General features: G+C 39.7%; 2 protein-coding genes across 6 annotated transcripts; both read right to left on the bottom strand.

Annotated features, from left to right (window-relative positions):
• Positions 1 to 31,492: 31,492 nt before the first annotated feature.
• On the bottom strand, positions 31,493 to 36,045 carry LOC121516468 (homeobox protein MSX-2-like). The gene is made up of 2 exons (XM_041797770.1): positions 35,642 to 36,045; positions 31,493 to 33,349 (listed from the first exon to the last, which is right to left on the bottom strand). Exons 1-2 carry the CDS (start codon positions 35,928 to 35,930, stop codon positions 32,919 to 32,921), a joined length of 720 nt encoding a protein of 239 aa, XP_041653704.1. The 5' UTR covers positions 35,931 to 36,045; the 3' UTR covers positions 31,493 to 32,918.
• A 20,260-nt stretch (positions 36,046 to 56,305) lies between these two features.
• On the bottom strand, positions 56,306 to 71,549 carry LOC121516241 (cytoplasmic polyadenylation element-binding protein 4-like). Of its 5 annotated transcripts, none has more exons than XM_041797406.1 (12): positions 71,440 to 71,549; positions 69,394 to 70,512; positions 69,175 to 69,273; positions 68,285 to 68,378; positions 63,488 to 63,538; positions 61,502 to 61,525; positions 60,937 to 61,113; positions 60,579 to 60,668; positions 60,350 to 60,468; positions 59,682 to 59,796; positions 59,422 to 59,603; positions 56,306 to 59,287 (listed from the first exon to the last, which is right to left on the bottom strand). In XM_041797406.1, exons 2-12 carry the CDS (start codon positions 70,456 to 70,458, stop codon positions 59,060 to 59,062), a joined length of 2,244 nt encoding a protein of 747 aa, XP_041653340.1. In that variant the 5' UTR covers positions 70,459 to 70,512; positions 71,440 to 71,549; the 3' UTR covers positions 56,306 to 59,059. The 5 variants fall into 5 exon arrangements, with proteins under 5 accessions (XP_041653340.1, XP_041653341.1, XP_041653339.1 ...); XM_041797407.1 differs by lacking the exon at positions 71,440 to 71,549 and adding an exon at positions 70,975 to 71,099 and having other exon boundaries at positions 68,285 to 68,375; XM_041797405.1 differs by lacking the exon at positions 71,440 to 71,549 and adding an exon at positions 70,975 to 71,098.
• Between the last annotated feature and the right edge of the window lie 540 nt (positions 71,550 to 72,089).

Raw genomic sequence — 72,089 nt, 5'->3', positions numbered from 1 at the left:
CTGTTGATTTGAGTTGGATTTAAATAGGATTTTTAAATGTAGGAATGTTTTCACAGTGTACTAAAATTAACATAATTTTGTAAGAATAATTTAGCTGAAATGGCTTAAAATGTCTAAGTACCTGCTACTAAAAAAATACAATTTTTTTCAGTGTACTTACTTTTTACATGATCAGTTGCTTGGAATATTTTGAGTTCTATTAACTCAGAAGTGTACATTATACATTTTAACTTGAGTCCGCTCAAAGAAATTATTTATTATTACGTTGACATTATCAGTGTTAACAAATATTTTGAGTATTTTTAACTTGTTCAGTTTTTCAGTGTACACAGTTCTGACAGGGGGAAGAAACAGCCTTTTTTGGAGTGTCATCTTCTTTGCGGACTGTCTCCGACATCTGAACTGTTTTTCTTTACAAAACTGCTCAAGCACTGTCAGGTTGCACAGGGACTGGTGTGAACGGCACTTTTCAAGTTCAGCCACAAATTGACTGAGGTCTGGGCTTTGACTCAGCCGCTTCAGAACATTGACCTTGTTGTCTTAAAACCATTTCTGTGTAGCTTTCACTGTATGCTTCGGGTCATTGACTTGCTGGAAAATAAATCTTCTCCCAAGCCATACTTGTTTTGCAGACTGAATAGGATTTTCCTATATTTTTTGTGCATTTATTTTACCCTCTTCCTTTACAAGCCTTCCAGGGATGCCTGCCAAGAAGCATCCCCACAGCATGATCTTGCCACCACCAAGCTTCACAGTGGGGATGGTGTGTTTGTGGTGATGTGCAGTGTTTGGTGTCCACCAAACATAGCGTCTTGTCTGATGGCCAAAAAGCACTCATCGGACCAAAGAACTTTCTTCCACTTGACTATGGAGTCTTCCACATGCCTTTTAGTTAACTCTTGTCAAGATCTAATATGAGTTTTCCTTAACAGTTGCTGTGTCTTTGCCACTCTCAGATGAAGCTATGACTGTGAAGAACCAGGGGAGCAGTTGTTGTATGCAGAGTCTCTCCTTTCTTAGCTGCTGAATTTTGTAATTTCTCCAGAGTAGTAATGGATATCTTAGTGGCCTCTCTCACTAGTCTCCTATTTGCACAGTCACTCAGTTTGTGAGAACAGTCTGATCTAGGCAGATTTACACATTTCTTTCATTTCTTGATGATGGATTTAACTGAACTCTGGGGGATGTTCAGTGCTTTTTGTATCCATTCTCTGACTTGTACCTTTCTACATGTTTTCGGTGTGCTGGTTGGAGTGTTCTTGTGTCTTCAAGTTGTAATGATAGCCAGGAATACTGATTAGCCGGTGACTGGACCTTTCAGTTGCAGGTGTCTTTGTACTACAATCACTTGAGACACATTCACTGCACTCAGGTGAACCGCATTTCATAATTGTAAGACTACTAGCACCAGGTGGCTGGACCTCTGGGGAATTAATGGAGCTGAGCAGCAGCTGTACTCGTCATCTTCTTTTCACATTTTGATTGAAAGCCCTGTGGAGGTGGGATTTAAATTCTATGCTTTTAACCTCATCCGAGACTTTTCAATATCCAAAATGCTTCCCATCCTCACAGTACAGCATCATTTCCCCTTTTATTTGTGTTGGGAGCAGTGTTTACTGAGGGTAACAGGCCCAGTGATGGATTGGACAGAGAGTTCTAATATTAGAAGTCCATTAGAGCCTGCTGACTGTATATACTAATGGTTCTTTGTGTTTTCTTTCACTGATTCTTTGTTATTCTGAACATCAGCCATGCTACAAAGAAATTTAAGATAAGTAGGCCAAAGTTGGACCAGGAAGTGATATGATATGTTTATAATGAAAATTTTGCAGTCATTCTCTCTTGAGTATGAGCTCGGCTGAGCTGAAGCTTTGTTTCCAGGTTGTGTTCTGATGGTGTGACAGTCTGATTCCAACAGTCTGAGACGTAGTTTGGTAGCTTGAAGCTTTGCTGTCTGAATTGGAATGTCTGGTGACCACAGTGATGACCAGATGCAATCACCACAAGATAGTCAAAAATAGAAACATAACCCTGGGAAAACCACAAGCTTTTCTGTAAACTTTAGACAAACCAAATGGGAAACAATATTTGAATAAGAGCTTAGAGATGCTGGTGCTGTTTTTATTTTGTTCTCAATTACACAGAGCCAAGCCTTCGGCCTTTTTCCTAAGCTACACTAACTATCCCTGGGTCTAAAGGCTTCGTGATAAATGGATGAATAGGAATCTGGATATCTATTTCAAGCTTTGTAGAGAAGGTCAACAAGGATTTATTAAAAGTAAATAACAATCTTTAAATGTAGGATGACATTATTATCAGGACTTAGAAATTTGGATAACAGTTTGTTGGAAGGTGATGATTCGCCTTGACACAAGACTAGTTAAGAACCACTGCTTAAGAGTATGCATAATGCAAGCAGGGGTGTCCAAACTTTTTCCACTGGGGGCCACATACAGAAATATATAAGGATGGTGGGGCCACTTTCATACACTTCATATTGAAATTAAGGTAAGTAAAAACAATTTAATGTAGGTTAAAATATGCTCAGGGATTGGGTGTGCTTAAATGGCTCAGTGATGGCTGACAAGGCAATAGCCAATCAATTTTAAGGATTTTGGAGAGGCCAATCACATTTCAGGGGGCCCTGGTGGGCTCTGGCTATCACTGGCTCCTCCTCTGGATCATCATTGGTGCTTCTATTTGCTGCTGCAATCCATTAGGGTGTTATAAACCAAGATATCTTCATTATTTTGGTTGCCAGTGTTTAACATTTATAGTTTTGTCTCAATTTAATCTTCAAAAAACAGCAAAAAAAAACTTGTCAAAATGTTTGTTTACAGTGTTAGTTTGGTAGCACTGCCTTGTGCTGAAACTAAAATGAATAATACAGTCCAGCACAAGCTTCATGCTTTGTTGAGGGTCATATTTCATTTAAGTAAGGGTTAATGCCCAACAGGGTGTCCAGTTATCAGGGATTAACGGACAACGTGGAGGCCTGAACTGTCCAACACGCATGGTCACTTGCCAACAAAAATAACTAATAAAACTATTAGTTTATGATTTCATACGTTTTGTGATCAAAATAGAAATTTTTACTAAAACAACAATTTCTTTCCCCCAGCAACGCCTGAGGGCTTGACTAATAACTGGATTAGCCATTCCAATCCCATAATGTTCTCAGGGAATGTAAACGTTATTCAGTACTGCAGTAAATAGGATGGGCCGTAGATACGAAGTCACTAGGAACAAAAAAATAGTCCATTCAGCGCATTTTCTGAACGGATTTATCAGTGAAAAGACATGAAGACGAGTGAGACCGAGAGTCATCTGTGGACAGACTATAAACCTTTACGTTAACATGAACAGTCAGCTGATACAAAACTTAGTTTTAGCAGACCAGCTGTTTAAATAAACTGAATAATTCCCCATTCTGCACAACGAGGTCGCAGACATGAAACAGAGCTGTCCACGCCCTGCAGGTGCTGATTCTCCGTCAGACAGGTCAATATTTATCAGATACTATCACGCCAGTTTATCAGAAGCGTTTCCTTTGTCTTTACAAAGACGTATTGGCTTCTTTTCACTTCTCAGTGTTAAAGTGAGCCTGGAAACAAGACATACATTAGATATAGAAGATAAGACCACTCACGTTACTGGTCTTAAACCTGGAGTCTGTGATTTTATTTGTCAGTTAAGTGACAGTCGATACCAGTCTGCATGCTTCTTAGGCTGGCAGTGCTGTACTCCCTGCTCAGAAAATATAACTGTCTCAGGTTGCTATAGTTTCTCCTAATGGAGTAACGGCTAACAGCTGCTGCACATTAATTTGGAACAGTGTGATGTTTTTTTAATTGGAACTACTTGTGCAGTTCAGACGGTGTCCATGTATCAGAAGTTAATGGACACCAATAGAATTTCCAGAGCCAATCAGAATCAAGTATTCACCAAGACCATGGTATAATTTAAATTATTTTTGGGGGTGCAATTAAAAATGGGCTGTGGGCCACATTTGGCCCCTGGGCCATAGTTTGGACACTGCTGCATTAAAGATTATAAATCTAATAGAAATACATTCATCCTTTTTGTTAAAAATTCACTGTGTGTTGTCTGTGCATGTCATTGACTTTGACCTCCATGGATCAAACTTCCTGAAGCACATTTCACACCAGAGTCTAACAGGTCAAAATTAACTCTGCCAGCTGTGTCCTGCATCCTAAATCTCATTTTGGCATAATGAGTGTGGAGTTCGTGAGTCTGCTCCGTCTGGCGATGTATTGATGTCATTAACGGAGTGAAAAGGACAATCTGGGGTTGTAAAATGCCTGGAATAATAGAGTAATTCAGGCATTGTTGCAACTTTTTCTATTCTTCAATCTTTTCTCTCTCAAAAGACTGAACTCTAATCAAAAACTCCACATAAATCTTCAGGCACAGCTTAAACTATAAAGGAGATTCTTAATTTTTATTCAGTTTATGCAACAGGACATGGAAGACACAACATGTGTATCAGTGCTGTGGAAATTTTGGCTGTTATGTTTGTTTCATAAGACACTGGCTGGTGCAACTAAAACACATTCACAGAGATTAACCCAGGGTCATAGAGTGTTTCAGGCCTTGGATCATCAGACACCCTCATCCGGTGACCCAGCTGGGGGTGATCAGATCCTGGCTTGCCATGGTTTGCCCCTCCTGATCCACAGCCATCTTAAAGCTTTTCCTTTAGTTTCTATGCTGATGAACCAGGAGACTAGATGTCCAATGGAGACATTGGCCTGCAAAGTCTCTTAAGTCCCACACAAAGGGCTTACAGTAGGCTTTCCACTCAGTAGCAGCCCAGATGAGGTCCTGTTTACCAGCAGTGGTATTTCTCCCAGCCTGAAGAAGGTGGTGTTGAGCCCATGTGGAGCTGCTGTTCTACTGCTGCTGTATGCCAATGCAATGGTGCCATTGACAGTGAAGAAAGCAAGGAACTGCTACTGAAAGCTACCAATATGTTGTTGTATTCAGTTCATGTTTTGAGCTTCCAACTTGGGATGGACCACAATTATTCACTGCCATTGGCTTTGTCTTTTGTTGCCCAGTCTTCCCTGTAACACACTACATCTTATCACCTGAGTTGTTACGCCATGTTTTGTCCATCTCCCAGCCGGCTTCGACATATTTTTGCGACAGCTACAGGTAGGGTTTAGTGGTACTCTAAGCCATTATCCTATGGCAGCTGGTGTAGTGATTAGCTCCATCCATACATTTTCTGGAGCCTATCTCAACTGTCATTGGGCGAGAGGCAAGATACACCTATGACTGATCACCAGCCAGTTGCAGGACTGACATACAGAGACAAACAACCAGGCACACTCTCACTCACAGCCAGTTTAGAAACTAAATTAATTGGCCATAGTTCTCTTGTGGACTGAATAAGATTGTCCTCCAGGATGTTCCTATATTACTGCTGTATTCATATTACCCTCAACCTTTACAAGCCTTCCAGGGCCAGCTGCTAAGAAGCATACCCACAGCATGTTGCTGCCACCACCGTGCTTCACAGTGGTGATGGTTTGTTTGTGGTGGTTTGCAATAGTTGGTGTCTGCCAAACAAAGCATCTTGTCTGATGGCCACAAAGCACCATTTTGATCCATGATTGAGTGTTCGGGAGTTTCTTTTGTCTTCATAGTGTAATGGTTGCCAAGAATACTGATTATCCATGGATTGGATCTCCAGACACAGGTGTCTTTATACTACAATTACTTGAAACACAGTCACTGCATTCGGGGATCCCCATTTCACTAATTGTGAGACTACAAGCAGAATCTGGCTGGACCTCTGTTGAATCAATCGTTTTTCTCTCAAAAATGTCAAATCATGTTGACCATGATTGATTTATAAAATCAATAGAGGGGTAAAACATCTAAGAGGTGAATACTTTTTATAGGCACTGGAAGGAAGTAACCAGAGAGAGTGAGCAGCGCATCTCTGCTCAACTTGGAAATATCTAGTGGGGCCACAACATTACAGGGAAGTTCATGTTTGAGCAGAAGTTCATGCTTCTTTATACAGCTGTCTAAATATGTAATGTCTGTTATGGCCGCTCAGTATAGATGGCTGTTTAGTTCATGAATAAAGAATTTCTCTGCCTTTGAAAACTGTAGGAAAATTTGAGGTAATGTACAGACTAGATATAGCCACTTTTTAATTGCTGTAGACATGTTCATGCTAAAATTTGACATATTGAACAACTGAAATGGGTAATTTCTTTTGAGTTATATGAGTGTAAATACAGTCATAGAGACAAACAAGCCCACACACACTCACGGAGCTGTCCTTTAGATCCACTCTCTCCCGGCTCTGGACTGTCCTTGCCTCTGTGAAACCTCCTCAAGCGTGCCACAGGAAGAGAACAGCAATTAATTTGACTGACATCATTCAGAGTGATGGCTGAGGTGATGACAAGACAAGGGGTGTGTGCGCATGTGTGTGTTTGTGTGTTGAGGCAGTACTATCACCTGCTCCATTACTCAACCCAGAAATCCCGCGCTGTCGTCCCCGCTGAGCAAACACGCAGAACTCGTTCCCTTTTGTTATCTTTTTGTTTCAGTGGAGGATCTCAAAGCGATACTGTCTTCTTCGATTGGTACACAGGAGAAGTGATGTTGGATGTGGGGACTTCAGATGATGCTAATGACTAGCCCCGGGGAAATGATTTACTGAGACAGGGAGAGAGGAAGAAATGGGCTAGGAGAGGGATAGTCTTATGTAAGAATCAAGCAGTGGCAACTTAAAAAATGAGGCTAAAGGCTTCTCTGTAAATAACAAACAACCCAGAAGTGTCACAAAAGTCAGGCTGCTGCCACATCTATAATGGAGTATCCTGTGAGGTCACATGTCTAGGTGCAGGAAAACACACCTGGCCACGTGAAGGTGTATTGCAGTCTTTGCTCTGCAGGAAGTGTCTTGTGGAAAAAAAAATGCAATTAAACAGTTAGTGATAATCTGTATTACTGCATTAAATATGCATTATTCACAACTGGCAGTGCTGTCATAATTGCGCTACAGTCTAATGCATTTTTAATATCTCACATGACACTGATATAAACATAATTGGGAGTGAGCATGACGTGACTTCAGCAGAAGTGCGTCAAGGGGGCAACGTGCATGCAGAGTGCATGTTGAAAAATGCCCCTGCTCTGTCAGTGAAGTAAACAGATGCTCTACATTCATTTTAAAGTGGAGGCATCAAAGAGGCAGCCACACATCAGCCACTCCTGCAACACTTACTCTTCCAGGGGATATTTGTTCATTTCATGGTTGATGGATGCTATCTTGTGAACCTCAAAATTAAATGTAAAAATATGTTACCACATATCTAATCTCCGCAGCACACATTTTCATCTGTTGCTTTAAAAAACACACATTGCCCACATCTCCTGACCTTTACTGGTCTTTGGAGCTAACATCCCCCTCATTCCTCTTCTTAGATTTACCCTTGCTCTTCATTTCTCTTTCTTATCACACCCCTCTGCTCTCTTCCTCCACCCGCGCTCTGTTTACTGTTTGCGCCGCAGGCCGCTGACAACGCCGTGTTGCCATTCGTCACTCCAACAGGCTCCAGTGGAGAGGACAGGCCCTCTGACCCCACCACTGGGGAAGGAGCAAGGGAATGAGGCGAAGGGGGGAATCACAGCGGATGTTTGAGGGAAACAGAATTATTATACAAGGAGAGAAACGCCCAACCTTCAGCATGGCAGATAAAGAAGTGATGAAGACAAAGTGACTTGTAAGGCTGTGTGCCCCATACATACATCATACCAGGTGTATTTACAGTAAGTGTTCTTACCTCAGCGTTTTCTTCAGCACATCTGAATGAGGTCGCCAACCACGCAAGAGGACAGGCTTTAGTCCTTCTCAACCCCTTTGCGTAGACCAGGGATGTCAAACTCAAGGTCGGTCCTTGGAACAGGTAAATCCAACCCATCACTCTGAGGTCTGCAGATTTCCTGAAGTATAAAAATGTAAACTTATACTTGGTGATTTAAGATAACCTTGTTAAGTCATAAAATCTGAAAAAGTAAGGAGTAAAAATAGTTGGATAAGAAGTCAGGAATGTGGGAAAAGAAATTCATTTGTGTTTTAATTTCCATCCATCCATTTTCTATACTGCTTATCCCATTGGGGGTCGCGGTGGTTTAATTTCATATTTTCAATTTTGCATCTCACAATTAGGACTCAAACTTAGGATTTTGACTTTTTATTTCATACTTTGAGCATTTCAGCTAATATTTTTGACTTCTCATATAATATTTTTGGCTTAAAGATTCATAAATCTAAATTTTAAGTCATATTTTGAGCTCTTTGACAAGTTAATTTGTATTTTATCTCTTACTTTCAACTCCTAGCTTTGACTTCATAATCCCATAGTTTGACCATTTAGACTCACAACTGAAAATTTTAATCATATTTTGACTTTTAATGTCATGATTACAAAGTTTATTTCATACTTTGACCTTTCAAACTCATGATATTGACTTTCTTTCTATTACATTTGTATTTAAAAACATTATTTTTAAAATTCGATTCAGCTTTTTGAACTAATAAATTTAGTTTTCCTAGATTGTGAGCCTTTAAACTTATCTTTATGACTTTTGAATGTAAAAAACATTTATTACCAGTGCTTAGCTTTTTTCATATTTAATTACTGGTGAAATGAGGTTGATGGTTTATGGTTAAAAAGGTGACCCTGTCAGGCCCTCTGGTTAGACCTGAATCCAGAATCTGGCCCCTGCTGTGATTGAGTTTGACACCCCTTTGCATGTTCTATCTGTACAGCGGGGTTAACTCAAGCCTGGAACAAGATTTTAAAGACTTAACTGATTTTGAAAATATGAGAACACACATTGATTAAAATGGAAAATTTAACAGTTTTGTTTCAACAGCGAGAGGTGTCCAAGCTAAATGTGGCTCAGAACCTCATAATGACAAAGGGAAAACAAAATTTGAGAAATCTTTTTAAATTTATGAAAAATAAAAAACTAAAATATCACATTGAAATAAGTAATCATACACTTGAAACACACCTGAAAATTTTCCCAGGTTTCTCCTATTTCTCTTGATCTTTTTTGACATGTTGCTACACCTCGACTGGAGTCTGCCTGTGGTTAATTAAACTGATTTGAAAAGGCACCCTTCTTTCTACAGATGGCCTCACAGATGACAATGCATATCAGAGCTCATATCAGAGCCTGCAGAGCTCAGTAGCTGGGGAAGGCTACAAAAAAATGTCTCCCGCACTGAAGGTTCCCAAGAGCACAGTGGCCTCCGTAATTCTCAAATAGAAGTTTGACACAACCAGGACTCTTCCAAAGGCGTGTCCCCATGCCAGGCTGAACGACTAGGGGAGAAGGGTCTTAGCAAGAGAGGTGACCAAGAATCTGATGTCAACTCCGTCTGAGCTCCAGCGGCCAAGTCTTATGGCCGGACTCTGCTCCTCGCATCTCTGCGAAGTTTTTTCAGGGTGATGATTTACCAAGTGGCCCTTCACGTTACTTGTATTCCCAGTCAAGGGTGTCACCAAAGTTTGGCAGTGTTTTCATATTGTTTTTGTTTGTCAATCATCATTTCTCTTTTCATGACACTGGAAAACCAAAATGCTTTCACAGGTCAGATTTAAAGGTCACATATTTTAACCCTTTAAGAAAAGTTTATATGGGTCCCAGAGGTCCCCAAAACATCCCTGTGAAGTTCGTTGCTAACAAAACACTCCAGTTTTGGGTTTTTGCATGTCTTAAGACCCTCTGTTTCAGCCCTGCTCAGAACAAGCTGTTTCTGTGTCTGTGGCTTTAAGCTTTAATGGGCTGTCTGACTCCGCCCCTCTCAGGAAATGGATGTGGCTCTCCCTATCCACCTTTCAGCCAGCTGAGAGGAGGATAGGGAGAGGAGCGTGGAACTTTCTTCCAAGCGGGGAGGGCCAACCGAACCTGGGGCGGTGCTAACTCCCACATGACATCATGAGGGGAAAATCTGAGAGCGGCAGCACACATTTTCTGAATGGGGAGAAAGAGAAGGAGGGATGGATTTGTCTGATTCTTGGGGGGGATTGTGGACAGGCCAGGGGCACATATTTTTGCTAGAAAAGCCTGAAAAAGTGTATTTTGCAAAATATGTGACCTTTGAAAGTCGCTGGGGCATCCACAGTCTCAAAACCTTGTCCCTCAATTCTCCCTCGCCACTTGTAGCATCCACCAAATTTGCGCAATGTCATTGTGAATGAGAGTCGCCTCTCGAGTATAAATAAAAGTTAAATTAATCAATGAATGATTACATTTCCAATTACATTTCAGTCATCATTAGACTTCAGAAGTCCTCCTCCGACACCAGTGTCTCTGAGACTGGGTCCATGCTTGATACAGTGTTCACTCACTTGTAGGTCAGACTATATGATTCATATCTTAGTTTTTCATAATTAATGAAATCACCTGGTGACCTTGTTTTTTCCTCGTGGATGCGTCTGCATAAATTAGGTTGCTTTGACTATTTAATCGGTGCTTTAATTTTTTAAGCATCTGTTAATGGCAGGAAGTGAGAAGCAATGCTCTGCACACAAGCAATAGGCACTCATTGTCATCATCTCTTTGATATTAAAAAGCCACTGATCCTGTTTTTTTCATTTTGTTCTATTTCTGGGTTTTAAATCCTCTCGCTGACCTCAGTGCTCTTTATGGATGCCAAAATAATCTGAACTAGATATCAGAGAATATTTCCCTTATGTGGTTTGCAGTTTCTCACCGTGTCATGGAGTGACCTCTGCTGGAGACTGGCCGAACATGGCCAAACATCGACCTGGATCTTTGCTGAATGAACCCTAATCAATCCTCCAGAGAAGTAAAGTTTGGCCACAGTAAGTGAGAGCAGAAAGCATCCATGAAGAATATACATGACCAAGTAAGCAAAGGCAAATAAGACCAAATAATTCAGAGAAAAAAGCTGCCTGTTGATAGGTGATATCCAGGTAAATTCAGCCGTAGAGAGAGGTAATGTCTGGTAGAGACGGCTCTGAGAGCAGATCACACTATTATTGCTGCCACTGTTAATACTCCAGCTGGTAGGACACCCCGTGGCTGATGTGACGATGCATATGCTAATCACCTAGCTTGTGGGGGAGCGCAGATGTGTCTTATTTGTTTAAGAGGACAACATCAGCAGCATGAACTGACAGAGATGGAGCGATCGCTGACAAATCATGAAACTGACAGATATTTGTCCCCTCCACCTGGGCTTTATTCATGTGTTATCTGTTAACCATAAGTTGACCAGAATGCCATGCTTTTAAGACCATCATAATACAGATCCAAGAATTTTTGTTTTAGCTTTTCTCTGTCCACATTTTAAGAAGAGTTGTTTTTGACTCAAAAGAACAAAGTGTGGGTCATGCAATGCATCTTTGCCAAAGGTTACTTGGAAACACGGCATTTTAATAAGAGGAATAATTGTAATGTTTTTCTCTGCACAGATTCTTTTAAGTAATGGTTCATGACATTGTATTCAAAAAAAAAAAGTCAAATGAAGCTTTTTCATCATACTAAATTCACTGTCAGCTTACATGGTCAAGGCTAAAAGTTTGACAGAGTTTGAAAAGGTCTGGTTAGTTAACAGTATTATCAAGTGTGCTCTAGTAACAGTCTGATAGAAAGTTAGCCTTGGCCTCAAGAGCTTTACCATTTCTAGAAGGCATAGCTGTGACTAAGGGTGTTTTCACACCTATAGTTTGTTTACTCTAAATCAAAGACCAGTGTATTATGGTTATCTAAATTTGGTCAGTGTTAACACAGGGACATTAACAAATAAGGCTGGGCAATAATACAGTATTTATTAGGGTATTTATAAGGAGCCACAGTATCTCTGACTATCCATTATGATCCATTATGAATGTTGAGTTATGTGCACATGGTAATAATGAGAGCCTGAAGAGTGTATGCCCATTTCTGGAGATAAAACTTCCTGTGTTGTTGATGATGATGGATGGATGGATGGATGGATGGATGGATGGGTGGGTGGATGATAGATGGATAAATGGATGTATTGATGGATGGATGGATGGATGGATGGATGGATGGATGGATGTATTGATGGATGATAATGGATGAAGGGATGTATTGATGGATGGATGGATAGATGGATGGATGGATGGATGGATGGATGGATGGATGGATGGAATGATGGATGGATGGATGACAGATGAATGGATGGATGAATTGATGGATGATAGATGGATGAATGGATGTATTGATGGATGGATGGATGGATGGATGGATGGATGGATAGATAGATGGATGGATGGATAGATGGAATGATGGATGGATGGATGATGGATGCATTGATGGATGGATGGATGGATGGATGGATGGCAGATGAAAGGATGGATGTATTGATGGATGATAGATGGATGAATGGATGTATTGATGGATGTATTGATGGATGGATGGATGTATTGATGGATGGATGGATGGATGGATGAACAGACAGACAAATAGACAAATCACAGAAGAAAACAGAAGGCATTTGCCCCAGAACACAAAGAGTTAAGAGTAACATATGTTGAAACAAAGCTTTATTGATTTCCCCTCTCTTCTCAACCATCTGTATCTCCCTCTTCCCCTTTTCCTCTTTCTCTTTTCTATTTCTGCATCATCCTTTTCTCTCTTTCCATATCTCCCTCATTTCTGTTTGTGCATAGCTCCCTCTTTTTATTCCTGCCTCACCCTTTTCTCTCTTTATGTATCTCCTTTGTTTCTGCATCACCCTCTTCCCTCTTTCCTTGTCACCCTCTTTTCTTGATCTGCATCTCCCACTTTTCTCTTTCTGCAATTTCTTCTACACCTTTTCAACCCCAACACAACTTTGGCTCGTGGCTCAACATCTGGTTCTGCTCAAGGTTTCTGCCTTCTTTTTTCTTACCACTGAATCTTTCTAAATGTTTCTTCATTGTGTGCTCATGGTGGAATAATGTTTGGACTGTACAAACAGTACAGTCTGGACCTGCCCTCTTTGTTAAGTGTCTTGTAATAACTTTGGTTATGAAGTGGTGCTATCAGATAAGAATTGAGAAAGATTTAGAGTTGTGTAACACAGACGATCGGTGAAGTGTGTGAATAACACTGCAGTTATTATCACTTCTCTCATGCTGTAGTAAATACCCAGTGTCTGTGCACTGTTATTTTAGACTCTGTAGAAGAAGAATTATCTAAAAGGGTTGAATAAAATAGGTAATGGTATTGGTATTAATGGTATTAAAACCTGGATACTGCTTGAACCAAACAGGTTAGGTGTGAACTCCTAAATGTCATCAAAACAGATATTGTATACTATACCTCTTTTAGAAAGAGCTATTATAGACTTCTCTCCCACAGTACACTGCACAAAAGAAATGTGGGTGCTCACTCAAGCCCAGATATTCTCTGTTTACAGTAAATATTAAGGTGGGTCAAACAGCAGGCTAACAGTCCTTTTCCTCATAAGGTTGTGTGATTGATCCTTAAAAACTTCACATTAAAACCAAAGATTATATTTTTTTGAACCACCGGTGAGGACACATCTGGCAGGAATAGGAAAGCCAGCCATATTTTTCTGGTTCTGCTCAGTGCATCTTAAAAAGGGATTAACAGAGCAGGAGGGGTGTAAAGAAGACCACTCAGCTGCAGACATCCCACTCAAGTGATGGCACAGTGACAAGCTAAGCAAACATCGTGAGCAGACACACGGGGAAGCAGCAGGAAGAAGAAGGGAGGGAGATAAGACAGCAGGAGAGTTGTTTTGGAAAAGAAGCAAGGAGCAGAATTACAGAGTACTATGAAACTTTTACCTTAAAGCACTTTTGCTCAGCGCTCTTGTTGAAGCACAGTGTAAGACCTGATTAAATATCCATTATGCCATTTTTTCCAAACTCATTTTAGGTGATATCCATACTGATATAAAAACACTTTTGTACTTTATCAAGAACACCATGTATCTCCTAGAATTTCACTGTTGAGCCCAGTTCAGACCAAAGATTCATGACAAAGCAACTGCAGATTAACATGAGGTAGAATAGAACACTGAAGAAAGTTAAGTGCAAATGTGCAGATGAGGTGAGCTTTCTTATAGTATCTGAGATACAGTAAAGCAGTAAAATATAGTGCAGAATGTTTCACATTAAGTAGCGATAAGGTGTTTGTTAAATGGAAGTTCACTCTGTGACTGCTGAGTGGTCTTTAGAGAAACCCTCTGACTGTCAAGCCTACATCAGAGTGACAGCCTGGAGGAAGAAGCAATTGTTTTTACTTGCAGTGCCCTATAAAGCCAACCAGAAGGGAGAATGGAAGAGTTGTGCTTTGTAACTTTATGATTGCTAATTGACGTACATAAGCACATGTTCACAACGTGCACATGACCCACAACCAGCGTACCGTTCCTCTTGGCATTCCTGTTTAAACAGAAGAGTACCTTTTTAAACAGAGTACCAGAGGGCTGTTTCTGACCAAAACAACTCATGATTAGACACAAAGCCAGAAAAGCTGCTGTCATGTTGTGTTTTTTTTTTCTCCATCTTGCTGACACTGTGACAGCAGCAAGTAAACTGCATGTGTTATATGACAAGATAGCCTATCTTCTATGAACGGATGAGAACACCTTTATATCCTGTGACCGGTGCGTCATCATAGATTGTAAAACAAATGGCAGATGCAACCTTAGGTAGTAAAGAAAATGTCTCATTTTGTTTCTGTTCACCAGTGTTCTCCTCCTCTCTGATACTGTGAATGTCAACAAACAAGAAGCATTGATTTAAGGACTAATAATCTCAATAGAGCCTCTTTAGCAGAGCCTGTTGCTTCATCTGTCACTCCACATCTGTGTGAGTTAATGAGCAGTTAGGCATGCCTACTTGAGTATCCTGTGAATGAATAATAATAACTATGTCTGATATTAATGCTTGTGATATTATAGCTGAGGCAGGTACGCTGAAGCAGACAAGTATTCACTGACAGACAAGAGTAGACAAAATCTCTCAGGAAGATGTAGAGTCAGGGGCATGCATTAATGGGACATGAATGCATACAGACAGAGAGAGGAGGGGGGGTAGGAGCTTAGTGAGGAATGAAAAATGGATAAAGAGGAGAGATAAGCTTTGACTTCAGGCTCAGTCAAGCTTAAACCTTCCACAGGGCTGCGAATCTAAAAAGTTGAGCAAAAGCAATGATTTTCATTTTTTAAGTTGTCATTGTGTTGTATATGAAAAACACTAGTTGTAAATGTACTCTTCTGCAATGTGTGTTATACATAGGTGAACACATTCTTTCCTTTTATTAAAAAAAAGCAAAAAAGTCTTTATTGGGGGCTGTTAGGCCATGAACAGTGCATACATATGTTTTCTATGGGTACTCTGTGAGTCCAAAAACATACTCATATGGCTGACTGAAGATGATAAATTGCCCATAGGTGTGCGTCTGCCTGTTTGTCTCTATGTGTCTGCCCTATGATTTATTTGTTACCAGGACACAACCCAATTCCAAATAAGTTTGGTCGCTGTGAAAAATGTAAGTAAAAACAACAATTTAAAATTTCATGAACCCATATTTTATTCACAAGAGAGCATAAACAGTACATCAGATGTTGAAACTGAGACATTTTAGCATTTCATGATAAGCTCATTTTAGATTTGATGGCAGCAACAAATCTCAAAAAAGTTGGGACAGGGCTTTGTTTACCATTGTATAGCATCTCATCTTAAAACAACAGTCTGTAAACGTCTGGGCAGTGAGGAGACCAGCTGCTAGAGTTTTGGAGGGTCTGAATGTTCCTCTGAAACCTCTTTACACCACATTGCATTGATATTACCTGTCAAGAAGTATAAGCTGCCCACTTCGTGCACTAGCACAACCTCATACCATCAGAGATGCAGGTTTTAGTGCTACAGCTTAGAGTTTGAAGAAAAAAACTCCAAATGAAAGCCAAGCAGGCTTTCATATGTTTCACACTGAGGAGAGGCTCCTGTCTAGCCTCTCTGTCATGGGCTCAGATCAGCTGAGGGCTGCTGTGATGGTTGCCCATCTGGACCTTTGTCCCATCTCCACACAGGACCTCTGGAGCTCAGTCAGACTGATAATCAGGCTTTTGGTCACACCTCTAACCAAGGGCCTTCCCCCCGATTGCTCAGTTCAGGCCAAACAACCAGCTCTTGGAAGAGTCCTGGCTGTGCCAAACTTCTTTTGTTCAAGAATTATGGTGCCTACTGTGCTCTTGGGAACCTTCAGAGCACCAGAATTGTTTGTAGTCTTCCCCAGATCTGTGCCTTGCCAAAATCCTGTCTCTGAGCCAGGGCTGCCCATGGAGTTGGCTGGGCCCCTGAAAAACCCAGTGGATGGGCCCTCCCAGTTTTGATTTATTGATGATATCAGTGCATGTATATTGGATCAGTAGCATCCTGGCTAACAGTTACTTTATTTTGGAGCTGCAGTGTGATAAGCTAGTATCAGGTTCTGATGTACTTATTTGTGCCACATATAGACTCCTTTTCATCCACCCATTTTGCCACTTTAAATCCAGTTTTGCAGCTTTTTGCATATTTTTACCACTTTAAACCAATTTTAGCACTGGTTAACCAATTTTCACCATTTTACCAATGGTTTTTGCCTTTCTTAGCCCCTTTTTTCACAGTTGTTATCCCATTCTTGTCTTATTTTATCCAGTCTAGACACTTGTTACATGTTTGCCACTTTTGACCCATTTCTGGCACATTTAAACCACTTTTCACACACACCCACTCATGAAGGTACTATGTGACACCTAATGAACATCCTGGTCGGTCATGTGATTCTATGTTTCTAAAGCATCACTTCCAAGATGTCTGTGTGCCAGGTTGACACTTTTGACATAACGAGCTAATTTTCAAAAGCTTCTATTTAGATGCTGAAGGTAACATTCAAGGCATTCAACAGTTCTTATCAAAACACAAGATATTCTTTCATACATTTAAGCTACTGGAAACACGTATCAAAAAAAAAAATTGATATATAACAAATTAGACAAATATCGTGGTACCATATACGTCACATCGGGCCTTGAACCTTAAAATTGTCATGAAAACCTCATGTGACATATAGGTCATAAAAAAAAAAATCACGATATTCTCACTTATTAAAGCTGATTCAATGATATTTACTTAATATTGTTAAATAGAAAGCATATTGAAACAAATATAATGAAAATTACTAATAAAATGCATAAATAAATCTTTTTCAACCACCAATTAATAATATAAACAATAAAACTATTTTTCGACCCTGTATCAATCATATTTCAATGTTATTAAATTATGTTTTCTGTCGTATGGATAGCAAGAAGTAATACAGTGAGTTTGAAGGATGACTCAATTGAATACACCGAAGATCCTGAGCCAAAGGCAAATTATCTTGACTTGAATTACATTTTCTACTTAAAAAAAAATAAAAAATAAAATATATATATATATATATATATATATATATATATATCTCCCAGGTTAAGATATCTTTGTACTTTGCTCCATTCAGTTTCCCTCAACCCTGACCGGTCTCCTATAGTCCCTGCTTCTGCATAAGCACCCCCACAGCATGATGCTGCCACCACCATGCTTCACTGTAGAGACCGGACAGGTGATGAGGGGTGTCTGGTTTCCTCCAGACATGTTGTTTAGAATTGAAGTCATACAGTTCAATCTTTGTTTCATCAAGCACACTCATAGTGGGCTTTATGATTTACACTGACAAGAGGCTTCCGTCTCGCCACTTTGCCATAAAGCCTAGATTGGAAAAAAGATTTTGTGATTAAACCTACAGAACCAGTCAAAAGTTTGCACACACCTTGTTTCTCAAAGGTTTTCTTTTTTGCATTATGTCTACTTTGTAGATTAATATCAAAGACACCAAAACCATGAAAGAGAACATATGGAATTATGTAGTAACCAAAAAGTGTTAAACGAACCAGAATGTGTTTTATATTTTAGATTCTTTAAACTTTTGACTGGTGTTGTAAGAGGTTAAGTTATAATTTTGTGGAATTACATATAAAATCACAATTATTTGTTACCAAACTGAAAAAGGCTACTAGTCTGATTTAGTTGCAACTGAGGAATAAATTTACCATTAACGCCCAATATGACATTTATGTAACTTTTCAGATCTTTGACACTTGGGGGTGGTATTTTGGAAAAAAATGCCAGAAATGTGTTTTGCGGTCTGTTTGTTCTGTTTCATGTCCCCCATAATTTTCCTTTGAGGAGAAATGGGTCTTCTGGGTTCCTATGGGTTTAAGTGTTTAAAAGATGCCTCTGTGCTTTTGTCACTCAGCAGTTTTAGAAAATTGTTTCTTTTCTTTTCTACTGAAGACAAAATGTTCCCAAAGTTACATTTTCTGCAGAGCATCAACACCAAATCTCCAGGTTGCTCTCTTTTGCCAAGCATGAAATCGTGGGATGGTGTTTTTGTACTTTTCAGTGTGCTGACTGAAAGAGTCTTTCTTTTGAAAAAGGTTCAGGTGTGTTTAATGATGAACATTTTTGCTTTTACATGAGAGTGAACTCCAGGTACTGCAAGATATTCTGGGTTTCTTTCATGGAAAACAAATCCCTTATAAGTGCTGTGATCGCTTTAAAAAGCATCCAGTGAAGCTGGAATGTTTCATTTTTTCCTTCTTTTTTCAAATCAACTCAGGCAAAATTTATAATTAATGTAATGAATGATTCATCTTTACGGTTATAATGAGAAAAGGAGTGACCAAAAGTAGAAGGTAAGGACCAAATCTCTTGACTAAGACTTTCCAGGAATAGAAGCACCTCAGACATTCATTAATGCAGCTGGCTGGCCCGGTGGCCTTGCATTTGTTTTACAATTCTATAGGAGGGACACAGACTGCAGACACAATCTGGTCTATTTTAGGATGAGACTTGTCAGACAGGAGCACAGCAGGAGCCTCTTTTACCCTCTGGAAAGTTCAGATGGGTCTACACGAGCAAGAGCAGATGCTTACGAGCTCACAGGCACACGGACATAAAAACACACAGATAAACAAGAGACACAGCTGGGCAGGAGACTGAGAGAACAGGGCTTTTGGATCCTTTCTTTGGACACAGTCAAAGAGAAAAATGACATTTTCCTCTTCATTTTGTGCTTCTCTTGCCATCTGAAAAATCAGTTCTTTTTCCCTCACCTTTTAGCGATAGGCCGGAGAGAAACACTGAGACATGCAGAGAGGTTCAGAACGTTTTCACTAAACTACCAAAAAGACACCATGTTCAGAAAACCGTGCAGCACTAGTATGAAGGAAGTAGACTCAATAAAGGCAGAGCAGGTAATCTAAAGTTATATTTCAGCATCAAATAGAGTGATAGAAGAAATTCCCCCGCAGTTCTCCAGTCTGAATGCTGCTGTAACCCGTGTAACCTGCTGTAAGCCACTGTAGGGCTTACTGTGCATGCTACAAAGTAATATGACTCCCACAGGAAAAAAAAATCTCTCTTTCCTGCTGCTCCTCCACACAGAGGTCAAAGGTCGGGGTCGGTTCTAGAACAGCTTCCCTGTGGCTGGTGTTCAGTGGGTCACTCAAGGACGCCACTGGGGGGCTTGAACTCAGGTCTCTCTGCTCATCACACCACCATGATGTCATATTAACCCCACTGTGACAGCAGCTCATGGTTATTGTATACTGATTTGACAAGCCCACACTGCTAATACACCATTTACCAGCCGATCTGTTAGGATTAGGAAGTGTCCCTTTAGCTAGCTAACATTACTGTATTACTGTGTGACTGTGTGCTCACAGCACACACACACACATGCAAAATATATACAGTAGAATACATCTACATCTATCTATCTAATGCATTGGTTCCCAAGTTGGGCTCCGGGACCACGCAAGGGTGCCCCAGAGAACTTGGGGGGGGGCACGAGGCTTTGTCTGCTATGAGGATGCCTGAATTAGATTTGCAAATATTAACAAAAACCATGATAAAGATGAAAGATAAAGCCTAAATGAGACCTATCCACAGACTCAGTGCTGTGATTGCAGCCAAAGGTGCATCTACTAAATACTATTTTGAAGGCGGTGAGTATTTATGTAGTCACTTATTTTAAATTACACATTTTTGTTAAATTGACTTTACTTTGTAGAAATCTCTTATTACTCTGACATTAAAGATGAATTTGTTTTGTCAAAACAGCCAAATTATATTGACTGTGATTGATTTAAAATATTAACAAAAGGGTTAAACATCCAGGGGGGTGAATACTTTTTATTGGCACTGTGAGGATCTTAAGAAAATAATGAGTGAAGTTACATTAAACCAGTTTCAATCAGCCACACAGAATAAGCTTTACCATGTGTAAATCAGCTCTCAAATTGAGTAGATTAGCCCTGCGTCTGTGAAACAGTATTATCAAAATCAACCGGTGTGCTGTGAAAGGCCAGATAAATGTCCCATTCATTCAGAAATAATAAGCTTTATTCATGGTCTGTCAGAGAGACACAGGATAGTCCACTCTACACAGCAGTCAGCGGCCTTCTCAAAAGCAGAATAAATAGCTTATGACTGCTATAAATAAAAATTCAAATGATTAGTTAAGCTGTTATGAATTATGCTGGCAAGATTGAGGGTATCTGAAACAAATTTGATTACGATCCATCATTAGCATCCTGAGACTCAAGCCTCTAAATATGAGCTTGCTGTTGGTAAGGGAAATGTAAGGGGATTATCAAATTCTGAATGTCCTGATATAACAAACGTCTCTGTAAATTTAATAGCAATCCATCCAATAGTGGTTCAGATATTTCAGGCCAGACATAAATAGACTTACAAACCAACAGGCATTAGAGAGCAGCTAGCGTGACTTACAAGAGGGATGAAACAAACGCATGTTCAGCTGCCGCACTCTAATAAAATAAGGATTTGTATACAAAGGGTTTAAGTCAACACGAGAGCCGGAGAGGAAGTGGAGATGAATGCTTTTTTTGAGGACTATGTTAATCTTCTTTAATTGCTCCCCTGCTAAGCCCACCTTCTGTTTATCAATAATTCAATATGTGGCCAGACAGGAGGCCATGACCAGACATTGTATTTACCAGAATTAAACCCAGTATGTGATTATCAAACCTTACATGGTTTACCGGGGTCCCAGAACAGACAAGGTTTTGCAACATAGCAGTTTTAAACTGGGGTTAAAAGCCTGGAAAATCAAAACAACGTTATGGAATAAAATAGTTGATGCATCATTTCTTCTTTTCTCCACCACAGAAAAGAAAAACACAGACATGCAATCAAGTTAAAACACCTGTGTAGACAAAACTGGACACTCATCAAGTCTACCTGTTTGACTGCTCATTTATGCAAATATCTCATAAGTAAGGATTGAGGCTATCAAAGTTTTCAATACTTTGATACATGTGCTCTAAATGATACAATATAATTTTTTTTAGGTTTTAATCTTGATGATTATGACTTACAGCTCATCAAAATCACACATCCACTATCCAAAAATTTTAGGATATTGTGGAAAAGTCTAATTTGTAAAGTTTTCCTGAGCCTTCATTCTCTCACTCTGGTTCAGTACACACAACCACAATCATGGGTAAGACTGCTCAAGACTGGGTAAGGCTGGCATCAGTGTATCAAGAGCCAACACACTAGTGTTGTAGTACTTCAGAACAGTCTTGGTCCTGAGACACGTCTCAAGACCACATTTTGAATATCTTGGTCTTGTCTCAGACTCAAGAACATTTTTACTCTACCTGGTCTCAGCCTAAGACTGGCCAGACTCTGGATTTTCGATCAAGACCGACTGAGACCAGCACTGATATGCTATTCTTCAGCTTCATTAACGTGATAATAAAGAGAAGCACTTACTAAAATAACAAATAGCTAAACCTGCCAAACCTCAGACATCAGTCCATCTTTTTTCAGGTCTCTTAACACTTTCTTTAGTGATCAAGTTTCAGTTTGATTGAGGGATAGGCCCTTGAGATGCAGCATCTCGTTTTCAAGGGGGCCCTCATTCACAAGAAAAATCTACATAAACATCTCATTTTGAGAAATTTAAAAGTCTAAAGAGAACAATATTTAGACCGTTCATCAGTGGTCCAAAGCCCTGTTTTCAAATCAAAGTAAATTTTGTATTTCATTTGGATCAGGTCCCAGAATCTGGGAAAAAGATCACAGAGGCAAAGAACCCGTGTTAGGAATGATAAGCATGACAAGTAGAGTTCCTCTCTTTTTCTATTCTCTTTTTACCTCCGCCAAGGAGGTTATGTGATCGGCAGGGTTTGTTTGTTTGTTAGTTTGTTAGTAACATAGCTCAAAATGTTATGGATGGATTTTGATGAAATATTCAGGCAATGTCAGAAATGACATAAGGAAGAAGTGATTAGATTTTGGTAGAGATCCGGATCACTGTCTGGGTCCAGGAATTTTTTTAAATGATTCTGTACTAATTATTGGGAGATAGGGCTGCGCTCTCCGAGTGCTTTTCTAGTCTGTAAATTGTTTTCAACAGATTTTTTTTACGTGGAATATAAACAGTGGGTTAAGCTGTGTGGATTGTCCAATAGTGTTGAATGCACCATGCCAGTAGTGCATGCAAACGATGTGAAGATGAGAAGATGCCAACATTCATGTTACCAATCTACAGCAGACCCACACCCAAGGACTTAAATGAACTTAATCATTATTTTTTTAGGTAAACCCAGCTAAACAAAATTGAACTGTTTGGGCTGCTGATAGCCCCGCAATTGGCTGGCTACCAGTCCTGTCTTTCTTCTTTCCTTCTTTAATACACTGGATGTTCAGGCTGGTAGATTCTCTGCTTATTTACTCAAACTAAGCCTGTGGCACTTGGAATCAGTGTTTTAGTTTCCACAGTCAGCGATGGTTTGAGGTATTGATTCACCGTGCTTTACCAAGTCCAGAGTCGACGCTGTCAGCCGTCTACCAGGAGATTTTAGAGCACTTCATGCTTCCATCTGCTCAGAAGCTTTATGGAGATACTGATTTCCTTTTCCAGCAGGACTTGGCACCTGCCCACAGTGAAGCTGAAACTACCAGAAACTATTCTGCCGACCGTGGTATTACTGTACCTGATTGACCAGTCAACTGGTCTGACCTGAACCCCATAGAGCATCTCTGGAGAATGTCCAAGAGGAAGATGAGAGACACCAGACTCAACAAAACAGACAAGCTGAAGGCGGCTATCAGAGCAACCTGGGTTTCATAAAACCCCAGCAGGGCCACAGACTGACTACACCACAAATCACTGCATCAAACGTTGTAGATGCGCGTTGTATTTGCAGTGTAGGCAAAAGAATCCCTAGTATAGAGGATGCAGCCAATTTGGATGAAAAATATGTAGGCTATCATCTTTACATCAATCTTACAGTAAACAATCTCTTGAAGCTGATCTTGTTTGCTTTTGTCTGAAATATCAAGACCAGTCTGGCTCATTACTGCTTAAAAGTTTTAAATTGGAAACTGAAATATGGTGACGGGTAAACAGAGCAAATGAGTGTGTCGTAACAGAGAGTTACAACACAAAAACTCAGATTTCACTGTTTTGAAACTTCTGGGTAATTTAATCTCCATTGCTTGTGTCGCTGTGAATCAGTTTTTCAGTGTATCTGGGGTGTATATCTCATGTCAGCAAGTGTGTTATTAAGTTACCAAAAAAGTGTTGGAGGGCTCGGTCTCCTTCAGAACAATGGGGGCCATGGGGAAGATTGATGACTCACAGGATCTCAGGAGACAGAGCGGGCGCACAGATCAGTGAGGAGACCTGGACAATGGTAGAGGCCACAGATGGAAGCGCTCTGAAAGGACTTGAACATAGAGGTACAAACCTCCCACAGGGGGAAGTATGGATGTCACTGTGAGAGGCTAATTTAGTTGACATCGCTGTGCTACATCTTCAGGAGAGTCATAGAGTGGAGAAAAAGGTCTAATCTTAAAGGTGAGGGGAAAAGAGGCTTGCATGTGTCCAATGTTCACCTCTATTAAAGATAACACGACAACACACGTTCATGCTGTTCTTTGGTCTCAGGTTATCAAAAAGCATCAGATAGTTCTTTAACATGCAGCTGAAAGAAGCCAGTTAAGTTCTTGTTAAAGGAGGTTGGTCTAGTCATATTTTGGCTATTAATGCTTGCTTGCAGTTGTTGCAAGCACACATTATGTGCAATTACTTTTTCACATAGGGCCAGGAGGGATTGGATGGCTTTTTTATTTTCTTGATAAATGAAATAATTTAAAAACTACATTTTGGGTTGTCTTTGTCTGATATAAACATTTGTTTCATGATTTGAAACATTCAAGTGTGACAGGGGAAATGCTTTTTTACAGCGCTGTATTAGTGCACCCTAAGTTAAATTCACATAATCTGTACCAAAAGTTAAGAACAGAGTATGTACAGGGTTATAAAGTTGTGTTTAGCTGCTTGCTAACTTGTTAGCCAGGTCAACTTGAAAGGTTCAAATAGTGACTAGGGCTGTAAGCAGCACTGGAGGGCCCTCACACCCCCGTGCACTGTGTTGCACAATTGTCTCACTTCCTGTTGCCAGTAGGGGGCAGTGAAGCAAAATGATATAGTTATCTTTGAAAGCCTAAAGGGGCAGGCATCGATTTGAAGCAAACCAGATGTTTCATATGAGAGTTACACCAACTTCCTGTGAAACTGGCGAGATATTGAAATGCACGCCATTGAGCTTGCTAGGTTCAGCACAGTTGAAGGAATAAACAGATGACACATTTGTGCCACTTCCTGTTGACAGGAGAGGGGGCCAGATGAGAAGTTTGCATGTATTTGTGTTCAGTTTGACCCTGTTGTATAATCAAAGATTGCTGAAGAACACAGAGTGATGTACACAAAAACGCCTTGTTTGGAAATTGATGTGAAGCTGGTGCTCTTCCTGTTGGGATTTTGGCATTGATCCAAGAGGCTTTTTGTAGGTCTGATGATGCTCTATATGCAGACACAAAATAATAAACCACACTGAAATGGTTTGCACCCTTTAGGTGAATCCTCCAGGATATGTTTTGATTCACTTTTTGCAACTTTTAGTAACAAAAACTTGCCCACAGTTCAGCACAAGCTACTGCCATTTTCAACTGTGTTTCACAGAATCTCCACAAAAACTCCAAAATTCGAACTTTATTGGTTTTTAGTGCACTTCCTGTGCATTTTAGAGGTGGTCCCAAGCCATGATATTTATATGTACTGATTTTCATGCCTGTGGGTCTTACCCAGTCCCATTATGTTACATGTTTGGGGCTATTGTGCACAATGGACTTGCACAATTCTGCCAAAATACGTACATTTTCAATGGGGCTGAACGATGGGGAAAGTTTGGTGAGTTTGGGGGCGGTTCAACAATCCATTTAATAATTATAAAAATTCCTAATAGGGCCCTCATTCCGAGGTTGGTGCTCAGGCCCTAACTAGCTGAATGGGGACATATCACCACCTAGTACAGTGGAGTCAGACTTCATCTATAAATTAATCCCCACCCCCCGCCCACCCATGCTTGTATTCTAGGACAAGAGCAGTCTGGTTAATTATCCTCATGCTTCACTAAACTGTACATTAGATGTACTGAGAGTAAACTAAACAGTGACATCATTGCACACAATATGAACCTGTATGGAGCAAGAGCAGTCCTCCTATAATAACCTCAGGAGATTAAAAAATATATATATATTACATACACAAAGACGAAGCCAAGAAAAGTCAGAAGAGCAAAGTGTATAAGCTTTAAACATTAGAACAAATAAAATCATAATAACATCCTGGAGTGCTTTGTTCTCATTTCTGTGATGAAATCTACAAGGGCCGAGAGAAAGGATAAATGCCCTGACCCCAGAGAAATCTCTCTGTCTTTTAACCTCAAAGCCAAAGCTTTTAGGAGTGTCTTTATGTTTAAATAGGTCATTCTGTTTGGTCGTCCTCACAGAGAGATATATCTCTTGAAAACCAGCTGAAAGAAACCAAACAAAAGACAGAAACTGCTTGAGGTGGGATTCCCTTTGAGCACAGGGGATGAGGCCTGATCTCTGTGTGCCGACGCATGCGTGTTTCACTTCAGATCAGGTTCTCCCGGAGAGGAAACTGTCAACTGGTTATCTAAGGGCCTGCTTTCTCCATCATAATCAGGACATGAGAAATTGAGGTTTACTCAGTGCTAGCTTGGCTAAAGCTCCCTCTAGCTTTCATGTAAAACTGAAGCAGAAAGATGGCATTTTCATAAATAGGGCATAAAAATCTAAAACAAAGATGGTGGATAGAGCAGGGATTGTTTGAGGTAGCACACCTGCTCAGCAGCTTTGAAGCCAAGATGAAAGCATGTCCTCTGATTACAGCACTTGGAACAAAACAAATGTCAGCGCTTTACTCCTCTGGCCTTAGAGGTGTGTGCTGCACAAATAAAAAAAAAAAAAACTGTCACTCTCGCCCACCCTGCTTTTATCTGTCATATCTCACATTACTGCCACCCTTTTTGAGGAGTGATCCCACAAATGTGTGTTTTTCTGCTGCATGGTGAGGTGAGTGCCATATGATGAAATGCTCCTCCACAGGCTGGGAGTGAGAAAACCCAAACTGGCTTTTATCTTTCATTTCTTTTAAACACTATGGCTCTGACTGCTTTGTTTTGCCATAAACACATCAGAACAGATTAAATTCATAAACCATGTCTGGGCGTGTTTAATGAAATGCCAGTGTGATAGAAGTAATTAGACGTCTGCTTGTTATTATGAGCATCTGCAATTATCATGATGAAGAGAGGAGAAGAGAGGGGAGGAGAGATTTTAATGCACTTTTCCTGATCAGTTTTAATCTTAGTCTGATGCTTTTCACTGATGCAAAATGCTTCTGTTCCTGCAACAGTGGTCTCCAGAAATCCCCAATCCCCAAACTCGTGCAATCCAGCTCTGGAACAATGCATGAGACTTATCTTTTATTCACAAGGCCACTCATGCGGAAGTCAACAGACATTATCTAAGAGGCTGTGAATTGTGAGCTGGGTAGCTCGTTCATCCTGATCTAAGACGGTTTCTCGTTATCTAAAGATTTTAGAAAAAGCCATAACAAGCCCTTAAACATGGCAAAAGTCAGGGCTGTATGGCCTTTCTGAAATCAGTGCACAGAAACAAATGGGGAGCTGCTACACCTAGTGGATTCATGAGGGAGCTGCAGGGCCTCAAGCTGAGCAGTTTACATGCTGGCATAAATACTACGTGCTCCAAAAACTAACATGTTTATGAATGAAAGTGTAAATATGAAATGAAAAGCCTTCCTTTTAGGACAGGGTAATCAGGTAAAGAACAACTTACTAACCTTTTGAATCTGATGCTTTTGCTCTGTTTACATGTGTAATATTTCCATAATCGGTTTAAAATACTTCAGACTGGGGAAGTCCACCAAAGGTCGTGGGTTCAATCCTCAGCTCCTACAGTCACATGTTGATATGTCCCTGAGAATAGCATTTAACCCCAGACTGCTTCCTCTGCTTCATCTATGGTATCTGAATATGTATGGATTAGGGCTGTTAAAAGATTCAATTTTTTCATCTAGATTCATCTCAGGATTTCTAATCGCATCCTTTTATTGCATCTGTAAATTCCACTATTATTCATTCAAAACTGTTTGTGTCACGTTGGGGTTTTCTACTGCCTTAAACTAAAGATTATTGATTTCCTGTTTGGATACAGACCTGCTTATATTGGTAGATAGGAGATTTTAATATGAACTTAACCAAAAGTAACTTGTTATGGATTGAAAAGGAAAAAATGGGTCAGTATAAAGGTAAATACTTGATAACACAAGGTGCAGGTGACTTGTCCACTGGGTAGGGATGTAATGGTCTTAAAATCTCACGGTACAATAATAGCTCGGTAACAAGTCCATGGTATGGACTTTATTTTGATATAATAAAAACCCTAAAACGGGGATGTCCAAACTTTTTTTACTGAGGCCCACATAAAAAATATAAAAGGATGGGGGAGGCACTTTGATATACCTCACTTTGAGGCAGGGGTTCTCAAACTTTTCAGCCCCAAACAAAGGGGCCAAGACCCCCACTGTACCTGAAGATGGTTGAGGCATGGTTGAACACAGACATGTGCATTCAAGAATAGTCATGTGCAGACCTCTGTTTGACTTTACTTTTTTTTTCAATACGAAGTAAGACACAGTTAAAGAACATTCTTGGGTAAATTTGACCCGAATGCAGTTCTTGTTTTAAATGGGTAGCTCGGTTGTAGTGGAAAATCAAATCCCCTGTCATGATTTGCCGTGCTGAGTCAAACCAAGTTCAGCCAGGCCACTCAATGTAATGGAGTAGCGCTTTAAGACTCTCTTGGTCTAGCCGGATTCTGTTCCTCGAATCTTCACCAATCTTTACAGGGTGATGGTTTGCAAAGTGGTTCCACATGTTATTTGTAACCCCTATCAAGTGTGTCATTGCAGTCTGGCAGTGTATTCACATTGTTTTTTGTTTGTGCGTCACCTCTTTCCTCCTTTCTTGACACTGGGAAACCAAAATGTTTGCACACGTCAGATTTAAAAGTTGCGGGAGCCTCCACAATCTCAAAAACATTGTCACTTGGTTCTCCCAGTAGACAGCATCCATGATATTCGTGCTGTTAGATCAAGCCACTGAGTGGAGGGCAAAGGAAGATGGGTACACTGGGGCAGATGGTGACCTAGATGCAAGGCCATCTGCACTGCTTAGGATCTTCTTTAGACTGTTTTTTTTTTTTATCATTTTCAAATCTTAACTGATTTTAAAATATGGGAGACCAAAGTCATTAGGACCATTTCAGTCGATCTTATTCAATCTGCAAGAAAACTACAGCTTTGGAGAAGATTTATTTTCTAGCAAGAAAATGACCCGAAGCATACAGCTAAAGCTACACAGAAATGGGTTTTTAGGTTTTATATTTTTGTTTTATCTGGTGTTGACAATGTGGATAGGCCATTGCACCTTCACAAAAGGAGAAGACAGAGCTCGAGGAAACTTTCTTGGTAACTTTTGAACCCAAAAGGAGGTGAACGTTACCACTGTAACCAATCCAACACACATGAACTAACATTTAAATCCATCAGTGGAGGGCCCGTTCACTGCGCTGTTCAGGGGCCCAGCCATTTCTGTGGGTGGGCCTGCTCAGGTCCCTTGCTTTGTTTTAAGCCACGATCACCTCTTTCTATAAGCTTTCACTTTGAAACCGTATGAAACTGTTTACTGGTGTTATTGGGCAATCAAAGCCATTAACAGCCTCACTATCAGCTTAATGCTGGGTTGATTTCAAAATGGAAGAGAGCAAATGGACTGTGAAATGTGAGCTAATGGTAACAAGCTTTCCCAAAGTTTACAGAGAGAGGGGCCGTATAATGCACCGTGTCCTTATCACTGACTCGACACATCATTTCACAGTTTTAAAGTCATAATTGAAGGACAAGGACAATTAAACCAGGCACTGCAAAGGAACAGGCTGATATTATGCTGCATTACAAAGTTTAAAGGGGTCATTTCAAGTATACAGCTGCTATCAAACAAATAAATCTCAGCCTCTGTGGAATCCCTGAATTATATGAAGCCACATGTTCTCAGTTTAGAAGATGTGAGATGTGCAATGTGTAGAAAACCTTTATTTGTGCAAACATTTCACATCTTTAGAATATTCATTAAAGACAGACAAACCTCCTCTGTCAGACCATCCAGTTGAACGCCCACCGTTAACGTATACACAATTGATCCTCGGTTCATGTGTGCTGCAGAGGCCCTTATAGTATTATAGCTTTCAATACCCTGCATAAAGCTCTAAAGCAGATTAGAAAGCTCAGTGGTTCAACTAATATGTTTTAGTCCATCACGCACAGCTTCCTTCCCTCCTTCAAAAGTTCCTTGATTAATGACACCAGATATTCAGGTTTAGATTAAATGGATGTCAAAACTTTAATACCAAGGTTTTAAATATAATGTTGGAATTGATTTCTTTAATGATGAACGAGGCAAGATACAGCTGCCTTCTAACATTTAAGTATGCATAGAGCTTAAATGCAGGATAACAACACCTTCTTATACACTTAACACATGTTGAGCAATAAAGACAGCTATACACAGTTTTAAGGCCAAAAGACTTGCTGTTTGGACCTCCAATCAGCTTAGACATGAAACAAAATTAGTCTCATTTAAAGCATGTTTAAACCACAAACTGAGAATTCCTTTTCTATGAAATAAAACTAAATGAAAGTAAGAGGATCAGACTGACCTGTTACCTCAGTCTAGCATAGTTAGACCATTTAGAGTTACAGATATTGCATCTTGTGTTGTTTTTTTTCATTGATTGTCTTTTTTTAATGGGCTGCACAGTGGCGCAGTGGTAGCACCTTTGCCTCATAACAAGAAGGTTTGTAGACTGAACCTAGTCAGACAGGTGGGTCTTTCTCATTACAAGTGTTGTAGTATTCAAGAATGGTCAAGACCAGTCTCAAGACAAAGTTTTGAATGTCTCGGAATTGAAAGCATTTCTGTCTTGTCTTGGTCTCAGACTAGCCGGACTCTCGATTTTCCATCAAGACCAGTCAAGACCACCACTGATATGCTATCCTTCTATGTCATTAATGTGCTAAAAAGGAGAAGCTGTTGCTAAATCATCAATGTGTAAAATGACGATTTTGTTAAGGCTGGGCACACGGTGTCATCTTCTGTTGAACTGTTCTGATTGATGTGCCGGCAAAAACTCAGATCTTAACAAACTGGTCCGTCTGAAAATACTCTCAACACTTATTTAAGGGGTCATTCACCTGACTAATCTAGATAAACATCTACTTTTCAGATGTTTAAAACAATTTCAGACTTGTCAGTGGCTTTTTTTATACATACAAAGATCTTTTTTGACAAGAAATTAGTTGAACAAATTTGCTAGGTTTGTTACAGAGTTGCATACACCTTGTTTTTTCTGTCAATCTTAAAGCAAAGTAAAATGAAAGAGAGAGTGCTCTTTTACTGTTCAACCTTGTGATGACTTGTTTTTATTGATTCGTCTTGTCGTGGTCTTGTCTCGGTCTCGACCCCAAAAAGTCTTGGTCTTGTCTCAGTCTCCAATAGTGTGGTCTTGACTACAACACTACTCGTTACTTTACATCCTCTCTCCTCGACTGATTTCGCTCCTTCGCCATGATAAAGGATCTCAATTTCTCAAAGACACAACAGTGCTTCTCTGTGGAATTGTTATGACCAAAGATGGTTGGTTTGGAGGCATGGCATCAGCAGCTGCACAGAGTTTGTACGTTTTCACACTTTTCCCTCTCACAGAGCTGATCTGCATGATCTGCATATAAAAATTTTAACCTGAAATATACTGATATACTTTACACTCAAAGAATTGTGACATTTCATAAAGCACAAGATTGTTTCTAGTTTTTATTTTATCAAACAATATCAATATAAACTCATAGAGTTTTATGATGAGTTCTTGTGCAATCACATGAATAAGAAATAAAAAGCCTCAGTTATCAAACCTCATTACATGAATCTGCACATACATGAAAATATTTCAGAGGAGCATATATGATTAAACAAATACACTAATAATCAGGTATGTTAAAAATTAATTCAAATTCACTTTTTTCAATTTTATCATGTTACAACCTGACGCTACAGCTGAAAAAAATCCTTTTTTCTAAAACAGACTTTGTTGCAGATTCCAACTTTTAATTTATTTGCAAAAATGTGCAAAATTCTGTTTCACTTTGCCACTATGGGGTACTGAGTGTAGATTAGCAATAATGAAAAAAATGTTAACTGTAGCATCAGGCTGCAACATAATAAATTGAGTGAGGGGGTCTGAATACTTTCCTTATGCACTGTATATGTAAAATATACCAAAATATTTTTTAATGGCTTTTAATGATTATACAGCAATATTTAAGGTGAATCAGCTGTGCAGCTCATCATCAGTGCATGGTGGAGGAGCTAAGACATGATGAAATAACGCTAATGAGGGGACAAAAAAACGAACTGAGGAAGACTGAGGGACTTTCCTGCATAAGAATGAATCACTTAGGGAGAAAGAACTCACGTCACAGTTGTAAAAAAATAGAAGGGATGAGGGACATTACAGCTCTGAGGAGCACATATCCAATTGTGATCCATAGCGTTATACACTGCTTGCTGCCATGTGATTGGCTGATTAGATATTTGTGTTAATGAACAGTTAATGAACAGGTATACCTGATAAAGATGTCAGTTAGCACCATCGTAAACACAAGAACATTTTCCTTTTGAGCTCTGCGCCATGAAAAAGGACGTGGTGAACGAAATTTTCAGCACCTGCCCCGGGACTGCAGATAAGAGGTGAAGAGGTCTGTTGTATGCAGAAGAGCCAGTAGACTCAACAGGAGGCCTGGAATTCACACTAAAGGTTGTGCTTACTGGAAGACAAGAGAGACTGCAGAGAAGAGACACTATATATACTGTGTATCTCAAAAACAAGCACAGTGAACAGAAGAAAGGATTACCTTCAACTTCCAACAAAATAACTACTGAAATGTAAAACAGTATCAGGATATGAGTGAATCTTAAGCTTTTACAAATTAATGTCATTTGAGAATGCTTTAACTATAAAGTAAGTATGGCAGGACCAAAATGTCATCCCAAAATTACAGTCTCCTATTACCTTCATAGGACAGTAATGGTAAGTAAGTAATTAATGGTATATGGCAGGACAGTTCTGCTGAAGGATCATGAAACTTCAGCTCCACTTCAGAGTCCTGTACTAAGTCTTCATCATGTATCATAAAGTCTCTCATCCTTTTATGACACTCTTGTGTTTTCTTTAACAGCATATTTAAATCAGCCATTTGTATAATGCTGCGTCTTCTCAGGAGAGATGGAACAGGCCGACCTGTGAGGCATACATGGCCAGATGTGCAGCAGAGATAAGGGGACTGCAGCCCAGTCCATAGAGAGCTGATGATTGCACCTGCAGGTTAACGCTAAGTGGAAAACCAAAGGACGAGAAGCCTGGACTGAATGTAGCTTTAGGAGCAAAGCCAGACACTATTTTGAGTTTCTCCATCTCTGCCTCCTGGAGCCTCTTGGCTTTAGCTCGTCTGTTTTGGAACCAGATCTTGACCTGGGTCTCTGACAGTGTCAGAGAGGAGGAGAACTCAGCCCGCTCTGCGATGGACAGGTACTGCTTCTGACGAAACTTTCTCTCCAGGGCCAGCAGCTGTGTGGTGGTAAAGGGAGTGCGAGGCTTACGGTTGGTTTTGTGCTTCCTCAAGGGACAGGCTGCTGGGCTGAGCTGATCTACAGGAAAAGAAAGACACGACACAGTAGTAAATTTCAATGTGATAAGATATTTGCTCTCTGGATCCCAAGCCCACGTCCCTGGTCAAAGCATGCCTACCTGTCCTGTGCCCGATCATGGTGGACATCATCAACTCCTCTTTAAGAACTGGAATAGTCCCCTCTTGCTTCAAATTGGCCCCAGTATTGCCCATTCTCAAAAAGCCAGGTTCAGACCCGGAGGACCTCAATAACTAAAGACCGATCTCCAACCTTCCATTCCTCAGCAAGATACTGGAAAAAGCAGTTGTCACCCAGCTTCATCACCATATGCTCGACCATGAGCTCTATGAAACCCTCCAATCAGGATTCAGACCACACCACAGCACTAAAACCGCCATCATTAAAATCACTAACGACCTTCTCATAGCAGCAGTTTTCCAGAAAAATCAGCCTACTCATTCTCCTCGACCTCTCTGCAGCCTTTGACACAATCTCTCAATTGCTTATCAAACCACCTAAGCATTACCAGAACAGCTTTCTCCTTGTTTCAATCCTACCTCTCAGACAGGAAACAGTTTGCCACCATTGACAAGTCCCGCTCTACCCCAACCCCTGTAAACCAAGGCGTGCCCCAAGACTCTGTTCTTGGGCCTCTTCTTTTTATTATTTACACGCTCCCTCTTGGTCACATCATCCGTAAACATTCCTACGCCGATAACACACAACTCTATCTACACAACACACGCCCCTCACTCACTGGTCAACTGCCTGCAAGAAATCACAACCTGGATGTCAGCCAACAAACTCAAACTAAACAGCAACTAAACAGAGCTCATGGTCGTGGCCCCCAAAGCACTGCTCAGAAAGGTTGGAGATCTCGTACTTCATGTGGACGGCAATCCCACCCGCCCATCCTCCGAGGTATCTGGGCATCATCATGGACTCCACCCTCTCCTTCCAGTCCCATATCAAATTTGTAAATAAAACTGCCTTTTTCCATCTAAAGAACATCTCCAGACTCAGATCATCACTCACAGACTCAGTTGCAGAGACACTCATACACTCATCAGCTCCCGTTTGGATTATTGTAGTAGAGTCCTGTCTTGGATACCTCACAAAGCCCTGGACAGGCTACATCCAAAACTCTGCTGCCAGGGTTGCACTGGCAGCACCTCATCCCTACCTTCATCCACCTCCACTGGCTCCCAGTTACAATTCAAATCAAATACAAAATCCTCCTCCTCACTTACAAATCCCTTCATGCCCTTGCCCTTCAGTACCCTTCTGGCCTCCTTCATCCATATACCCCAACCTGGAGCCTCCGGTCCTCAGACGGTGGCCTTCACACAATTCCCACCGCCAAACTTTGCACCTATGAAGACAGAGTGTTCAGGACTACAGCCCCCATCTGCTGGAGCTCCCTCCCTGTAAACATCCGCAATGCTCCATCCTTGGACACGTTTAAAAAAACACCTCAAGCACCACCTGTTCATCACAGCTTACAGTCTCTCCTAAATGTGCCCCCTACATACACTCAACTTATAAGTCCAAGCTATTGTTATTATTATCTTTATTATATTTGATTAATTGGATGTCCATATAACTGACTAAGAGCTAAAATGGATTGGCTAATCAGTTAATTGACTGAGTTATAATTAATGACAAATGCTTCAATTTCACTGATGGCTCTTGATGATAATTTTTGGCTATAAAAGAAGAGTTTGTACAGACAGAAAACCTTTAATCTTAAAGAATGATTATTTAAAATAATTTTTATAGGCTTTATTTTTAAATGTTTTTGTCAGTTGCATTCTGAACTAGACAAAACAGAAAAATGGAGTTGGGACAAATAATACTGTTTTGTATCTATCTCATGGAAATCTGCACACATCCTTGCATGTTTTATTCTTCTGATAATGTTTAGTCAGCATACTTGTACATCTTGCAACCATAGTTTCAAAGCACACAGACTTATACAAGAAAAAAATACAACAAAAGAGCTTGTACATATTCAAATCTTTTTTTTTTCAGCTGTATTAATTTTTTCTATGTCATGTTTCTTTCCTGTACATTGAGAGCAAAGTTAACCTGACTAAAGTTCCTTGTTGTGTAGGCACACTTAGTTTTTTTAGTTCTCCTTACTTTTGAAAGTTTTGCAGTTTCAGCTAGCTTACAAACATATTAACCGATCAAACATACCAAATAAACGTTATACAGCAAGGTATATTTCATGCACCCTATGCCGTGAATCAATCACAAGAGTCATTATTACGTCCACATTTGAGTTAAAACATCTTATGAATGACTTACGTGGAGGCAAAGCCATCTGCTTCATGGAGTTGGATTTCAAAAAGTCCCCTCGTCCCGGTGATTCTGATTTGATAGATATTAAAGGATCGAGTGGTGACCCTCTGTGAGCCTGATGATCCTTCATTGAGTAACTTTGTCCCTCCTTTCTCTCCGTCACTTTCAGAGGTCTGCTGTCCGACATGAGCGCCTCCACGCTGAAGGGCAGACACACCTGTGCCGTGTTCATCCGCGGCGCTTTAACGTCCTCACCAATAAAAGTCTCCTCTCCCCAGTCCACAGACGAAGACATGCTTTATTCAGGGGATGATCTCTAATCCGGTGTGAGGTGAAAACATCCAGCGTGCGTACGCTGACAAATCCGGGGAGAAATGTCGGACCAGGCTGTTAAAAGCTGACAAAACTGGTGTTTAGAAAACTTTGGGAGGTTCTCTGGACTTGGATCCAGTATTGCGTCCTTATCCCGGAGTTTGGGGAAGACTTGCGATTGGACGATGTGTTTGGGGAAGAGCCACGCCCCCAAACAGCAGGTCAGCTGCTCATCTGCTTCATTTAGCAGGAATTACACAGGGAGCAGGTTTGAACTTGAAAACAAATCAGGAGGATTTATTATAATGACCTTAGACTCAAAAGTAGTGTTTTTGTCATGCTGTTTACAAATCTTTATTGACATTAAATAAAGGGTGGAAAACGTTTATATAACTAAAATCAGATAAGCCCTCATATTCATCAGGGAAAAACAAGAAGAAAATCACTTTACACATCTCAACTGCCTTTTCTGTGAGCTGCTTAGGGTGTTCTTTTGTCTTCATGGTGTAATAGTAGTAAGGAATAGTGATTGACCAGTGGCTTGACCTGCAGACACAGGTGTCTTTGTACTATAATTACTTGAGCTATATTAACTGAACTCAGGTGATTCCTGTTTTATTAATTGTGAGACCAGCACTAATTGGCTGGACCTCCATTGAATTAGGTCAGTCATTTTAAAGGGGGGAGTATTATTGCAGTCACTTAGTTTACCTTACATACTTTTGTTAAATTAGCATTTCTTTGGAGAAATATTTTAATGAAGAGATTTTGTGTAAGAAAAGAAAAAATGAAAATAATTTGTCAAAAAAGGTCACATCATATTGACCATGATTGATTTATAAATAAAAGATTAAAATGTTCAAGGGAGGTACATACTTCAAGGCACTGTATACTGTATTGTAGACTAAATCTGAATGTCTATATGTCAATCATTAATTCATTACTTATTGTATAATGAAAATTGTGATTATCTTTTATGTTAAGAGTGCAAACCGGGTACTTGAGGAGATAAGTTAAGCAGTGTATAAAGCAGTCTGTTAACTCAGTTATCCTTATGTAAGCTATTAAACTTTGGCGGTGTGGTGATATAAATATGTAGGGCTTCATTCGGGCTGTGCTGGTAGGGCCCACAAACTATGCTTTAGGATTGTCCAGGCTATTACTGAGCTTGAGTTGTACCATGATGAAAGCATGATATTTGAAGAGCTAAATTTCCACTTCACCAAAACTGGCAGAGCTCTATAATTCAAGCCCGAACTGGCAGGACCTGACACACCAAGTGTGGGCGTAATCACAATGATAATCGATAAGCATCACTCACAGTGCAGCAGGCACACACTTTAACGTGAGAGTAGGTTGAGAAATGGATTATGGTCAAAGCAGGCTTTCAAATGACTGTCATTACATTGTTATTATTAACACCTTGTAATTAGGTTGGTGGAATCCGGTTCTTTTAAGCAGGATTTAACAGTAATGATGGAAAATTGCTACCTTCCTGAGGTGTGTGGCGCCCGCTGCGATTATTCCCAGTCTCTGCTGTCTCGTGCCTGTTTGAAGCTCATACCTGCAGGGCTGCAGAGTCTTAGGAAACATCACGAGAGGCACAAGAGCAGCTCTAGCTTCCTAAGCATGCTCTTTAAGAACTTACCGATGGAATAAGGCAATGCAATGTCCTGAAACCTTAAGAAAAATGCTAGGGATGTTATTATTAACATGCAGATTTTTTTCACTGGATGAAATTTGGTGTTCAAGCAGCTGAGGAAACATGCACAGATGCAAAAGTAATGGTTGTTATCCAGCACCAAAGGTATGTGTCTGATAGGTGGAGCTGAGATGTTTCTTTAATTCACCAATCATGGAGAAGTAGTAGCGAGGAAGTCCTAGAATCAGACTATTGCAAAAGATGCATTCATCATTATAGAGACATTTATGTTCTACCTACCTTTGTGTTCTCCTTTATAAGGATGCAGCATAGAAGATTAGCTGGTCAGCAATTTGCAGCCATGTTATTTACATATGTGTTGACATGGATAAGCACAGAACATAAGATGTACAGGAAAGTTTCTATCTTTGTTTTTGTCTCTTGTCGTGTGTTTTTCTCTTATATACAGTATAAATACCCACATGTACCAAGTAAGGCCACCTATGAGGTGATTGTGTCCAGAGCTCTGTGATCAGCCCTCAGAGATGGTGTGTCTGTAATCAGCAGGATTACAGTGGCATCAGAGGCTCCACTTCCAGTGCCTCAACATCATTAGTCTCCATGTGAAGCTAAGTGCTCACACAGTATGAGCTCACTCTCCTGGAAACACATGCAAATCCATTTTGGATCCTGGGTGTCATTTTAGAGTGCTCTCTGCAGATTCATGGACAACATGTGGGTAAGAGTGTGTTTTTATACATTTTAAGGTAAATTTCTAACAGTAAAATCCAATCGGCTCGAAAAATCTGCTCTAAAACACAGAAAGATCATCTATAGTAGGTTTGTATCAGCAATGGTAATGTTGTTGGCCTTTTCCCGCACATCTTATCCATCTATCTAAAACAACAGTATGAAACAACTCAGTTATAATGGCAACTCCTACTCCCAAATCAAACCATACTAGATTCACTCCTTAAAGCCTGACTTACAGGTGAGGACAAAATTACAAGCCCCCTTCAATGAAAATTTCAGTTTTTCCCAGTTATTTCCCCAGTGCTATTAAACAGAGCAAGGAATTTTTAACACAGCTTTTCCAAACATCCTAGTTTTTTGTTTTTTTAATGCTAACATTATTTTACTTTGCACACATAAACAATGACATTTCACAACGACTACCAGGGTCAAAATTATTAGCCCCCTTTAGGCCTGATCTTTGTGTTGAGCTGTAGCACAAACCACTGCTGTGCAATGATGTGCTTTAACTTTATAAGGCCCAAAGCTTGTAAAATCAAGTTAAAACTGATTATCTTCCAATTTACACACAGTATGAAAACTTCAGTAAGGGTTTGAGGTGTTACTGAGAAAGCATCACGGCAAAAACAGAAATAAATTGGTGTAAAACGAATTGTTGATGCTCACAAATCAGGAGAAGGATATACAAAGTTATCACAGCATTTCCAAGTGTCAAGAACTGGAGTTAGAAATGTCCCCAAGAAATTCAAAGAGAGCCACAAAGCCCAGAATAAGCCTGGCAGAGATAGGAAGAGAAGGATTTCAAAGACGCTGGAAAGAAAACTAGTGAGAGATGTGTGTCAAGACCCCAAAACAACAGCCAAGATACTAGTGAATGACTCAGCCAAGTTAGGAATTGTAGTCTCAAAGAAGGCCATCACTAGAGCCCTGCACAGGAATGGACTGAGAGGTCGCAGACTAAGAAAAATTCCACAATGTTTTTTCCCCTAAAACATCTTTGTGGGATGAGATATGAGAATTTTAGTGATTGTTTTGCCTCAGGGATGGCTAGTTTTAGTTATCTTTCATGTTAGTTGAAGATGTTACCCTCCTCCATCCATCTCCTTCTGCCTATCCGGGGTTTGGGTTGTGGTTGCAGCAAGCAAAGTTAAGTCAACCCAGACTTCCCCCTGCTTAGCAATGTTTCCCAGTTCCTTCTAAAGGAATTCTGAGGTTCTCCCAGTACAGATAGGATATGTAATCCCTCCAGTGAGTTCTGGGTCTTCCTTGGGGTCTCTACTCAGGGAGGCGACCAGGGGGCATCCTAATCAGATGCCCAAACCACCTAGACTGACTCTTTTCTATGTGAAAGCGCAGCGACTTGACTTTGAGATTTCTCCAGATGTCCGAGCTCCTCACCCTGTCTCTGAGGCTGAGCTCAGCCACCCATCTGAGGAATTTCATTTTGACCACTTGAGCCCAGGATGTCAGTCTTTTGGTCGTTACTCAGAGGTGAGGGTTGGAATGAAGATCAACCAGTAAATCGAAAGCTTCGCCTTCCAGCTCCCATACAGCATCTGCAGTACTGCTGATCATGTACCAATCTGCCTGTCAATCTCAAGGTCCATTCTACCCTCACTTGTGAACAAGACCCTGAGATACTTAAACTCCTTCACTTGGGGCAAAGATTCACTCCCCACCTAGAGGGAGCAATCCAACATTTTCCCTCACAGGACCATGGCCTCAGACTTGGAGGTGCCTATTCTCATACCAGCCACTTCAAACTCAGCCACAAATCATCCCAGTGCCTGCTGGAGGTCCCTAGCTGTGCAAGTCAACAGAACCACATCATCTGAAAACAACAGAGATGAAATCCTGAGCTCCCAGAACCGGAAACCCTCCTCCCCCAGACTGTGCCTCAAGATCCTGTCCATGAAAATCACAAATAGGATCTTTATGTAAGTAAAGTTAATCATGATGCATGCTGTGACAGATGTGCAGTTGAGTAAACAATGCCCAGTCTGGGGTTATCTCCCTGATACCAAGGGAGCTGTGTTGTGAACGCAAACTCAATCACAACCTTTAAGGATTACTCAGAGGGGCCAGTAGAGGGTTGGTTTATACTGGACACAGGAATTTGTGCTATATCCCTGTGCAGGGTAATCAAATCGAGGTTGCATCAAGAGACAGTCAAAATAAATTTGCTTTAAAAAGGGAAAACAAAACCATGGACTACTTCAAGATAACTAAGCTTAAAGTCATTTTAAGTGAAGGGTACGGTGGATTGCAGTGAGTAAAATTAGCTTTTAAGATGTTTTCCTTTATCCATGTTTATTTTTATTTGGGGTGTTGTTGTCTTCTGTTTGAAAACTGACTATGACCACTCCTTCAGCTGTTTATTTACTTAAGCATTGTGGTTGGAGTGCACTTCCTTCAAGTCACTCTCCATGGTGATGTCCATGACTCTGCCTCTCTACAACTCAGTAACAAACACAAGAGGAACAGTCATGTTTGATCCCCCTGAAGCAAATACTAATTAAAGTTTAATTAATGTCACCACTGGAACTTAGAGTCCATTGTGGGAACTCATGGAGCTAATTTCCTGCCAAAACTTATCAAACAAACAGAACATGTTTTATAGATGCCCTTTGATTTAATGGGTTTTAGAGCACAAAATGTCTTCAATAAACTATTGCATTTTGTAAATATAAAACACACATAAAACAGATATGACAAGAACTTGTCCAACTATTCATGATGTAGAAACAAATACAAGATACTTACAAGAACAAATAATGGATCAGTTAGTGTGTGGACTAATGTTTCAGCCATGATTGCCTCTGGGATTGCACAACAGAAGAGCTAGTTATTAAAATCACTGTATTGAATGTACGGTGATTTTGATCTTAGATCAGCTTTTGTTAGGAGTAAAGGGAAATAAAGGAATCTTTTAATTACATTTTATATGGTGAGCAATCTTGGTGAGGAAAGTGATGCAGAATGAGTGACAACATTTACAGGTTTTTACATATCTAGTTGAAAGTGAAAATAAATCCATTAGGGGTGTAATGAGGTCACAGTTTGGGTCATACCTCGGTTTTGGGGTCACTGTTCCGTTTGAGGTTGCTTCATCAGAAAAAAGCAACAAGAAGTCCCTGATATTTAATTCTAGCCTTCCTCATTTATTATTTCTAACTGAGTATAGAGCAGCTTTCAGGTAGTTCGATCAACTTTAATCCACCTGGCCGGTTTACAGCCTGTGGTGTATTAAATATGAAAAAATAAAGAGAGAAAAAATTCCTAAATAAAAAAACAACACAGAAATTCATTGTCTTGTATCTCCTGATTTAAAGTGAAAAAAATAAATAGGGCTGTAAGCAGCACTGAAATGGCCCTCACACCTTCCTGCACATCAGGCTTGTGACACAACCACCAGATAGACTGCTTCAGAGATGTCTATCCAACACAAAAATGTCAATATCTCTGACCTCTGATGTCAAAATAAAGTGAGTGCAATCAGCAAAAGCAACTGAGGCATCTCATGCAGATATCACAGAGTCTTGAAAATAGTTGGCCTTACAAAAAATGTAAATTCTGGACTTCCTTCTGATTTTTAAAAAATGAGTTGATGAGGCTTTTGTGTAGGTCCTGGAATGATAAATAATCCTGTCAAATTTCACAATTTTAGTTGCAATTTTAGGCAAGAGCTGAATTGTTCTAGTTTTATAGGGGGCACCGCTGAGTCATTTCGCCACAGCCTTGCGGAAAACGACTTTCTGTTTAATGGCTCTCAATGCATTTTCACAGTAACAGAAGTTTTTGCAGAGCTTTTTATGATATAATAGGGGAGATATGTGGATGTTTGAAACCAGTTTTGAGAGTGGTTCTGGCAGTCTGTGAGGATTATCCCTATTTTTATTTTAGAAAGAACCACATTCTGTGCCATGGCAAGATATCAGACCTTGAGGAGCTGCCATGGCCTTTGAGTTTTGTACATGAGCCAAATTTTTTTTTTTTTTTTTTTTTTAAAAAGGCCTCTTCCAGCACGATACCAAATTTTAAGAGGAACTGAATAACCCCCTTGGGGGGACTTCCTGTTGATTTGGTAATAATGGTCCAAGAGGCTTTTTTGTGGGTCCTACTTGTTTGTTCAGCCAATATTCACAGCTGATACAGGCAGATTTTTTTTAGCCAAAATATCAGTGGTAAATATTGACAGAAATGTTCATATCTGCCAATATGATTATTCACTTTTAAAGTTAATATCTGCAGATATCAATATCATACCAATAATATTGTGCATCCCTAATCATAATAATATATCTTCAATGTAAAAAAAATACATATTTTTAAGATAATTTAATTTGACTTGTCTTTTGGTTTTGTTGTTTGACCCAAGTCCCATCTGTTTACTTTTGGAGGTGGAGCTAATGACCTCCAACGCAGCTGGTCAGGAGGAAAATGTTAAACTTTTAGGCTTCACTTTTGTGGAGCAGTCTTGTTGTCCAGCTTTTGTATGCAGTGTCAACAAGTTAAGCTGTACACAAATTTCTATATTAAGTTCAGAGAAGTTATTTTTTTCTTTTTCTAATAATGTCAAGTAATTTGGCCTTTAGAACAGCAGCACGTCTATCAGTCAATGTATTATACTGAAAGGTTCATGTACATACTGCTCTCCATGAAACTGGAGGTAAAAGTTGTTGGTCTGTCCATTCAGCCCATTTTCTCTGACTCAGTGAGGAATTTATTACAAAGTCAAAGTTCACTGCATCTTAAAAGTGTGTGAGAATTATTTGGCATTGAGAGATTCTTGTCAAATTTGGCACAAACCAGCACTAGGACTTGAGGGTGAACAGATTGGATTTTGGAGGTCAAAGGTCAGTGCAACCTTTTATATTGTGAGGCCATAGTTACCTTGTACCATATTTTATTTTTAGGTACTTTGCCTTCTTTAAGTGTTGTCGTTCAAGTGCCGCAATTTCCATTTCAAAACCCATACAAGCGATTCCTACGCACCAGTGTACTCTTACTGTCCAGCATTAGCGTACATCTCTGAAGCAGTTTCTGACATGTGGTCGCTTTCATTCAAGTAAACCATGCTATTGCAAATACAACAAGGAAGGAAATGAGTCCTCTCTTCTTTTAAACCTCACAGAGGTAGTAAAGGAAACATGACGCTGTAATTTTCTCCAGTGATTCTAAAGGTCTGAAGTGTTTTTCCATCATTACTTTGTGGTTAGTTGATGAATCTTTCACTGTTTTGTTGTTTCACTGCTGTTTAAAGCTAGGTGGTTTTTAACTTTAAAACAGCCAGTACCAATTAAAGTAATTCCCTGACTGACTCACTGTAGTAATAACACATTCCCATCTGACCACAAATAAGTTGAGGCTAATTACACTGGTAGCAGATCAAACTTTTTAATTTTAGCCCACATTTACTGCCAAGAAGCAAACCACCAAAAAAGTTTATGAAGTCACTTTATTTCAGTTTTTTTTTTCCAGAAAATGAGCTGTGGCTTAAAAAAAGTCACACATTCTGCATCAAGAACTATATCAGCCCTCATGAGTTATTGTACATTCACACTGAGAATAATTCTATTTTAGTTTTCTCACTTCACTGCTGCATACTAAAAAAGCTCTGAGGAAGTAACACCAATGTCATGAGCTGAACTGTTTCTCCTCAATGTGTGAGCATGCATTAGTGCTGCATGAGTCAGTTTATGGACTACTTAGCATTGTTAGTGTTGCTTAAACAGGAATCTATTACATAAAATGAAACACAACTTTGCCTTATGCCTTATGCTTAAAAGACACTCAAACATTAGACAAAATGTGCACACACAAACACAAGCACCATGCAGGGAGTGAGAGTGTTGCCTTTCAGCTTGGCTTTGCAGGCTCCAGCATGCAGTGATTACACTGTAGTGAAGCCAAACAGCAGGTGATCCGCAGGCTAAACATCACCCTTCCAAAACTGTCATGCTCTCATTTGTCATTGCATCTGGAGACATAGGATGTTACAACATACCTCAAAATATCAACTGTATTCAACTGTAAATGTACTACCTGTGTTGCTCCTTATTTAAAGGATGGTTTTATGTAATCTATTTGCTGCTTAGACTTCATTACATGATGTAAGAAAAAGATCAGAACAGAATATTTAAAACATTTGTTTCTACTTGTCATTCAAGTGGCAACCTCGAAGGCAACTCAAAGTTCAGTGTTATGTTAGTACAGAGACAATTCTGTTTATCAAAAAGCCACACATGGCTGGCAAGAAAAGCTGAGCCAATCCCCATGAGGCTCCATTTTTTAAAAGCCCAGCTTTCAGCTGAATTTAAATCATTACAATATAGTGGAAACTGGTTTCGGTGCTTGCTGCCAATTTCCCAGTTCATTACAGCTAGAAGAGTGATTTTTTATACCAAAGAGGGACAGGATGCTGGTGCATGCATCCCTAATTTTGAATGCCATAGATTGTGTCATTTAAAGGTACAGTATGTAGAATTTCTGCACTAAAATGCCTACATAGATTAAAAATGACAGCTCCCATGTTATATGTACTTTTTAGTTGAGAGCTTACATTACCATAAATATTTCCAAGTGTTCAAAGCCAGAGAAATCTTAAATTTTTGCAGTCATAACAGTCAACTTCTTGTCATAGTGGCCACTGTGACTGACACAGGGTGTTCATCATTGTCATGGAAATTCTACATCAAAGACTAATACATAAGGAAGGATGAACTGCCATTGGAAGCTGCCTTTCTGTTGCTGTATCTCATTCATGTTTTAGGCTGCTTACTTGTGAATAACCATGATTATTCTCTGCCATCAGCTGTGGGTTCTGGTACCTTCAAGTTGTGCAGACGCAGCGATGCACTGCTCAGCTCCAGCCACCCCCCTGCTTATTTTGAAATCACGACATTGCTCAATTAAACCTGCACTCAATTTGGTGTATTTACTAAACATTAAACCAACATTTTTATGCTGGTACAGTTTTAGTCTCCATATAGAGTAGGCCTATACTCAATTCTAAATCCCCACTGACACTACTCATTCAGTCATATGCTCCGTTATTTCCAGGATGGAGTAGAGCATACCTCTAATCAGCTCAGACTTGCTGTTACTTTCCTTGGTTGGTTTACTAATATCAGAGTAAGCTTGGTCAGAGCCAGAGTAGTAGGACAGGGCATGCATGCTGTTCTCTGGGATAGCTAGCTATGTAATGGAGCTGGCAGCACTGTTTTCGTCAGCTTGCTTCCTTTATCATAATTTCATTATAGACATTACTAGCTGAAGTCAAGCAGCAGAAGTTGAGCATTAATGTACAAAAGCAAAAGGCCTATTTTTAATTGAACTAAATATGTATGAGCAGTTTTTAACACAGGCTGTTTCAAAACCTAGCTGCTGAGTGAGGAGCCTGAAGCGTTGGGGTTGCATGTCTCCTGGGCCAAAACAAAGATCCAGGCCTTGGAAGGTGCCATCCAATCTGTGTCTGTGAATGGTGAGAGAGTGGAAGTTGTAGAGCAGTTTACCTACCTTTGCAGCGTAATCTATTGATCCGCTAAGTGCAAGGCCAAGATCAACACAGACTTGGACTCCCGCATGGGGCGATGGGTGCACTGAGCAAGACATCATGCATGGTGTTTTCAGTATCTGAGCATGTGGATGAAAGTCAGAGTCTTTCCACCATTGTCCTTCTGGTCTTACTATACTCTTGTAAAGCCTGGACAGTGACTGATGGCCAGAGGCACCAAATGGACTCCTTGGGGACATCTTCTCTTCAGTGCATTTTTGGTGCTGTTGATGAAAAGGGTCAGCTGCCTGGGCGGCTGTGCTTTTACGGGCACCTGTCGCGCTTTCCCAGGCCTGATCCAGCTCACCAATAAATACAATAAAGTGTATCGTAACCTATCATATCATATCACCACATACTGGGTGCCCAGGGCCAGGGAGCGCTGGTCCAGATGCAGTGGGTGACTGCATGCATCGTGGAGGGGGGCTGGGAGGATACCTAGAGATATGGGGCATGGGCCTAATGTTCATCAGAAGGCCAGAGCAGTACAGGACCAAGGATGATGTGGCAAAGTGCCATAATGCTCCCATACCTAACCTGCTGTTTAAAGAAATGTGTGAGATAAATTAAGAACATAACCACTACTGCATGCACTACTACACCACTGATGAGGGAGAAAAGCTGCTCAAAACATTTTTCCTGTTCAATGCTATAAGTAATCCTGGAATGCGATCCCAGAATGCCTATCTACTACACTCTCCATACAACAAAAACAAAGACACACCAAGAGTGAGGCGAGATTAAAGAAAGCACAATTTCACTTCTTTTTAAATTCTATCCAAACTCAACTCTTTGATTGTATCAAATTCTTCATCTGTACAACATGGTCTTCATTTTCTGATCCAAAAAAAACTTAGTAAATGTGTCTCTTGCTTCCCTGCAGATGCCACCAGAGTGAAAAGAGGCACTTGAGCTTTAACACTTCACATCAGTTTTCTCCTCACTTGCTAAGGGATGTTGCCTGTTAACTCAATTAAAGCTGATGAAACTCTGTGAAAGTCCCTGCTCATTTCAACATCTTGAACTCTGTCTAGCATTGAAATAATTACATGTTTTAAGGGGTCTGAGTCTACCTGGAACACATGAGGCATAATAACAAGAGAGGAATTCGTCTTTCTTATATTTTCTTTACGCAATGTTCTTAAAGGCTACCAAACCACATTCTCCAATTACAGAGCATTTCATGATTATGGGATTCATGTAGATCAGCTTTTTATTATATAGATATTTCTGATGCCTGTCACAGGTTCTGTTTGGATATGTCTATACTCTACGCCCAAACCATAAGATCATACTTGGCTTACACATTTACATGCCACAGACACAGCAGTCGGAGCAAACTGGGGTTAAGTGTCCTTTACAAGGATGCTAAACCCACGGCCTTGCCAGATGACCAACTCTAGGCCACAGTCGCCTACAATGCATATGTTTAGATTAGAAGCATTAGCAATGACCAAAACAACCTGGGTCTGTCAATCAACAGATGCCAATTTTGAAAGGATTTAAAAACCTGATCAAATAAAATTTGTTCCCTAACTCTTGAACTGTTATGCAAAATGCATCAGCCCCATAGAAGCGGGAGAAGTCAAGCCAGTTCTTAGGAGCACAGAGCATCAGTGGCTTTGCTCTGCACAGGAACAACTGCAAACTGAGGATCCCTTTGACATTCATCGTGTTCGGAGTTTACTGTTACACAAGTAAGAGATACGCTGCAGTACATAGGAATCTTCAAAGGTTTCTGGAGCAAAAAGGGTAGTGAGAACTGGAAGGAAGTAGAAAGCAGAAGCTCTAGCAAAAGTCCCCGAGGTGCCATAACATGCTGGTGGAGGCAGAAGTAGAAGAGCTGGGCTTGGAAGCCTTGAAACTCCTCAGTATGACAAGGCATTAGGGATGGAGTCACAGAAGACAATATTAGAGCTGGCAAAGAGCGTCGAACCACATGGGAGAAGACAACAAGAAGACCTCCTGTAATGATCACTGGAAGATGGATCCATGCAGCATCAAGTTCCTCATCCATAGCTAATCCATCTAAAAAAGCATCCATCTAATGAAGCCTCTTTTTGTGAGAAAATGAGTACTTCAGCTTCTGCCTCAGAGCTTTACATATCCAAAAAGGAGTGGGAGGAAGTAAACAATGTATGCTTATATACACATAGCTGTACAAACCAAAATGCTTTTTCTAAATATTAAATCGGAAATATTAAATATTTAATCCTTACAATAATAAACTTTACATTTGAATATAAACATGCAAAAAAAAGGAAATTGAAGTGGCTGCATACAGTTTTTTTACTTGTAACTGGGAAATAATTTCAATATTGTATATTTACTGTTTTATTATTACTATTTTGCTTTTATTAAAACACTAGTGCTGTCAAACGATTGAAAGTTTGTATTGTGATCACTCAAAGGCTTTATGTAGTTAATTATGATTAATTTCTTTTTGTTGCATTTTGAAATTGCAAAGATTTCCATTTAACACTGTTTTTGTTTCATTTTTTTAAATTTTTTAGTTTCTTAAACTTGGGGTAATGAGCTTCCTGTTGGGAAACAAAACTGCTTTTATTTTTCAAGAAAATAAAGAACTTTCGGTAGATTAAAGACTAAGACATGAACTTAACCCCGGTAAAGGAACTTGCTATGGATTGAAAAGTGAAATCTTTGATAAAACAAGGCACAGATGACTGTTGACTAGTCCACTGAGCTGTCTGTGACTTAAAGGAGCAGTGGCGGACTTATTTTACATCACTGTGGCTGCAGGAAGACGCTGCAGTGGCTTAACCAAAGACTTCTTACAAGGACAATAAACCATGCAATTAACTGAGACTTTAAAAAATCAATGCCTAATTATGGACTTCCATTAATTGTGACTACTGCATTAATGCTGACAAGCCTATTAAGTAGGTCATAAAGCATATATTTTATTCAATGTTTACAGCAAACTGAACTGAATCTTATTACGAGTTAGAAGATATGATGTTCCAGGCCTTCGCCTGAGGATATTTTTTCAAACAAGAGCTTGTAGAGTTTTAACTGATGACTCTGGACTACAGGGACTGGAAGTTGAGAGGAAACCTTGGTAAGCAGCCACAGGGGTTTGTTCAACTCATTACTGATGTGCCACAGCAATGCGTCTTGAAGATGTTTATTAAAGTACGTGAAAGTAAAACAGAGGTTTGATTTTTGCTGATGGTTTAATAATGAAACAGCTCCCAAGTCTGCTCACATTATTGGTGTCTCAGTTGCATTAGCAAGTTTCTCACAGAGTAATTTCTGTCCACTGTGGAGCAATAGGTGTCAAATAAATCAACAGAAACAGAAGCTGCATGCAAATGAAACATGCACTCTCACCACAAAGAGCTACTTTGAATTCAAATACAGCTCTTAACACAAGAGATGCAGCAACAAAGACAACTTTATAGATGAATTCACAGCTTGGCCCAAACAATACTTACAAAAAGCTTACTTTATTACTCAACGTTACATTTTATAGCTCTTCTACTAATCTCCTCTCCCACAGTTTCTGCTCTGATTCTGAACAACAAAAGCAGCTCATTTCTAACCACACTCCATCCTGTGGCCTCTGCCCGTGTAAACAGCAAGCTTCACAGTTTGGTGCGCAGGTACAGCTGCCAGTCTGCAGGTCCCCTGTTCAGGCCACAGCTTTGTTTAAGAGGCCAATTTAACAACACATCACCAGCAAACAGCCGGTTCTCTGCAATGATGTAAAAACACTATCTATAAATCCAAACCCAGCTGATACTGTGTGTAAATTTGAAGATAACATTCAGTTTTAACCTGATTTTATCAGATTTGAGGATTACAAAGTTAAAACATATCGTTGCACAAAAGGCCTGGACAATCAATCGAAATTTAGAGTAAAACGCAAATGTACAACTGCAATTTTCACATCGCATAAGATACAGTATTTCTTTAACCTGCAATACGTGTCAAGATACCAAATACAAACTTGTACAGCAGATTTTTTATGCCCTTCACTTCATGTGTTATTTTTGTAGAATAGTTAGAAAAAAAACTTTTTCTTCATTTTTGTATTTGTTTTTTTTCTTGATAGAAATGAGAATGACATTAAAATGGCCATTCCCCCAATACAACAATTCATATTTAATTAGCCATATAAGTCAAAATAATCACAATACTTTTTTTTTTCTTCAAAATTTCTCAGACCTAGTTTAATCCATCTAATATTGTGTTGGTTGTAATGTAGGGTCATTTATTACTTGTGTTTGTTGAAAAAATACATAAAATGAGGCACTTGAAAATGATCACACACTAAATTGCAATGTCAGGGAAATAAATCACAACAAAATTATTTTCTATTGCACAACAGTGGCTCGGCAAAAAGGTCAGTTCTAGAGAGTGCTAATAATTTAGACCCTTGTAGTTTTTTAAAATATTTTTGTTTCTGTGTGCAAAGTAATGTAAGCATCCAAAACAAAACTAGGATTTTTAGAAAAGCTGTGTTAAAAAATCCCTTGCTCTGTTTAAGGCCACTGATTTTATCCTCATTCAGTAGTGAAAGGGTAAAACATTTTTTTTTGTGAAAGCCCCGTGCAGCACTCTGCTGGTGTGACTAAAGGCACACATTGAACTTGTAACACTTCCCTGAACTTTAGTAGGAACTCTGATAAGGTTGCCATGTTTTTGTATTTAAAAAAAAAAGGGAAAAGAAAACCTTGCCTCTAAACACGGAAGCAATGAGGCGCATCAATCAAAACATGAAGAAACTACAGAACAGTTTAAAGTAAATTGTCCATGGTTTAAAAGTAATTATTTTACAGTGACAAATAATTACAGCCATATGCTTCTCCATATTTCCATATAAATCATAATAAAAGAGTACAGCCCTTATAACCTTTGGTAAAGGTTGCATCACGGTGACTAATGATGAACAAGATGAGATTGCTCCTTTTTCATTATTCAGCACTTTTTGTTCAGCACTGCCAATAGAAATACATCTAAAACAAACACAGGCAGTGTCTTATCTCTAAAAAAAAAAAAAACAAAACATCAACAGCAATTTCCTTTTAAAACCTGACGACATAATCCAACAAAAGTGGAGTCAGTCAAACCACACTCAGGAAGTAATTGTTCTATTCACAGTTACAATGCAACAAAGAGTTTAAAAACAGCTTTACTGTAGTTAAATTTAAATGAAGGACTTATAAAAGAGGTGGCATTACCATTCATTTCTAAAGAGGTGTTTGGTGTATAAAGTAAACATGACCACGATCTGGAACATGCCAACACAAATATTGTGGGAGGGGGCGCCCTCTAGTGGACAAAGAGTTTGAGATGATTCAATGGTCAAAGCAGCTGATGACCGGAAATCAAATGAGACAGTTTGCTCTCATGCTGCATGTCCTTTTTCTTTTAAAAGGGTTTCTGGTATTTTAACGTTCATTTTTATTTTTATTGAAGCAAACCCACTATGATTCAGGGGATGAAACAGAGCTAGACTAGATACCAGAACGCTGAATTTCTAGTTCAAATGTTACAATGTTACAATGTCATTTAGCAGACGCTTTTCTCCAAAGCGACGTACATTTGAGAGCAAGAACAACACAAGCAATGATCTAGACAAGAAGAAACAACATCAGTAAGTGCCATCAAGTGCTTCAGGTCCAATTGGACGCAAGTGCTGCCGTGTAGAGTTTAAGGCAGAGTACCTAAAATATACGTTGTTTTTTTATTTTTTTTTTTTTTTTTTTTTTTTTTTTTTTTTTTTTGTTATTAGACAGCAACAATGAATCAAGGAAAATGTGGGATCACTAATCGCCATTCATTAGACTTCACAACAACTATTTACCAAGTACCAAGTGCTGGATCATTCCCAAAGAGCTGGGCAAAGAAATCCCAGAAGTAGAGCAGGACAGTGCGAGCTAACTATAGTTGGGAAACTCATTCAACCACTGGGGGCAGCAGTGGAGAATAGTCTGGCTGAGACTCAATCTACTACTGGGGACAACAGTAGAGAATTGCCTAGCTAATTTCAAAGTGTTCTCTGAAGAGCTGGGTCTTTAGCCTTCTCTTGAAAGTAGACAGGGAGTCTGTAGATCGAATGGAGTTGGGTAATTCATTCCACCATTTAGGGACAACAGAGGAGAAGAGTCAAGCTAGTGACTTAGGAGCATGATGTGCTGGAAGTACCAGGCGCCTTTCGCTGGCTGAGCGTAGTGGGCGAGAAGGGGTGTAGACCTGGATGAGGGACTCCAGGTAAACAGGAGCAGTTTTAGTTACTGCTTTGTAAGCAATGATTAGAGTTTTGAATTTAATGCGAGCTGCAACTGGAAGCCAGTGTAGAGAGATTAAAAGAGGCGTGACATGAGCTCTCTTGGGTTGGTTGAAGACCAGACGTGCTGCTGCGTTCTGGATCAACTGCAGAGGTATAACTGTGCATGCAGGTAGGCCTGCCAGTAATGAGTTACAGTAGTCAATACGTGATATTATAAGAGCCTGTACCAGGAGTTGTGTAGCATGCTCTGTCAAGTAGGGTCTGATCCTCTTGATGTTGTAGAGGGCGAAACGGCAGGATCGAGCAATCGAGGCCACATGGAGCTTGAAGGTTAGCTGGTCATCAATCATGACACCCAGGCGTGTCTTCAGCATCAAATGACACAATACTGATACTGGTAATGACCATAACTAGTGAAGGTAATTGTAATTTCCAACCTGCACATAAGAAAGGTTTTACACACTATTTATAGTAATAAAATGTGATAAAGGCAAACTAGATATGTTTTATGTAATCAAATAAATAGGACCTACCTCAAATCAAATATTCTTCTGAATTATTATTAACAACCAAGACATAAAGAGGCTTAATCCAACAGATTTGCTGATCAGTGAATTAAACAGCAGAGATTGAGGTTGTGATGGCGGGCAAAGCAGAGACATAAGGGGCAGACAGACAGAGGCGTGTCTTCAGCATCTGAATCTTCTTTTATGTCTGTGCAGAGGATTTGTTGTGTCACTAACTTCTGTAAAGTGTAACCACTGTGAAAAATCTGTGAATTACATCTTTCCTCTTCTGATCACCACTCTTTTTAGCTACAGGCAATGGCGCTCGCTCTCATTTGATCAGCCATTGCTGCACACAGTCTCTCTCTGCTTGTGGCACCCCCAGGTTGAAATACAAATATCTGGATTGTTGGATTCTTTTTCCTTATGCTTTGGCAACGACATGATTTAATTTTTCATGCAAATAAAGCTATTTGAGATTTAAATCTGAATTGTCCTCATAATTTTCTGTGTTAACGTGAAGTATCAAAGTGTCAAAAGTTTTGACAGCCTTAAGCTGGACCTGTGTGCACACGAAAACATTGCATACTCTACTGTCATGGCCTCCAGTGACCACCAAACTCTTAATAAAGACAAAACCTGAGAACATGGAAAAGTCCCAATTTCAGACACAAAGAAACTGAATAATGTAGAACAAATATGAATAAAAACTTCAGCTTCAGAGAACTAAATATGAACTTTTTTAATGCATAACATAGTCCACTGAACACGGAGTTGATTTTTTTTTTAACAAATATCCTCTTGCATCTCGACACAAGTTGGTACAAACACAGAACAACCAAACAGTGTTCTTAACACCTTTATACTTTAGGAATAACCATTCAGAACTCTGATGTAGAGAAACACCAACAATTCTTTTTTATCAAAAAGTTACCATAAAGTGAGCAGCTTCAGCTGTGGATGATTTCAATCAGTCAGCGCAGCGTCTCTTGGTCTGGCTGAGGGCGGTTACTCTCTCTCTGATGAGCTGGTTCTCCTCCAGCATCCTAGCGATTGTCCTCAGAACTGAAAGTCTGGCCTGCCCAACACAGAGACAGGTGTGGATTTAGCAGATTATCAATATGACTTCTATAAGAAAGCTGGACGCCTGGCCAAACTGAACAGTTCAGTCAGGCGACCAGCTCTTGGAAGAGTCCTGGGTGTGCCAAATTTATTCCATTTGAGAATTATGGAAGCCACTGTACTCTTGGGAACCTTAAGTGCTTGCTCTGATATGCAAATAACTCTCTATAGAGTTTGTTTCCTTTGAATAGGATAAGCGTATGAACTGTTATTGAAGTCGTCTTTGTTCAGGGATTAACAGTCAACAGGGTGTTTTTCAATTCAACTCGTTGTCTTTACGGTAACTCCTGTAACTGCTCATAATATATGCTCTACATATAATATATTCTTTGTATAGAGATTACCTTTTCTTTATCGTTAAGGTCGTTGCTGGATGATTTTTCAGAGAAATAGAAAACATCTCCTCCAACAGAGTCAGACTGGATGGCAGCACCTGGCAATAGAAAAAAAAAATTATGAAACTTCTGTGAACTAATATGTCTACTGCTGTCAAGATTAATCACATAAATCGCGATTAATTACGATCCACAATTAGTGTACCAATACTTTCTGATCGCATGCTTTATTTTTGCCTTCAACAAACTTTGGTTGCGCCACTGCAAAGTCTCCCTGCAGCCACAGTGATGTAATATAAGTCCACCTCTGCTCTTCAATGTCTGATTTTAGTTTAAAAAGCTTACAGACAGCTCAGTGGATGAGTCAGAAGTCCTCTGAACCGTGTGTTATAAAGCATTCACTTCATATTGTTCAAGTATTTTCTTTTTTAGTAAATAACAAGTTTCCTTTTTCTGTGGTTAAGTTCATGTTAAAGTCTTCAACTAGCCTATAAATGCAGGTCTGTAGGGAAACTGGAAGACAGTTACCCTTAGATTAAGACAGTCGAAAAATATAAAATGACACGAAAACAGGTGTAAATGCAAAATAGAGGAATTTTGGAATGGGATTTATAGGGTGTGATAAATCGCAATTAACTAGAGAAATCCTGAGATTAATAGCGATTAAAAATTAAAATCTTTTGACAGTCCTAGTCTAAACACAATATAGAGTGCTCACAGCTTTCACAGCTATGGCAGAAATTGTTGGATTGTTGATTTAGTTATAATAAAGTATTGACCAAGAAAACTAAACTTTCTTTTTTATTATCCTAGTTGTTATCTTGTCATTTCTGATTGTGCACTAAATGACACACAAAAATCTTTCAAGTTAATTCATACATCATGATACAACCTAAAACAACTTGAATGTCATAATAATTAGAGTTTAGTTTGCTGCAGAGGTGGTCACCATGTTTCTACTTTGTCTTCTTAGCTGCTAGCAAACAAGCTAGCAACAGCCATCACTAACTTGGGTAACTAGCTAGCACAATTAAGTTAACATGAAAAGCGAATTTACGCAGTTTTTCTCGTCTTCGGCTCTCAGTAGTAATTGTTTCATTTGCAGTATTCCCTAACATCAGTCCTCTCAGAGCCACATCCTCTTTAGCCGTCTTCTTGGACTTTGATAATTTAACTTTCAGAAGGAAGCGGGCTTTCTCATCTGTCTCGCGCTTCTTTCCGCGCCTGTCCCCCAGACACAGAGAGGGGGGCTCAGCCTGGTCCGACTGAGGTTCTTCTCTTTGACTGGAACTCATTTGTGAGCCAAACCGAGGTACATACACAGTCCTGACCGGTGACATCCTTCTCTTTTTGGATAACATCCTCAACAAATGTGACAGACGCCAGCTTTGTTTTATTGTCATTAACCTGTTTCTACTGTGTACCGTACTTATTTAGCAGTTGTGAATGAGGGCCAGCAGGTGGCACTGTTACCCGGATGAACGTTGCTTCCAAAGTGTGGCGTGCTTTTATTTTAGACAGGAGGGCAGAAAGAGTCAGAAACTGGGGAGAGAGAAGAAAGAAAAGGAGCCACAGGCTGAATTTAGGCCTGATCCATCCGCTTTCAGGACAGCAGCCCTCGTACACATGGGCTACAGCACACCATAAGCATATTTTAATGCTAGGACTCAATTCATAGTCTTGTCATATGTAAGACATGCAAAGATCAAAAGGACAATGTTACTGCAGAGGACAAAGAGGTTATACTTTAAGCAAAACCTCAGTCTAATTGTGGTAATAAAAATGTTAGTACTTGGGTAAAAATAAAGTCTGTAATTGTTCAAATGTAGTTTTGTTTACATCCATTGGGGTTTAAAATCCCTATGTGACCTCGTTCTTGACTACACTTTCACTTAAAAAAGGCTTTTATTAGAATTGGAAAGGTTCTGTTGGGACAAAAAACAAGAGGTGTATGAGAGTTATATAGCACTCACCAAGGCCCAAAATAAGCCTGAGCCTATAAATACCTCTGACCTGATTCAAACTTAAACCAACCAGATGTGCCAAAAAAGATGCTGTTACACAACAATGGCATCAGGTGTGAGACTCCTCTTTACTAGAGCAGCTTCAGGAGGCATAACAATTAGCACACACCTCTAAGAAATGACAGAATTAAATAAAAATATGTCATAAAGGGAATAATTCTTCCTCACAGCTGTTTTATTCGTTCAACATCTCACATTACAAATACTTCAAATGTATGCATACAGTTACAAACAGTTGGCAGCAAATGAATATATGACATTAGATCTTTGTTTTACTTCAGTACTACAAACCAACTATAAAAATTGACTTCTGTAGCGGAAATTAATCAGGAAGAAAATATAAAAATTGGAACTTACGTATAAATGTGAAATGACTCAATAAAAATCAAAATGATATCAGGTAAAAAAAAAAAAGTTAATAAATATAACCTTCCCAGCATACAATTAAAAACTATTGAAATTTGCAATCAAGTAATACTAACAGACATAATCAATATTCTTTTCATCTGAAAATGTGGAGCACAATACAGCAATTAGAAAAACTAGACACATCAACAAGTTAAACACATCACCCCAAAAATATAACAAAAATCTGATCAAAATGATAGTTATACATTTCAATTGAAAATATAGCAAATGCTAATACATTATCGACCTAGTATATACAATGTTTTCAATCACAGTAGCATGGTAGTAGCAAAATAAGTAAATAAGCACAAAACTAATGTTTAAAAATAAATTCAGGTATAAATTAGTTTTTTTCTTGCAGACATTAGCATGAACAATAGGAAACAATGTGTAAATGACTGCATGTTTTATATGAGTTAAATGACTTACACTGCGGAGACTTGTTTCTGGAAAGAATAAGTATTGCACATAATGGCTCAAAAGTTAACTTGCAACATTAAATCACATTCAGGTTATGTCCCAAAGCATGCCACATCACAAAGGGGGTCAAGTGATCAAGTCTCCTCACCTATGTCCTACTGAGTGTCCTCTACATTACAAAAAAAAAACGCATCCAAAGTGTTGTCACTGTGTAGATTGCATAAACATCATGTCTGTGTAAAGAAGGCAGACTCCATCATGTAAAGAGAGGCTACAAGAGAGGTGATCTCAAAGAGTTAAGGAAAAGAAGTTAAAAGAAATAAGGAGATCTAGTGCATTACAATAGGTCCTGCATTAACACTAGCCATGTTATTTTGTATTACATTATGCATGCCAAGAATAAGTAGAACTTACAGGCAGTCCCAGAAAGAGGATCTAAATATTCAAACAGCTGATATCCACTCCAGCGATCGAAGGGAATATTGTATATTGACCAAAGCCAAAACATTTACCCTATTGAGAATCTTATTGACTACACCTAGGAGAGAATTGTCAGAATATATCTTCAAGACTATCAAAATCAGTTTAGAAAGGTCTTGTCATGCCGTAGGATCCTGTAAGTATGTTTATTAGGACAGAGGAGAATCCATATATGATCGGCTAATGAAAGCCGTATTTTTTTTTCTTTTTCTTTATCTACAGAATCACACCGATGCACCAGACAATTTTCAGATTTACCAGCACTTAAATATATAAAAGCTAATTGAAAATTATATTAATATCATTCATTTTCTTTTTTTAAATTAAGTTTACCATAAATGCAGATCTCTTAGTAACAAAGGTACAAAATTATTTTTCACCAAGTGAAAAAAATGAGGTATTGCAAAAGGAGTTCTCCCATCTGTGAAAAATGTGCCTAAAATGACTATTGAAAAAAATATTTAGAAAAGTAGTGCATAATAAATGTATATATGTTCATGACAAAATAATCAGCTATAAAACACTGTACAAAAATCAGCAGGCCATGTATAAAATAATATCTTTATCTCTGTGACAGCAAATTCTAGCTACTACCAAATCCAACCACAACACTTGTGATAGAAGCTCCAGTCATGGTAGAGCGTGCAGTGGTACACCATGAGGACAGCTCAGGGAGACTGGACTGTGCATTCCCATTAGTTTGTACTACATTAGCATGTTAGCTTCCAGTGCTAATATCCCTGACATTATAAAGTGAGCAAATACTACTGTCAATACCTGAGCCCTGAGGGCTGTGTCTTTATAAGTCGACACCCACAAACAGAAACTCCCGAAAACTCCAGCCTTTCCTCCGCCGTATGACGAGAGGACACAACGTTATCCTGAAAACCCTCAGATCAACAACTGCTTCTGATGATGCATTTTAGGCCAATCTTTGGTTTGCCCTTCTGGTTACAAAGTGTCAACTTTTAAACCAAGACCTAAAACTCATGCCAGCAATCTAAATATGCGTGCCAGACTGAGGGGGGGATTTTTGTTTTGTGACGTGGCCAGATGCTATACTCTGAGCTTCTAGAAAGAAAAAAAACCTCAATTGTCCGACCATCTTAAACGCTGCTCCTTCTCTCTTCAACTCAACCATTTGCACTCAACCTTTGGTAAATGGTACAGTTGTTCTCTAGTCCTGCGAGCAAAAAGTAAGAAAATGCACCCTTCTTAAACTCAACATCCATAGTTAGTATACTGATTTAAGTATGATGAACCTCACTTAAATTTTATGTTACTCTTGACAACAAATGTAAGCAGCTTTGCCAGCTAACACGAAAAGAAAGTACAGTCAAGTCAGAAAACATCTAAATCCAAATCTAATGCATCCATATGCTCATGCACACTTAAAGTCAAAACATAAATGGGATTTCACTCTCTTCTTAGCATTTCTTCTTTTAGAAGGCCGAATTAAAAAAATAATAAAAAATAAATTAAGTATTTTTTTTTAACTTAAAAGAAAAGTGCATTTATTTTTTCATATCGTAGCCCGTACCCTTCCCGAACTACCCCTTTCATTCAATCCCTCCCCAATCCTGCGTCATCCCCCTCCCTGGCCCTCTCGCCTCAGTTCCAGCGAAAGGAGATGTGTCGTGGTCGGTCTCCTCCCTCCTTCACCAGCGGCTTATGGAACTCACGCCCAGCCCGAGAGTGGATGGCTGCCCAGCAGTACTCGCAGTAGTACTGCAGACAGGTCACGTTGGCGCAGAAGAAAGGAGCAAACTTCCCCCCACAGCGAGTGCCCTGGCACTCATCACACAGCTGGTCATCCAGGACATATGGCTTCACTTCCACCTGAAATGGAAGACAGGAGGTGAAATGGAGGTCGAGGGAAATTGCATCAGAAAGGTGGGAATCAATATTTCATGAACATCTTTTCTTCATTTTTAAAACCTGGAAAGGAAGCTGCTGACATCAGACGGTCTTACCCGTTTATCAATCTCCCCATGCTGCAGTTGAACAAATCGGGCACTGATGGCTGCAATGTAGCTTTGCTGATTGGAGAAGGCTACTCGCCCCGCCCCTTTTGGATACTTGAGTTCAGGGTCTGTGTCAATCCCAGCGTAACACACTCCCCCATACAGACGGTCCATTATCATGGCCAGCTCCACTGGAACACAAAATAGGAGATAATGTAATCAAAACCTACATAGCAATGCATTTTCATGTACTTGACACAAACACTTACCTGCACGTAGGGGACGAGGTACACCTCCTACAAAGATAGTTTTTCTTGGATCCAATGGCTGAGAGCCGTCCATTACAAAGTCACTGTCATTCAGGTTCCAGGGCCGAATCTGAACCTAAAGAGACCAAGATAAAAAAAAAATGTTAAAATTCTCTAGGTCGTACTCTCCTCCTTTGTGAACAAGAACCATTTGAGATTGTAAAAATGAAAGCTGCTTGCTGCTTGTGTAATATGGATTAACAAATATCAGTGGTTCAGTTTAACTGCTACAGCAGCATGTTGGTTGTGGCTGGGGCTTTTTACAAAATTGGCCTAAAATCACAGTGACATTCTGCGGATACACCAATCACCATCATTAAAAAGTCCACCTTTTGTTTTTATGGAGCTGGATGCTGCAATATCGACATTATACAGATAAATAAAAAGCAAACAAACAAATTTTACACTTAAAATAAGCCATGGCTGCTTGTACTGACAATTAAATTGCACAAAAATTGAGCAGTAGAAAAAAAACTCATGATTGATCACTGCATAGTCTTCATGTTGTCACACAAACAAATGCAACCATACTGCTTTTTCCAGTTTTCAAAGAAACACTGCCGCTTGTCTTATAACAAAGAACTTATTTGTGGATCTCCGATCGTAATATTTGTGTTGGACAAACTCACAGGCTTGTCTTTGATTGTGGGACTGGAGACACACAGGTACAGCTTGCCATCCTCCTGAATGCAGGCATCGATCAGGGCCTGAACAGAGCTCTCGTCTTGAAACAGCAGGAATGCATATCCTGGAAAGGTGCAGTATCAGTGAGTATACACAGAACACAAATATTCATCATCAGAGCACTGTAAAGTCAACATGGAGACAGGAAAATAAAGTTCAACTGGTTTGACTCACCTTTCGGTGGAAAGTAGGACTTGCTCTCAGCCTTGTGAGGCCAGTCGACAAACAAGTGGCCGAATCGACGGAAACTGGCAGTGATTTCATCTGAAAAGAGCACTCAGTTAGCTAATTAACCACTGATCGTGTTTAATGACCTGAAAATCAAATTACAGTTTGGGTAAATATGGTACAGCTGAATAAGAGGCACTAGAATTGTCAGTATTTCAAGTATGGCAGCTCTCAATTCCTCAGGAATGATAGAAAAATTATTTTTTCCTTATAAAATGATGCCAAAGAAAGGAAAACATAAATCTTGTTGATTTGTTCTAGCTTTTGATCAAGAGAAGCATTTTCTACATCTTCACATCTTTACCTTCATCTATATCTGGGGGCAACCCGCCAACAAACACTTTACGGGAATATCGCTCCACGCGTTCACCGTTGAGGTGAGGAAAACAGTGGGCTGAGCCGAGGCCAGCAAGCCCCTGGTCACCTGACTCATCTTCTCCAAATGAGCGCTCATCCTCCATGGGAAAAAGGGACGAGTGGCCTAGTGGAGGGAGGGAAAGAGGTATGTATGAAGCATACTGGTTCATCATAAAGCCTGATTTTTACTATTTTATGCTTTTTAATACTACAGTAAGGAAGGAATTTGATTAGATATGAACTTAATGTCAAGAAAAAAACAGAAGCAGACATGATTGTATTTTGTATGATATTACAAAAGCACAAGTATTTTCGCAACTTGGTTTTGGCAAGTAACCTCAGAAGTAAAATGAGCTAATTATGTTCCCCTAACAATGTTCAAGGCAGAATAATCAGTGACACTGAACAGCCAAGCAGACAAACACAGAGGCAAAACCACAAAGTCATTCTTTCAGAGAGTGTTACAGCTTTCTAAACAAAACAGAAGACAAAGACAAATACACAAGTTTTACCTCGTCTTCTGCCATAACTTCTCGCTGCATGTAAAACAACACAAAACACTCTTGAAATTGCTTTTTTATACAAAGGGCAAAAAGTAAAAAAACAACCAGTATATTCATGCTAAGGCTTGAAATTAATTCATTAGATTACAAATATAGACAGTTTTAGTGTCATTGTATACAGATGCTTATTTAATTTTCACAATGCTTTTTTTTAAATCAGATGAATTTAATTAATTAGCATCGAGTTTATTACATCAACTTTTAGTAGTTTCCATTTCCACCAAATGCAATTGATTTCACAGACACATAAGGGATATCAGCCAGTACGTTTACATGCAGTCAAAAAAAACATCTAATTTTTTGGGTTAGCCTCAGTAAAATGAGACTTTGGAAATATATACAAAAATTTTAAATTGTACTGAAGACATTTTAACATAGTAGGACCAACACATCTAGATAACACAGTTGGAGATTGATTTAGTTTTGCATGTATACACCTCTATCAGACCCAAGCTGGTCTGAGTGTTCTGCACATGCTCCAGTTTCCATGCCAGGCATTGACCTGGAGCTCTACATGCTCTACGCAAGTACAAAAATAGATCTGTACGTTTTAAACGTTGCAACTGTCATTGCCCTCATACTGTTGTGCATTTATTACGTTGGGGTGAACATTGAAAAACCAGTCCAAAATAGGCATTGTCTCTCATGGAGCTAATGCTGCTCATAGACTCAAGAAAGAACAGTCTGTCCTCTGCTCAGCTGTGCTCTTGTAGTTGTCCGTCTTTGTGCCCTGGTGAGCTAACATCATTGATATGTTTTTATTTTCAAACAACTCGCTCAATGTTCAGCCACATTTTCTCTGAAAACTCAATTATGTTCAGCCTTTTTTAAAATTCTTCTTCAGCATGTTTTGCTAGTCCAGGTTGAACTGTGGGCTGCATTGCTCAACACTGCCCCATGACTAACAGTGATTTTGCAACATTTGGTCATATCCATAAGCTTTGAAAGAAGGACGTAAAACGGACAAAATGAACGTGGAGTACGGATAGAAAAGTTCCGTCCATATCTGTATTTTCAATGTAGAGCATGAATGAGCCTTAAAATGGCAGGATAGTGTGCATTGTACTTGCACAAAAATTAAAACGTAGGGTATTTACAAAACCTACAGAGCAGTAAAGCTGTTAATGTTTTCACTGTTGGACCGTTAGCTTTTTGCTAACGTGTTAGCAAGGTTAAAGGAAGGTCCATAGTAACAAGCTGAAAGGGGGCACACCGTCTTATTCTGTAGCAGAGGCAGACGTGTCTCAGTCAACTGTGCATGTATACTGGGACAAGGACAGTAGTTCAGTTAAATTGCCTAATCTAGCTATAACCGTAGTTTGATCCTTTTATGCATGTAAACATACTGAATGTCAAAAAGTTCACTTATGTATACAACAACAAAAGAAATGATCTGCATTTTTACTTGATTTATTTCCTAAAGATTTAATCATTTAGCACACAACTGTGGTGAATTAATGTCTTTAAAAATAAAAGTTCAGTCATTATGCATAGAAAAGTTGGCTTGATATAAATAAAACTTACAAATGTAGATGATCTGCATTCGCAACCATGTCTTCAATTTTGCTCTTTCTGAAACTCCCTTACTACAGAATTTGTATCTTGCCTTAAGAAGCCATCCTGCTCTCTATAGGAAATTTGACTGTGTGCAACAGTGACCACAGCAGTTTAGAAAGGTATAAAACAAGTAACAGAACTTCACCACTTAAACTATGTGATCATATGACTACTAGAAGTTCCTGTTTTGTTTCGTAATTTATCCAACCAAAGCTGAACAACTGCCTGTAAAAATGAGTCTAGTACTCATATCAGGTTAGTCTGGCCTATTAAATTGGCCTTTGTGTTTCATTTTTTCAACTACATTTGTCTGACATTAATTTCAAGCCTTGGCCTCTTTTAGAGCACTGCATAGATGAAGGCATGTCATTTACGTACCATTCATTGGTAGAGGCCCGTCTCCACCCTGGTGAGAAAAGCTGTAGCGTCCTGAATGAAAAAAGGAAAAGAAGAAGAATTTACCAGAAAAATCTAACCGTTTTTTAAATACATAATGTTTTTGAAAATAGTATGCATGAAAACTGATGTGGTAACTCCAATGTGTGTTGGATTCCATGTTTGTGCAAATCACCTGCAGACTAATTCTTTAGGAAAACAATGGAAAATATGATAAATTACAGTCTTAGATTAAAAAAAACAGAAGTACACACATGAGCTGGCCCATATTAGCTTCAGCAGAGCTGGATGTTATTATGAAAATGTTCTTTTCAGATTGACTCAAACAAAAATGAACTGAAATGTTTTATTAATGAGAGAGTTAGCTGAGATGAAAGAGCCTCCACAGCAAAAAGTGCTAGAGGTGATTGTTTTTCACAAATTGTGGAGAATGACACAGAAAAAGTTCTGTATTAAAAGACTGAACTGTAACCACTAAGTAGGGTTCATTTATGTTTATGTTCAGAGACATACAGCATGTTTAGGGGATTTATATCCATATAAAAATCAATACTATTGATACTTCTAACGTGAAGATCTTTCTCTTCAACGCCCTGTTTCATAAGAGACAAGAAAGCCATTTCTCCATGAAGCAAGCTGCAGTCAAAAGACTAATCTGCCTAAGGAACTCTCAGCCAAGCATTTTTTTTTTACTTTCTGAAACTCTGCACTACAAAAATCAGTGATACCATCTCTTATTAAAGTGCCTTTGAGATTACATCTCCATGATTAAAGAAAAATATATGAGGCAGATTTAACACCACTGTTTCCGGCCTTGTATCAAAAATTTGTTTGACCATTTTTGCCTCTGCTGGGCAGGACAGCTGAGGACAGACAGGAAATACTGAGAAAAAAAAGAGTGGGGGATGACATGCAGCAAAGGGCTGGGTGCACATCCAAACTCATGACTGCTATGAGGAGGACCATAGGCTGAATCCCAAACTCCACCCTCACTGGCTCACAGACATGGAGGCACGTTCCTGGTCAGTGTGCAAGTGCTTAGTGCTGTCCCACCGTGAAATCATCGAGTCTCTAAGAGCTCTGGTGTGGACTTCTAAATGGCAAATTATGAGTCTGCATACCTCCACACTTTCCTGTGGGATTTACCCAGAGTTAGCTGTAAATTTAGTAATGTAAATGGATACAATTGCAGGCTATACTGAATAAATCAATCATGATGCATTGTCACAGGCTAAGCAACGTCATGTACTGAAATTTACAGAGATGGCTGCAGCAATGAAAATGCACAGTGAAATTCTAATTTCTAAAATTCATACAAAAAATGTTGTGCAAATTGCATTCTGCAGGTTTCCTATACGTTACCCAGTTTCCAATAGACAACGTGCACTTAAGTGTTTTCCCTCTATATATTTTTTTAACATTTAAAGACCTGTAACAAGCTGTCCATGACTAATAAACTAGTGAGACATCTCCTCTAACTCTTGTTGTGCATCAAGGTCACATAAGTCACCTGTTCGTTTCTGCGGCTGATCAGACAGAAGTAGAGAGAGAAAGCTGAACATTTCTCCTGTTATTGTATGAGAAAGGGAGATGTCTAATGTTAAATATGAACCTCCCATGTTACTTTGAACAGTATTTATTCAATTGATGCTGTTGGTGTTATTCTGTGCTCTATAAATTTGGGATTTGTATGCATCCACAACAACACTCCTCTTGCAGATCAGCTGTTGCAGCCTAGCCACTGAATGTTGAACGACATATTTCAAATTGTAAATTGTGTTATGCATGAAATGTACAGTTAAACAGTACTGATTTAATATTAGGCACTTACAAAGAGAAACTGTAGGAAGCAGAGCAGAGGTGCTTTGTGTATGAAGAAAGCAGCAGTGTGCACGCGCACATTTGAACAGCAGTTTAAATAAATCCATTAAAAATAAAATAAAGGCATTTTTACACATAAGCTGCATACAACTGAAAGAGAAGCACTATTTATAAGCTGTATGTGTCAAAACTTTAACAATCTCCTACGCTGCCTCTTTTCATGCTTTCAATCAGAAAAAGCCGCAGGGACTGTAACAGAACATGATTATCATCCTAAATTACAGATTTGCACAGAATTTGTATTGCCTTTGGACCTATATGTGTGTGCTGAACTATGGTGGGTAATTTGCCCTGGAATTTTACCTTCGCGAATTACAGACATGGTCGATACACGCGCGAAACACAGACATCCTGCAAGATTACTACAAATAACCACAGATCCCTTAGTAATACTAATCCCATGTAAATATAGCGTATGTTTAGTTTTCGAAAAAAAAAAAAAGTCTAAAAAAATATTGCTGGACTGTTGGGAGTAAGCGAGCGTAATACATTTTTAAAAATATATTCAAACAGGCACTCTTTACTTATCATTTAATTTACTTAATGATGATGTTTCAGTACAACTCCAGACATAAAACTACCATTTTTTGAAGTCTTAACCAATCAGATCAGGCAATTTTACACTCCATAGACTTGTGTGTAGGTGCCAGTCAGTATGGTTGTGCCAAAGACTAAAACTAAGGATATTTTGTCTCCATTTCTATTTTATTTTAGTTAGTTTTGTAAACACACTATACTGTTTTAGTTAGTTTTTATTTGGTAAAGCTTAGTTTTTATTAATTTTCAGTTAACTAAAATGATTTTTGAATTTTAGTTTTAATTTTTTAGCTAGTGTTAGTTAACTATAATAACCTTGGTCAGTACTTTCATCTGTGTATTTTCTATTAAAGTATTAATAGTGCATTGAATTATTTCTGAGAAAGTAATTTCCTTTAATAAAAGTACAGACTAAAGTGTAATGACTTTTTATTGTCTTAACCTTGACTAAAACGTTTTTGAGAGTTTGTCGATTAGAACTAGTCATATCTACCCAAAATTAACAGTTTATCACTCTATTACGCTTTAGCTATTTGGTCAGAAGTACATTTAAAGAGTCGTTTGAGTTTTTCGTTCCAATATCCCCAAAACATAAGCCTAATATTAGAATTGCACAAAATTATCTGCATGATACTACTTTTGGCGGACAATCCCTCAAAAAGTTATTTTTTAGTATTGGCAGGTATGATACAATATTTATAGTCTATATATTAGCGCGACATACTGCCAGAATGTATGAATAGGTTTGTGTAGTTCAAAGGAGCAACAGACCTACCTCAGCTGGTTTCTCTTTTTCCATCCTTGTTTCTTAAGCTTTTAAATGTGTAAATCTTAAGGTCTGAACAGCTAGTTTAATGTTTTACATTTAACAATTTTTTTGTTTTTTTTTTTATATATAATTCAAGCACTTTGTCACAGATTTCTCAGGGAACCATGGGGTGTCTGCAGGATCTTAAAGCATTAAAAGTTGATAAATCAATTCAGCCAAAATTAAGGCTTTTACAACATATTTAAAAATCTTACATGCAAGAATATTTTCTCTCAAATTTTGTAGTTTTTTCATCTAATTTTATAGCCTATTCATCTAAAGAGGTCGTAGGCTAGTTTTCCCACTTAGTTAGTTAGTTAGTTTTTTTATCTCTAGATTTAATCACACATAAGATTCTTTTGAAACTCTCCCATTTGAGACCTTTATTCTTTCCAGACTTATTGATACAAGTTATTGAAATTAATAAAACTCATTTTTTGAGCTATGGCTCATCAGCTGCAAGGGTAAAGTGATCGCTGGCAATAAGCTGCTGATTTCTTCCAGTTTCAACAGCAGTGCTAGTATTTGGTTCTTTTCTCTTATAGTCTAATCTCAGAATGCACCAAGAGAGCTTAATTTCTATACTACAATGAAAATAATACTGGATTTTCTTTTTTTTTCCCTCACATTCTTATCCTACTACCAGTATAAAACTTATATGTAATGCATCCCCACCTAATAGTTAGCCTATGGTTTTTTTTTTTTTTTTACTTCTAACAGTGTCCTGAAATATAAAAACTCTCATGAAACATATGAATACATACACAGAGCAGACTTTTTCTCATTCAGTAGTGCATCTTGCTTCCAGTCAACATGCAATGTTATGATAGTGTGCCCCATCACTAGTTGCACTAACACATACGCAGCACATCTGGTGCCATAAAAGTCAATAAGGGTTTAGGATGGAGAATTGGATTTAGACATTGACTCTGAAAGACCATTCACTGTGCACGGGGCAGGAAACAAAACCACTAGGCTACCCAGCACCCCTCTACAGAACATCATGAAGCTGGTTCACCGAGCACTGAGGGAATAACAACGGATTTCTACTCAGTTGCAGGAAACATTACCAATGAGAGGCAACCAAGTTGTTCTTGCAGAATCCCTTTGCATCAAAACAAAAACCCAGGTATCATACTGGATGAAATTGCCTTAAAATTAGACAGCATAAAAAGTACAATTACTTAAGTTTAATATTTAGTTCTGTGTCTGCCACCAGAATGTTGATAATATACTTATACTAAAAGAAATAAATACAAATTGACAGCGTCAGGAATTACCTTTCAGCTGATAAGGTCCCCTAAAAGTCTTGACAAGCCTTCAAATCTGAGCTTAAACAAAGTGGTGCTATATTTCTACTTTTGGGACCAAATAAGCTGCATTGATTTTCAAACTTAAGCCATGCTGTCAACACAACCTGTTGTCAGCATTGTGAAAATGAGATCAAGTTGCTATTTTCCTGTCAAATAAATACAACAAACGGCTGTATTTATCCACAGCCAGCGGTGGGGAAAACTATCTCTATCCTCAGTATTGTTAGTGTGGGAACCAACCTTTCAAGGAATCCTGCTCAGCCCTCATAATGTCAATCAGAGAGTTCTCCAGAGAGTGCATACTGAAGCCATCAAAGGACCGTGTTCTCTCCTGCTGAAAGAGAGGAAGACAACAATTAGCATCCTCACTTTCCACATCACCATTTAATGCTGCAAAAGCCCTGACATAGTTTTCTATGATGCTAATAGCTAATAAAAGACTGCAGAGAATATCCCTGTGGAGACCCTCAGCAGAAAGTACTACAAACAGAAAATGATGCCCAGAGTGTTACAAAAAAAAAACATCAGCATATCTCTGCAATCAAAACTCATCTTTCCACTCTCACAACATCTGATAAGACATGCTACGTGAGGGCCAAAATGCATCCTAATGCCATTATATAAAGACATATATTTGCATTTGAAAGCTGTGATGAGTAATAGAAGCAAGTGAGGGTACTTGAGTGTGTATCTAAATGGGTTGTGAGCATGCAAAGCTGCAGAAGAGCACAAGACTCCTCAAATCAGGACAAGAGGAAGGCCATGTGATCAGAGCAGATGATAAGACTGCTCTCCTTCAATGAGACTGATCTAGATAAGTGCTTAGCCACAACACGCACAATAACTTTCAGTTCATCCATTTGGTTAACTTAAGCGTCACATATCCTGTTTTACTCAATAGCTTATTTGTTGCATTTGATACAGATAAGTGTGTTTAATAAAATTAACATCATTTGCCCCTGGGAAACACAATACACTTTTACAGCAAATATGCAGCTGTACTGGAGCACAGTCCAAGTTTATGGCTGTTTTCATAAGATCATCACATAACGTACTTATTTCTTTAACATATCATATCATATCTCCTTGCTCCCTTAGACCAGCCTCAGAACTACCTTTGATATGCTTACCTGGAAAGGGTAGACACTGTCGCTGCGACTCATACTGTCCTCTACCCAGCCTTTGTGATTGAAGCCAGAGCTGTTTCTGGGGAATTTCTGTGATGGAACCTGTAGGGCATTTGGACAGAGTTCTTAAACGTCTCCATATATAACGTGATTTCATGTCAAATACTGGTAAATAAACGGAGATCCACTGGTGTTTAATATGAGCCAAGCTAATCTCCTCACCTGGTTGTTAGGGAACGACTTCTTTAGTGGAGAGATCGAGTTAAGACCTGTCATCCCTCCACCAACCCCCCGCCGATACTCTCGGACTCCCTGCGTGCCTCCCCAGCCACCATACCCCCCAGGGCTCCAGGAGGTGGATGTGGGAGTGGATGGGCTCTGGTAGCTTCCCCAGGGTGAAGGAGGTTTGCTCTGGGCAGGAGCGAGGTGGGGCAGCTGGGTAAATGGTCCAGTGCGATGGGGATGAGGAGGGAAGGAGGGCTGAGGTTGATGAGGGCTAGCAGGGGAGCGACGATGCTGCTGTGGGACCCCCTGACCGTGAGGGTGGTAGTGCTGGGGATGAGGTGTGGGTGGGTGATGCTGGGAGACTGGTCCAATCTGCGGGGAGAAACTCCCTCCCGCTCCAAACCCAGGCCCGGCATGGTGGGAGAAGTTCTGGAACAGCAGAGGGGGTCCATTGGCGTTGGAGCCAGCTGGGCCAAAGAACCCGCCGACATCTTCCCCCACCACTGGAGACTGGGTGGATGGGACGGCAGGGGACCAGTTGTTAAAGCTGGTCAGTGAAGATGAGGAGGAGGTGGACTGTGCACAGCTTGTACCCATTCCCAGGCTGTCCTGGTAGTCAAATCCACTCAGCACTGGGGACTCCATCCTCAGCTTCTCCTTCCCACCACTGCTCTCCAGAGAACCTTTTTCCAATGTGCTGTCTTCGGGCAGAGACCCTTCCAGCTCTCCTAGGCCTCCCCCTGCCTCCTGCTGGCCTGGCGACAGGGCCTGAGGCTGGGCCTGAACCTGAGACTTCTCTTGCATGTCCTGGAGGTCCAAGGCCTTGGACTTGTCTGACTCCAGAATCTCATCTTGCATGTTACTGTGTTGGGCTACAGCGGGGAACAGCCAAGCACTGCCCCCATTGGTGGAGCAGGTGTTGTTTACGAAGGAAGGGGGGCTGGGGGGGTTGGAGGGGTGGTGTGTGTGCTGGGGTTGGAGGTGAGGAGGGATCCTTACAGGGAAAGCAGATTTGTTACCACTGCTGTTCTTCACCAGAACTCCAAACCCGTAGTCCCCCATTTAGGACAACCAGTAAATCTTCAGTTCACTTCTGGCTTTCACCGTCTTCTTTAGCTTAAATGTAGTTTCAGGAGAGACAGAGAGAGGGGAGAGGGGTGACAAAAAAGACTGTTACACCTCAAGTTTGATATGGCCTCTGAAAAAAACTAGCCTCGCCAACCCAGTGAATGTGCTTGGGCTGCACCCAGTCTGGTCTTGTGATGCAATCAATGAGATTAAATCATTGACTCGCTTGGCCATGGGAGGCCTGGATGAAATATAACACTCGAATAGCAGGCAGACAACCACGGAAAACACCCAGCCAGGGCAGCGTAGGCAGCTAACAGCTTGAGCTGGAGAAGCTGACGTCTCCAAAGGTCGTTACGCAGCTAGCAGCAAGCTAACAGCTGCTCCGCCACCTTCCATGTGCCCTATTAATCATGCAGATCCCAGCAGTCAAATTCAAAGTACGTCTGTGCAGTACACTGCATCTGTGAACGCTCAGGCAATGAGATGGCTTTCAGCATGGACACCTACCGTCTAATCTTCCCTTTTCAGCAATGACCTCCTCATACGCAACCATTTAAATACAGGAAAATGTTGATGACGTCTCCTGTCTGTTCTGAATCTAGGGTAGTTCCCTTCACCAAGCTGCTAGGCTAGGATAATAGCCGATACCGCAGAGACGTTGTAGCATATTTGCAAACCAGCTGGGGAGCAATAAACCAATTAAACGGCTACAACGTCTCTAGAATATTCGGTAACGTACACGACAGCGTTATCAACGACAGAACGGTCCAGTATTACTAGCCCTTACTCGACTGAAATCGTGTATAGCTCTTTAAACGACCTCGTCTGTTTCGTGTCCTGTATGTTCAATGTCACACAGCCGTCCAATCCTTGTCATCATTTTTACATCCTGAAACAACAAAACGCAACCTCGACTTCTATCCTCACATATCGAAACACATGTGTATTTAATGATATGTCGGGCATAGCTACCTTCAGTTCGGCGTCATGACCTTATCGTTTTGATGTTGCCATATTTTAGCGTTTTCCCTTTTTCTGCATTTCCTAAGCAGCCGGTGTAAATGGTCTCTTCTCTCTTGTAGATGACAGCTGGACCAGTCGGGAGACACTTCCGTCTACAAACCCCGCCTATTCCATCAGCAACCAGCCACTGTGTGTCAGGAATCCCCTCGGACGCCCCGCCCTCTTTCAATGACATCTAACATCGGATTGGCTGGACTCGGTGTGGTCCTGCCCACAGCAGTCCTTCTCAATGAATGGCACATGCACTCAAGACGTTCTCCTCCCAAATAAGGAGCCTTTAAAATCAATGGGAGGGGTTGAGTTAAGGAAAATTCGTAAGATATCCAAATACATTTTTATCTGCACTTTCAGCCAGGACCAAAAGAAAATATGTATTTCATTTGAATGCAAAAGAGGTTAAAGTTCAAGAAGAAGGGTAGTACCCTTCTAGCATTTGCATTTTTCCAAATGAGGTATTTGACTTAATTTGTATAAGCAAATATTTCTTCTCCACATAGATACTCTATATAGATAGATAGATTGGGGATCACCTAATTGCTGTGTCTGGAAGGTCCAGTCACTGGTTAATCAATATTCCTGGCTACCATTACACCATGAAG

Source organism: Cheilinus undulatus, linkage group 10 (assembly GCF_018320785.1).
Source record: "Cheilinus undulatus linkage group 10, ASM1832078v1, whole genome shotgun sequence".
Lineage (NCBI taxonomy): Eukaryota > Metazoa > Chordata > Actinopteri > Labriformes > Labridae > Cheilinus > Cheilinus undulatus.
Note: the sequence above shows the minus strand (reverse complement) of the source record. Positions and strands in the feature narration are given on the sequence as shown.

What these genes read in the sequence shown, in the direction of transcription:
- LOC121516468 (XM_041797770.1), bottom strand. Translation starts at nt 35,930, where the DNA reads ATGTCTTCGTCTGTGGACTGGGGAGAGGAGACTTTTATTGGTGAGGAC. An exon ending in GCAGATGGCTTTGCCTCCAC is followed by an intron (nt 33,350 to 35,641) that starts GTAAGTCATTCA and finishes CTTTTCCTGTAG; the next exon opens with ATCAGCTCAGCCCAGCAGCC.
- LOC121516241 (XM_041797406.1), bottom strand. Translation starts at nt 70,458, where the DNA reads ATGGGGGACTACGGGTTTGGAGTTCTGGTGAAGAACAGCAGTGGTAAC. An exon ending in AGTCGTTCCCTAACAACCAG is followed by an intron (nt 69,274 to 69,393) that starts GTGAGGAGATTA and finishes AATGCCCTACAG; the next exon opens with GTTCCATCACAGAAATTCCC. An exon ending in ATGGGGAGATTGATAAACGG is followed by an intron (nt 59,288 to 59,421) that starts GTAAGACCGTCT and finishes CTTCCATTTCAG; the next exon opens with GTGGAAGTGAAGCCATATGT.